Source organism: Telmatherina bonti, assembly GCF_933228915.1.
Source record: "Telmatherina bonti genome assembly, chromosome: 3".
Lineage (NCBI taxonomy): Eukaryota > Metazoa > Chordata > Actinopteri > Atheriniformes > Telmatherinidae > Telmatherina > Telmatherina bonti.
In genome coordinates, this window is record NC_136621.1 from 25,070,087 (window position 1) to 25,140,494 (window position 70,408).

The 70,408-nt window shown below is 39.2% G+C and overlaps 7 protein-coding genes across 7 annotated transcripts in view; 5 read left to right on the forward strand and 2 right to left on the reverse strand.

The window, feature by feature from the left end:
• Positions 1–2,420: 2,420 nt before the first annotated feature.
• On the reverse strand, positions 2,421–7,415 carry hapstr1b (HUWE1 associated protein modifying stress responses b). Its single transcript, XM_079265181.1, has 4 exons — positions 7,031–7,415; positions 5,593–5,673; positions 5,154–5,429; positions 2,421–5,041 (listed from the first exon to the last, which is right to left on the reverse strand). Exons 1-4 carry the CDS (start codon positions 7,224–7,226, stop codon positions 4,803–4,805), a joined length of 792 nt encoding a protein of 263 aa, XP_079121307.1. The 5' UTR covers positions 7,227–7,415; the 3' UTR covers positions 2,421–4,802.
• Positions 7,416–8,949: 1,534 nt separating this feature from the next.
• Positions 8,950–14,604, forward strand: abcg2b (ATP-binding cassette, sub-family G (WHITE), member 2b; the record flags this gene model as incomplete). Its single annotated transcript, XM_079263416.1, has 15 exons — positions 8,950–9,101; positions 9,285–9,344; positions 9,438–9,555; positions 9,643–9,798; positions 9,999–10,156; positions 10,372–10,523; positions 11,045–11,137; positions 11,913–12,064; positions 12,308–12,459; positions 12,823–12,912; positions 13,332–13,456; positions 13,762–13,916; positions 14,135–14,224; positions 14,331–14,383; positions 14,457–14,604. 15 exons carry the CDS (start codon positions 8,950–8,952, stop codon positions 14,602–14,604), a joined length of 1,854 nt encoding a protein of 617 aa, XP_079119542.1.
• A 1,047-nt stretch (positions 14,605–15,651) lies between these two features.
• Positions 15,652–16,611, reverse strand: LOC306774827 (uncharacterized protein; the record flags this gene model as incomplete). The annotated part of the gene is made up of 1 exon (XM_079265003.1): positions 15,652–16,611. The coding sequence occupies exon 1, from the start codon at positions 16,606–16,608 to the stop codon at positions 15,652–15,654; it is 957 nt and encodes a 318-aa protein (XP_079121129.1). The 5' UTR covers positions 16,609–16,611.
• A 2,672-nt stretch (positions 16,612–19,283) lies between these two features.
• LOC306774613 (actin-related protein 2/3 complex subunit 1A) lies at positions 19,284–28,218 on the forward strand. Its single transcript, XM_079264734.1, has 11 exons — positions 19,284–19,534; positions 20,212–20,305; positions 20,631–20,735; positions 20,943–21,165; positions 21,990–22,097; positions 22,225–22,328; positions 22,445–22,553; positions 23,568–23,643; positions 23,744–23,937; positions 27,170–27,260; positions 27,373–28,218. The coding sequence occupies exons 2-11, from the start codon at positions 20,242–20,244 to the stop codon at positions 27,409–27,411; spliced, it is 1,113 nt and encodes a 370-aa protein (XP_079120860.1). The 5' UTR covers positions 19,284–19,534; positions 20,212–20,241; the 3' UTR covers positions 27,412–28,218.
• Positions 28,219–30,768: 2,550 nt separating this feature from the next.
• Positions 30,769–35,889, forward strand: LOC306774612 (actin-related protein 2/3 complex subunit 1B-B-like). Its single transcript, XM_079264733.1, has 10 exons — positions 30,769–31,062; positions 31,553–31,698; positions 32,433–32,537; positions 33,756–33,978; positions 34,133–34,240; positions 34,411–34,647; positions 34,732–34,807; positions 34,943–35,142; positions 35,276–35,366; positions 35,453–35,889. Exons 2-10 carry the CDS (start codon positions 31,635–31,637, stop codon positions 35,489–35,491), a joined length of 1,143 nt encoding a protein of 380 aa, XP_079120859.1. The 5' UTR covers positions 30,769–31,062; positions 31,553–31,634; the 3' UTR covers positions 35,492–35,889.
• Positions 35,890–42,971: 7,082 nt separating this feature from the next.
• LOC306774382 (monocyte to macrophage differentiation factor 2-like) lies at positions 42,972–44,385 on the forward strand (the record flags this gene model as incomplete). Its single annotated transcript, XM_079264406.1, has 6 exons — positions 42,972–43,049; positions 43,279–43,439; positions 43,569–43,643; positions 43,736–43,837; positions 44,036–44,105; positions 44,182–44,385. 6 exons carry the CDS (start codon positions 42,972–42,974, stop codon positions 44,383–44,385), a joined length of 690 nt encoding a protein of 229 aa, XP_079120532.1.
• A 7,007-nt stretch (positions 44,386–51,392) lies between these two features.
• Positions 51,393–70,408, forward strand: part of radil (Ras association and DIL domains) — a gene marked incomplete at both ends in the record, with an annotated part of 21,576 nt that continues 2,560 nt past the window's right edge. The window contains 15 exons of the mRNA XM_079264806.1: positions 51,393–51,476; positions 52,385–52,889; positions 58,057–58,164; positions 58,708–58,823; positions 58,948–59,124; positions 59,210–59,891; positions 60,942–61,072; positions 64,261–64,298; positions 64,445–64,596; positions 64,826–64,938; positions 65,262–65,375; positions 65,745–65,868; positions 68,920–69,092; positions 69,410–69,560; positions 70,017–70,243. Coding sequence (XP_079120932.1) covers positions 51,393–51,476; positions 52,385–52,889; positions 58,057–58,164; positions 58,708–58,823; positions 58,948–59,124; positions 59,210–59,891; positions 60,942–61,072; positions 64,261–64,298; positions 64,445–64,596; positions 64,826–64,938; positions 65,262–65,375; positions 65,745–65,868; positions 68,920–69,092; positions 69,410–69,560; positions 70,017–70,243 — 2,895 coding nt within the window. The remainder of the gene's footprint in view (positions 51,477–52,384; positions 52,890–58,056; positions 58,165–58,707; positions 58,824–58,947; positions 59,125–59,209; positions 59,892–60,941; positions 61,073–64,260; positions 64,299–64,444; positions 64,597–64,825; positions 64,939–65,261; positions 65,376–65,744; positions 65,869–68,919; positions 69,093–69,409; positions 69,561–70,016; positions 70,244–70,408) is intronic.

Here is a 70,408-nt window from a genome sequence, read left to right on the forward strand (position 1 = left end):
AGCCCTCAATGTCCGGACCAAAATGTTGCACATCCTTTATAAATCTAGTGCAATCTGCTTTGCAGTTATCTGATGAACCAGGAGCACAAGCTGCTGAACACGTTGGGCAATTTTTCATGACCTCTACACATTGTAGTGAAAGAAAACAGTGGAGTGTGTTCAGTTGGAGGCTTCTTCAAGTAGGCTGCAAAACAGAAAGGTAAAGGAGGTCATATCAGCCGTCCCCCTCCAGAACACTAATGGCCAAATAATTATGGGGTTATGATAATGTTGTAGTAGTTTTATTTGTGAATCAGAACATGTTCATTTGTAAAACAAAAAAGTGTGCATTTGTGAGTATTGAGGCTGATCTGGCTTCATAATCATGCATTGCTCCACTGGGCAGAGGTTTAAAAGTAAAGTAGACGTAGAAAGTAGAAGTCCTGTCCGGCAGTTTCCAACCAGCCACTAAACGAGCTGGATTTAATTAGCTCAGCTCCACTATAAGGTAGATGAGCTTGTTAGTGAAAACACCTGTTCTAAAAGCATCGGTAGATCCAAAAACATGGCTGGACTTCTACTTTATTTTTACTTCTACTTTATACACCTCTGTTACTGGGTACAAAGGCTTCCTCCCACCATCCAGAGACATGTTATGTTAATGGGTTGCAATTTTCCCTAGAACTTAATGTGAGCTTTAGTGATTGTCACTCTGTGCTGGCCGTGCGATGGACTGGTGACCTGTCCAGGGTGTACCCCTCCTTTTATCTGCTGAAATAGGCTCCAGCTCCACACAATCCTTAATTAGTCTAAGCCATATAGAAAACGGATGAATTATAAATGTCAATGATTAAACAAACACAGATTTATATGGTGGCCCAAAAGTGCAAAGAAAAGACAGTTTCGCCAAAATCAAGAACAGAAAACAGTTTTATACTTGTGTTTGGTCAGAAACCAAGGCTCCTGCAGCTGGTAAGTATAATTTCCTTTCTGGTGTGCACCTCTCTTATCACTCCTCTTAGACTAACAAGACAAGCAGCTCTTTTTAAGTTGCTGAAAAACACATACCATTATAAAACACAGTAGCAGAAGATTAACAGCTTTCCATTTGGCAGTTAAGAAAAAAGCAGAAAAGGGTTAATCTGAATGGGATCTAGACCGCTTTCGACTGCATTATATCTAGTACACATTTTCCCACAGACAACACAAATTCTATTCAGATTGTTTTGGTTTATACTGCATATAACTTTGCAAAGTGTACTTTGAAACACCAGTGTTTTAGATACATATTTAGACTCTTTAAATCACAAACTTTGTTGTAAATAATCTATACGACCTGTGGGATCGTCCAGCCCAGATTTGACTTGTCATCTTACTGGTATATTTTCATCTTGACCTGATCAGGTTGGTCTCAACACAAAACAGGCAGTGAAATAGCTGTGTATATTGTCAGGTTTAATGTTTAGGGTTTACAGATAACTTTTTGGTAATTAATTTTCCTTTGTGTGAGGTTTATGTACTCCAGTGGTTGATAAATATTTTGTAACTTTCCCAGAAACATTGATTTAATTTTTAAAAAGTAAATTCATTTTTGTGCAGGCTGATATAACTGTGGTCTTTTTGGATAGTTTTGGTGTTATTGTTTATTCTCTGTTTATTTGACATGACAAGACTGGAAAAACAATCTTCCAAGCAAAGATTGCATATTTATGTCACTTGAGGTTTGCAGATCATTCTTCTTTGTGTACACCAATGCCACTGTCTAGGTGAAATAAGAACATAACTACCTCAAATTACTCATCAGCTGTGTGCATCTATTTGTCAACTGCTTGCTTACTAATGCACTGACTCACAGCAAATGACATCTGAAATGCTAAATTAGAATAATTTTGTCATGATAGTTAAGGATCATTTTGCAGTTTCAGTAGTTATTTAACATATCAAATATGTTTGTAAGTACTCCAGGGAAATGACTTTCTCAAACAAGAGTAACTAAATTCCAACTTTACAACTTGACAATGGAAATGAGGGAAATAAAAGTACTGTAATGAAACAAAAATACTTGAGTCCTTTAATTGTAAGTACATGTTGTTTTAATAATTTAAAAAAAATAAATCTGAATTTCATAGTTAAACATGCCATTTCTGAAAAAAAAATATTTGGGCTGCCAATTTTATTATGTAGACAACTGATCACGTGTTTGTAGCAGCTACTTTTTTTTGTTGAGGAGCAGAATGCAGAACAAAGTATTTGTCGCCCCCAAGTGTTGATAAGCGTGAACTGCAACACAGTCTCAATGTTTTTAGTTTGTTGGAAACTAATTTAACCAAGTAATAAATCAAACAGCTGAGGAAGAGTCTACACCTCCATTCTATCCTACAAAAAGGCAATGCAAACTTCACAGAAAAGCAAACAAAAATTGTTAGGAGACTCAGGCAACTTAAATGTTATTTTAATTTCAGAATCATTATTGTACAAGAACATCCCAATGGATTAGCACTTCTTTTTACAATATGTACCACATAACAGCACCTACATTATTTACACACATTACACAAGATTGTATCACAAAGCTGTGTGTGAAATTAGCAAAAACAAGTGTTTTGCTGAACTAACACACCCAATAATCCATGAACTGGCTAAACAAAATATAATCTCACAGCCACCGGCCCTACTAACTCACAGGCTATTAATTGGTGCCTGTAATTTTCTAGATTTAAAGGTGAAATCACAAGTGTTAAGTGTGTTAAACATTAGGAAAATCAAAAGACATAAAATAATGGATATAGTCTATCTTCCTTTTATGTGCCAAATGTAAACATTAAGCAGGTCAGATAATGCAAGCTTTGAAACACTTTTGTTGTATTGCCAAAAGGAAATAACCAGAGTAAAGTTAAGCATATTTGGATGCTGATATGAAAACTATGTGCATTGGTGTTTTGTAAAGTTCCCTAGAGATACAAGTGTGGTCATAAACTTACTATTATGAATGCAGGACAAGGGTACTTTCTCAGAGAAAAAATCACATCTATCCTATTGCCCCACTTTTGTTTATGAATTGGACTGAGGTGCTTTGTGATAAAACCCTGGATTAAACTGCAATGGAAAAAAGGGAAAAACCAAGAAGATAAATTTAAGTAAAATATAAAACAAATGGATGAAACGTACATAGTCACACACACTCAATCTGCAATACAACCGGATATACTGTAGCAGCTTTCTGAAAAGGCAGACATGTACAACACAGTCAGTGGCAGTTCTGCTGTCAGATACACAAACAAACAGAGCTCCAGCAGAATGACATACACGCCAACAAGCGTAGTTCAGTCAAGCCAAACAAAGTCAGTTAAGCCTCCTGAGGAGCCCACATTTCAGTCCAGCCTGATTTGGCCTACACTCCAAAAGAGGAAGTGCGCCTTACTATTAAAAAAAAATAAAAAATAAAAAAAGCACAAATAAGCAATACCCAAATTTTAAACATTCTGCAGTTTGAAAGATTTTAAGTGTCGGATGTGCTTCTCTGCTGGATGTATTGAGGAGAATCAAACAAGGAAGACACACTTCAGGAAAAACGGGAATTTACGATGGGGGAAGGATAAGTGAGAAGTTTCCTGTTGAGATGAGAAGTGCAAAGTGGAAAATAATAAACGGGCTAAATATCAAGGCTGATAATCAAGTTTTTCTTTATTGTAACATTGCAACTAAAGCCCCTTTCAGACATGGCACAGTTTTCCATTAATGTGGTAGTCACTTACCCTGACAGTGGTACGCCGATCACACCACCGGTCCTTTTTCGTAACAGTTTTGAAAATCCAACCAGGTCAAAGTGAACAACACACACATATACATACATACACACACATATATATATATATATATATATATATATATATATATATATATATATATGTTTAATTTATAAGGTACAAATTTTAAGTGCTGCAGTCATGTTAAAGAGCTGACAGCACAGCAGCGGTGGGTTCATTTGAAATTTAACCAGCAGTTCACAGGAATCTATCGGATTCTAATAATGAATTAAGAAATAAAAAACAGCACTGTTGAAACTTTCCTCCTCAGTGTTTCATCTACAATAAATCAGTCTTTGTCTTTTTTCCCCCAGTCAATAAGCCAAACTCTACTGTTTAGTGTTTATGTTGCTGCTACAGCTCCTACTTGACCATATATTTATATTTCAACACCCATTTAAACAACCCTGCTGCTTGTTTCTTAGCTTCATACTAATTATGATTGCAAAACAGCATGTTATGCAAACCAGCTCTTAAAGGACTTCATTTTTGTTCGTGGCACAGCTCCTCATCTGACACAAAGCGCCAGAGGTGACGATGTCTTCCGGTGAAGGCCAGGAACAACTTTACTTTACGTCAACTATGCTATTACTGTAATGCAATAAAACCCTCATGACCATAACGGTGATGTTTAATGTGCCTAAATATGTAAAAAAAAAAAAAAAAAAAAAAAAAAAAAAGATTATTTTAGTGGATTCCAACCACCGCTGCTATGATTATGCAGTTACTGTACATTTGGCATGCTAATTTGAATTGTTATGACACTGTGACTATCAGCCACTTTCACAGCCATATATGTCCTACTGATGAGCTTAGAAAAAATAACAGAGTTACCAATGTCTGAAAAACTGATATCGCTTTGACAGACTGAAAAAAACAACAATGCTACACATATCATGTCTGAAAAGAGCTTGTGGAGGAAGATTTTAATAGTTGGCCCAGGCATCAATAACCCATCACCTGTCCAATTGGCCAACAAGTAGAGGACAGCAAAGGGATTACTGGTGAAACAAGAGTTCAGAGCATCCTGTTCCGTTTATGAGTGGGTGAGTCTGTGATGACATCACTACAGGGTGCCGAGCCTCGTTTACGACTGGCAGCAGAATCTAAATGAAGTGCCATTTCCTCAGCTATGAAGGTGTTAAGGTCCATGTCATGAAGACCATTCCTACGACGACTGAGGGACTGGGCAGGGTGAGTTGGGGAACCAGGAGGACCAGAGCGTACAGAAATGCTGGCCATGGCACCACTAAGGCCTATGGTGGAAAAAGAGGAAAGATAAAAAGAAAATATGAAGTCACAACAAAATTGCATCACTATTAAAATTTCACAACATAGCTTCCTGCCACATGTGGCACTTTGGCTTACCATGGAGGGCTATGGCCTCTCTGAAGGGCTGCAGGTCAGTCTCAACAGAGTTGTCCGTCTCCGGGGGTGATGACCGACTAGCAGAGACCATGGCAACTTTGGGTGGGGTACGAGCTGTCCTTGGAGGGGGAACTTTTCCACACAAGAAGCTAATTAGGTCTTCTCGTCTGATAGTTCTTCTGCGCTTCTTCACCCATGCAATCACCTCCTTATTTCTGCGCTGGTAACCTAAATGGATGCCGAGGTCATAGCTCCGCTGGTGGGCTTCCACGCTCTCTGATAACACATAGGAAAAGATCATTCAGTTAAAATAGTTACCACCATTAAAACCCATCTAAACTAGTCTCATTTGCACACAGTACTTCTAATAGACCACACTGAATTCTATAAAAGGACTTAAACACAAGACTGGGACTGGCTTAAATAGCATATTACTTGCCTTTGTAAAGGTTGGTGACAGCTGTGGCAGCATTCTGGAAGGGCACCCAGAGGGAGAGGCCTTGTTGTTGACATACCCTATCTATGAATAACATAAAAATACAGTCAGGCTGGGATAATGCCATTAAATAAAGTGCTGAAAATGTATCTTTTCAATTGTTGATTCTATTTTCTCTGTCAGGAAACAATGTTTAAAATAAATAGTATGCCATGAAAATATCCACAAGTATGTGGGATTGGACCCCCTTCAGTCCATTAGTTTATACTGCTCTTTCAAAAGGTTGGCTTTTCCCAACTGAGCTCACGAGACCCATTCTGTTAAGGCTATCCAGAAAGTTTCCTCTGGGTATTACATTCATATGTACAAAGTTGTTCACTGCAAATACAAAATGGGCGGAGCCTGTGAGCAAAAGTAACTGGACATGCAGGATTTCAAAACACAGTGATGGCCAATGACAGCCCATGACAAGGGATATCTAATGAAATGGCACATAAAGGCATAAGAAGGTTATATGGCGAACTAAAGTCTGTTTTCAAATACGTGAGCCAGCTAAAAACATTATAGTCACATTGTATGACGTTTCAGTCAAATAAACAATCATTTTGAAAATATCCTGTTAGTTTAAATAAAGTTAGCAAATGACTGGTGCCTCAGATTATTTTAGTTTAATAGGCAACATTTTACCGAATCAAACTACATTTAACCACGAAAACACTTTAATCCTTGCGCCATTTTGTTCTGATTATGAACAACAATGCAATCATCAGCAATAATCTACGGAACGATGCCCTTGTAAGAAAAAAATGTCTGTGTTCCCATCTTTAACAACTCGAAACACAAATGCAACACTCACTGCAGCCTTTGACAGTCAAAACAGCTGTTATTTTCAGTCTGCAATCTCCTCCCTTAGTATCGCCATTTTGGCAAGCTAGACAACTGACAAAACATTTATAATGTCGTGTTACGTCCGACACAGAAGATTAAATGTACTGACAAATGCAGCAGAGCATACATGGTTAAACAGTATTCAGGATATGACTCGGACTGACATGAATATGTTTAGCCCTGGGATAGTTCTGACAGCTTAAGCTTTTGAGAGCCACATTTCAGCCTTGTCTGACACTGACACGGTGACCGGCTGTTAGCATCTGCTAGCGTTAGCACTTAGCTTCCTAGCAGCGAAACAGGGTCACGATGTCGACCACAGAACGAAGGAATATCAGGCATAGTCAGTTGAAAAAAATACAAAAATATTATTACTTAAACCGACTTCGGAACATCAAACAATGTTATGAAGGAAAAACGCCAATTTGAACTTTTTTTTGTCTTTACTGTGCCCTTTGTGTCCATCCGCCAATTGACAACCAAAGGATGGGTTTTTATTAGCATTAGCTCAGGCAGTTAGCTTCACTTGAACTTCGGTATGTTGAGAGCATACCTTTGTAGAGCTGTGCCACAGCAGTAGCAGAGTTCTGAAAAAGGTGCCACAGCTTTTGTTGACTTTGTTCCGTCTCTTCTTCGTTAGAATTACCCTGTTCTGCCTCTGCCAAGCACTGCCGTTCCCACTTTGAAAACCAGTGCTCGGGGCCGTGCTCTTGGATCTCGGCTTCTCCCTCCTCCTTCCTGTCCTCCATAGCTAACGTTAGGCGTTAGCTAATAGCTAGCCTTCGAGTTAAATATACGACTCTTGTCTTTTGCACTACAGTTATGTCCCTTTTCGATTGTAGTAGGGAAATACGTTGTAAATCCCTAACAAAAGTAGGAAAAACACAAGAGCTGTTAGAGTCGCATTGTCAATGTTTGTCTGTACCGCTAGCACGCCTAGTGTTAACACACTAAATTAAAGAATGCGGATGACAACACCTAAGAGTTTCTGGAATTCTGCCCCTCCCATTTTCCAACTGGAATGAAAGGCAATTGGTTGTCCTCATTCTTCTAGGCGGGGCTTACAGGCAAATACGAAGCCTGATTGGACGATGTTAAAAAAAGAGAAAAGGTCAGAGAAAAACAAAGTTGATCTGACACGAGTCGTTCTAGCCTGCTGTACAGCATTCTGTTCAGCAGAGGGCACCCAATCAACGAAAAGCCATTCCCAAAATGGTCAAAAGTTAAAGGCCTATATTTCAGCACACGATAGTGTACTTTTACAGAGGATGGCTGTTTCGAAATCTGGTCGTGTCTTACAATATAACATGGGAGGATTAGAAACTGCCTAAATATTTAGGCTTTTTCCATCTTAAATATTTTTTGTTGTTCGATTTAGATAAATCTTTGCAAGATAAATAACCACTGAGACGAAGAACCATTACAATGAACCATTACAAGAACCATTAAAACCTGCTTTGAGAGGAATGCTCCATGTATCTGAATGTGTTTGGTCTGTTGGGGAATAATCATAATGCCAACAGGATCAATGTATTTTGAATGCCAGAACCATAGCTGGATCAGAACCAAGAAGCTTTTGAGTCCATGGGAAACCAATGGTTAATTTAAACCGTCATCCTCATAAAAACTCTATGCTATCCTTTATTTGACACTCCAAAGACTGCAGAGCTCCACCTTCATCAGACTATTGAGCTCTGGTTTTGTAAAGAATGCTTTAGGCAATCCTCCTACCTTCCAGGATTTCAGTCTACTACAGCCAATCTCTGCATTACAGAGGAGCACAGCCTTCATCCCACATCTCATATTATCTTTAACAAACGGGTATCTTATTCCTATTATTAAGTACATTCTGGGAAGAATAAAGTATTTTTTTATTTAATTTACTTCTAAATATACTTTTAATTCCTCTGCAAAATACTGAAAATGCTGCTCGTTTTGCATTACCATGTATATATTCAGTTGTCTTTTTTGCCTTTGTATCTCTTTTGGTCTTTGTTGCTACTATGTTTATTTTGCCTATGTAATGCATTTTATTCCAATTTTTTAATTGTTGATAGCTTTTCTACTGTAATCATGCTGCTACTGCGTCAATGTAATTTCCACGATATTATTATTAAAGGATTTACCTGTCTATAAAGCACATACAGGTAAGCAGCAGAAAAGTACACAATTTTAGTTGTTATCATAAACAATTTAGTTAAACATTTCCCGTTAACTCTTGGTTATAACTACTTTTACAGTAGAGAATGTAAGGGGGAAAGGTTAGTGTATATGTTGAGGTATCAAGTCTATAAACTAAAGAGACAGAGGGAGTCCAAAGGTCAGATTTGTTATAACATTACATTCTTTCAGCTCTCTCTCAGTCAGCAATCACAGGTCTCCATGTCAGGCTGAACCTGTGACTCTCTTTGAACTCCAGCAAACATCTATTTTTTTCCTCCATAATTGCTCGTAACTTTGCAGTGTTTGAAGATGGCCAAGAAGGAGAAGAGCTTTACCAATGTTGAGGAGTATTTCCAGGAACGAGGACCTACTGTTACATTTAGCAGCTTGCATTATTGTGTTCAAGAGACAAAGTTATGCCGCAAGACAGGCGCTGAGAAACACATCCTCAAAAATGTCAGGTAGGATATGATACCCACCTGTGGTATGTGGTGATTAAATGAAATGTAGAAAATAGCCCTTTTATTATATTATATTATATTATATTATATTATATTATATTATATTGTATTGTATTGTATTGTATTGTATTGTATTGTATTGTATTGTATTGTATTGTATTATGTTGTTTATGGTTGTTTTAGTGGCATAATGAAACCAGGGATGAATGCAATCATGGGAGCCACAGGAAGCGGTAAAACATCGTAAGAAACATGATCATTTACATACAAATATAAAGACTTACATGTGCATCAGCTGTACAGACAATAAAAATGAGTTTTTCACTCTCTTCACAGACTGTTGGATGTAATCGCCGGCAGAAAAAACCCTGCTGGGTTGCGCCAAGGACAGGTCTTAGTCAATGGCAAATGTGTCACATCAGAGCTCAGGCTGAGCTCTGCTTACGTGGTTCAGGTAAACAAACACATTTTCATATTCTATAATGTGTTTTCCCTTTAAATAGTTTGTAAAACATTAAACTTTCTTTTTCCCATTTTTTAGGATGATATCCTAATGGGTACTTTAACAGTGAAAGAGAATCTTCTATTTAGTGCCAACCTGCGTCTCAACCCAAAGTATCACTCCTCCACTGATAAAAAGGACAAAGTAAATGCCATCATCCAGGACTTGGGCCTGACTGATTGTGGTGACACTAATGTAAGGATCCTTATGCACCATATTGCAACATACAATCTCACTCACACAGCACTACTGGACACAACATCATTGTGTCTTAAATACATTATGTGCTGCCGTTGTCATGAAATATTTAGCTAGAGGAGTTTGTTCTACTGTTTTTGTAGAAGTATGTTGTTACATATGATAAATGGTAAATTGACTTGTATGTGTGTGTTCAGATTGGTACTGAGTTTCTGCGGGGCGTATCGGGAGGGGAGAGGAAGAGGTGCAGCATTGGGATGGAGCTCATCACTTCCCCCTCACTGCTGTTTCTGGATGAGCCAACCACTGGACTGGACTCTAACACAGCAAACTGCATCATTGGTCTTCTGCACAAGTATAGCTAACCTAATTACAATAACATTTACTCACACATACGATACAAACAGAACTCTCAAGTACATTGCATAATGCTAAAATTAGCTGGTAAACTGCAAGCGGCATGCTGTGCTGTAAAATCTAAGGGATATATAAGTGCTGCCAAGCAAACCACCTTCTTTCCATCTCCTATTGTCTTTGCTAGTATGTAAAAATCTCCAAACATGTGTCCAGGCTGTCCAGAAGAGGTAAGACTGTGATCTTCTCCATCCACCAACCACGCTACTCCATCTTCAAACTGTTTGACCACCTGACCCTGATACACAAAGGCGAGATAGTGTTCGCAGGAGCAGCTGGCTCTGCGCTGGAGTACTTCACAGGCCTCGGTATTTATGGTTTTTCTGGTTGTTATGAAAAGTCCTTGAGTGGACCTTGACTGAGAATTAAATGCTGAAGACTTAGATACCTAATAAAAATTTGGTATTGAATGACCACATTAGAGCTTGTTGTAGACCAGTGATGTCCTTAGTTAATTTTGAGGGGCTCTATCCTGCAGATTTGAGATTTTTCCTACTGCAGGACACCTAAATCAAAATAATGTCTCAACATGTTTGAGCAGCACTTGATAGCATGCTCTTGAAGAGAGCCATTAAATTTTAATCATGTGTGTGGGGCGATATCTAAATCCTGCAGGACTGTGGCCCTCAAGGACCTGAGCTGGACGCCCCTCAAATCAGACATCATATGGGCCAGTGTTGAGCTACTGCTTGTTGTTCCTATTTCTAATATAACAAATAAACTTGATGGGTAATTACTTTTTCACACATATGGAATATTATGTTCAGGAGGAAACTTTTTAAGAAAGTCTTGTAGAAATGTGTGTATATGTTTATGTGAATTTGGACAGGATTCCAAATTGAGGCTTTCAACAATCCTGCTGACTTCTTCATGGACATCACAAATGGAGAAGCAGTATCAACAACAGAATCATGGGCTGAAGGTAGGCCTAATTCAGTTTAAAGGGTTTTCATGATATCAGAGTTTCACTGTACATTTATCAAGGCTAAAAGCATTTCCAATCCCAATATTATTGCAATAACTACAGAAATCTGAAAAAATGTTGCTATAAGGAACTCTTTTCTTTACATTTCTTTGTGCAAAATTATGATAAAGATCAGATCCAAATATTTTCATATGTGTTTTATTAATACATTTTCTTTTTCATTCTTTTAATGTTACAATACCACAAACACAGATATACATACACTACCAGTCAAAAGTTTGAACACACTTCCCCATTAGATTTATTGGGAAAGTGTGTCCAGACTCTTGACTGGTAGTCTACCCTGAAGCTGAAAGTATTTTTGATTGTAGTTTGTGAAAAAGAGAAAATTCTGCAAAGTATCTGCTTTATGTTGAAAATATACACTATAAATATATATGTATATATAATTATACCGTCCAATCACTTTGGACCAACAGTAAATTAGCTTAAAACAAAGTTCATATTGTCTGAAATGTAGATGTATTTGTATAAAAGACTAGTTTGCCACAGTATGAATTCCAAAATAATTCCAGTCGTATAAATAATGTTTGAACATAATTAACATTGACTGTGTCTTTCATACATTTATCTTAGCTGATGTCCATGTAATGTTTTTTTATTTGCAAATTACCAGCCCTCCTTACTGACGGCTGTTTAAAAACGAAACATTAATTTTATCGGCTGTCCTTATCTCTTTCTAACATGGTTTTGTTGTGTGATTGCTCCAAAGTGGATAGTGAAAACTTCTTGGCAGTGAAGTATCGCCAGTCCCGTCTGTACCAGAAGGTGAGAGAGGAGCTAGACCATATCAACCAGAGTATTACTGAAGTGGCCAAAGCTGAAGAAGAACCAGTGGACTATGCCACCTCTTTTCTCTATCAAGTGAGCAAACCTGGGTTTTTTCTTTCTTTCTTTCTTTTAAAAGTGATTTGTCAGCTGAGGGAATCAAAATTGGAGTTGTCCGAAGTTAATGATTAACAGAAACAGATGATTTTATGATGTTATGTCACAGAATTGAATAACTGCATCGGCCATCTGTTATGTCAGTATGCTCGACTGCCTGCTAATTGAACCAAGTCATCATGGCCATAAAAAATATCAATAATTTTCTCTTGTGTGAGACAGATGCGCGTGGTGTGTGGCAGGACAGTGCTGAACATTCTGAGGAATCCACAGACCTCTTATGCCCAGCTGGCCCTCAATATCTTCTTTGCAATTCTTGTGGGACTCATTTACTACCAGATGCCCTTGAAGTTGCCTGAAGCTTTGCAGAATAGGTATGCATAACTTGAAGCATAATAGCCATCTCAATATTCAGTTTTTTTTGTAATGCAATGAGATATAAAATGACATGGAAACTGTTTCAGTTTGTTTTATGTAGTATATAACAAAAACATTACTACCTCGCTGTTTCTTGGCCCTCATTGTGATGCTGTTGCACATTGGACATGAAGGCAAATGCACTTGTTACATGATTTCATGTCAGACTTTTTACTAATTCAGTGGATTCAATTTCAATTCAAGATACCAAATGGACAAATAAAAACTGCTTGATCAGGATGAGAGAATAACTTGTCCCATCCACAGGTCACACTGACAATTAGTGATCCCTCCATGATCTCTTTCTATCATCATGACAGGAGTGGAGCCTTTTTCTTCCTTATCATCAACATGGTGTTTGGGAATCTCTCTGCTGTTGAACTCTTTATAAATGAAAGGGCTATCTTCATGTGAGTGAAACTTTAAGTTTATGCATGCACTCTTGAGAAAGATTAGACATATCCTCTTTTTACCCATGTTTCTCAATTTTATAAGTTCGAAACTAGCAATATTTTCATCTGTTTTAAAAATACTTTCAGTCTTCTCTAGGATCCCATTTTAGGTTGACCACTTATTCCCAACCCCATTTGGATTTGTTTGTATGTAAGGATTTGTTGTTAATTGCAAATTAAATTTTTACTCTATATTCCAAACAACTATCCCTCTTCATCTTAAAGTAAAAACATAATGCCCAGTGCAAGATTCAAACTAAAATGTACAGCACCAAGGAAAAAAAAAAAATTTTTTTCATATCATTGGGGAATTCTGTATTTTGAATTCATTACAAATTGTGTATTTATGTGAGACTACTTGCTCATGTTTGTTGCAGCCACGAGAACTCCAGTGGCTACTACCGCACCTCTGTCTACTTCCTGTCTAAGATATTTGCTGATCTCATTCCCAACCGCATCATCCCTATCGTGGTGTTTTCAGCCATCGCCTACTACATGATGGGTAACATGTTTGCAAACAAACATACACAAAAAATAAGAAGCACGTTGTATGAAAAATGTACCAAAAGCAGGTGTTTGTCTATTGATTATTGTTTTTAACTGATGTAGAGATTTCAGAATCAAGAAAGTGCTTATGCAAGTTTTTCCTGTGATCTGGGACTAGAAAGGAACAAGTGATGTTGTAAATGATAAAACTTTACAAGCTTCACTTTGTATCAGGGAGTTCTTATTCCGATTGTATGTATGCACTACTGCTGGGTTATGTTAACATGTTTTCCCTTTTCAATCTGCTTTCCGTTACTTCAGGGTTGAAGCCTGCCTTTGACGCCTTCGTGTGCTTTGCTCTGACCATGTCCTTGGTCAGCCTGGCAGGAGTTGGTCTTGCTTTTCTAGTTTCAGCAAGTGTATCTACATTTGCAATGGCTAACATCCTCATTGCTCTTCCCTTTGTGTTCATGATGGTGAGATACCAAGACAGACACACACACAAATTTTCAGCATATTCCTGGCTCATCAGCAACTTGGACAATTATTCAGGACCACCTCATGTCAGTTTTCATTGGGCACATTGGTTAGGGCAAACCATTAAAAAAAAAACATGAGCAAGTTGCTTTAAGAAGTGTAGCAGAATTTCTCACAAGCATATTATCTACCTTGCCTTTTCTCTCTCCTGGTGTAGGTCTTTGGTGGATACCTTGTCAATCTAAATGCAATGTTGAACTGGCTCTCTTGGCTGAAATGGATCAGTATCTTCAGATATGGGCTTAATGTGAGATACAGAAACACACAGGATGCAAAACAGAGAGTGCTTCTGAGCATGAATTTAACCTGCCTTGACAATGTTGTCCAACAACACGTCTATTTGTCTCTTCTAGGCTGTCTACATCAATGAGATGAAGGGACAGTTGTTCTTAAGCAACACGACAATGTGAGTGTAAATTAATAGATTAAAAACACAGCAACACTCTCTCAATATTAATTGCCCCCTCTCTGTACTGCAGTATCCCAGGAGAGATGTTTCTGAAAAGCATGGACATCGACTACTCTGTGTGGGGCTTCTGGCAGAACCAAGTGGCTCTACTGGGAATCATTGTTGTCTGCATGACCCTGGCCTATGTGCAGCTGAGACGAATCAACCGTTGGAAATGATGCCTGCCTGTTTGTTTGTGTATTTGTCATCTTTTATGATCTAAGTCTTTATTCTATTTATTTAACATAGAAATATGATTAAGAGCTGATGTTTTATATGTTTACACAGGATAAAGTTGCGCTATGTTGTCATTTAATTTGTTATGCAAATCCAGATATCTGCCGTACACGTGAAATCTGTGACTCACTAAAGTGCTGACTCTAAACACACGTGTTGTAACGTTTGACTCCAAGGTTGATAAGCTGCTTCTTTGTGTGCTCGGTCTGAGCACGAGGGAGTGTCTGACAAGATAAAAGCCAGCATATAAGAGCTTATAAAGACCTTAGCGAGTGAAGTAAAATTAGCTGCTTTGAACAAAGTACGTACATAATCTAAATTATACAGAGAATCTTATTACGACAAAAAAAAATTTAATTGACTATGAAAAGTTTATGCATAAATTTTTCCCTCTTTTTACCTTACAGAAACAGCAACTGTATTCAGAATTTAGATGATTTTCTCTAATTTAACTAGATTAAAAAAATGCTCTAAAATTACAAACTTCTACAAGAGAGACCTAGCCAAGAACCCAGCGCAACCAATATTGGTTACTATGTGAACATAAAATACAGATTTAACCATTATATCAAATTTGAGCTCAAAGCAAATTTTCTGTAAAATTTTACACAAGTAGTTTTGATTCTTAAACAGCTAATCATCTTATTCTCTGGACATTATAGCAAAGAGTACAATGATCTTTTTGTAGCAGCTCTTTAACAGAATGTGGGTGTAAAACACAAAACTTGTCATTGATCTGTCAAGAATTTTATAATTTTGTAAAATGCTCATTTCTGTAAGAGGTCTAATTTTTCACAAATTTCCCATAAAGGATGCTGCTCTCTGAGGTTTGTTCTAATATCTGCTTGCCTTGTTGTAAGCAATGCCAATAGCAGAGTTTTGAGCTACAAATGTAAATGGCTTCTTTTAAAAGCTTATTTTTAAGTAAATAGAACTGCATACATTTACTCCAAAACAAGAAGTCAATTCTGCAGTTCATATTTTCACCTTTAGAAACTTTTCACAGTGCTTGCACTTCTGTTCAAGCTGTTCCCAACTGTGACTGGTGTGTTCTCCAGTCCACGGAGCCACTCAGTGCATTTCAGCACCACACGCTCATCCACACCATAGTCCTCTTCCTCGTACTCCACATCATCATACTTATGTTTGTCATTCAGAAGTGAGATTTTCACGATGGAACTTAGGTCTCCAGGGTCAGCGTCAGTGTTGATTTTAGTAACGACTCGGCTGTTCAGCGTGCTGTTCCTTTGAGTCGCTGGCTGGTGCCTTTTAGAGACATTTTCCCGCCTGCGTCTAGAATCTGTGGAACTTCCACCAGCTCCACTTCCAGCATGTCTGGCAGCAGAGCGTTGATTTCTCTCATTGTTCCTCCGCTGCAACAACAGAACAGCCTCAGGTGTGAGTGTCAGCGTGAAACGAGCCTCCTCTTGATCCCTGCTCTTTGTCTTCACTGGTTGATTCTTTCCAGAAGTGTGGCTGGCATGTTTGTGTTGCTGTGTCTTTGACAGAAACTCTCCTGAGCTGGAGGTGGGAGAGCTGTTTGTTTGTGAGGAAGGCAACAAGCGGTCCCTTCGCTTTGCGTGCAGTTCCACTGCAGACACTCCTTTGGCAGTTGGTAGATGACTCTTGGATTGAGTCTTTTTCCCCAGTTGCTTTAGGTTTAACGTCAGTCGCTCTTTGACTGAGCTGCCTTTGTCTTCTCTTGGAACTTTAGTTTTGGCCATAATGTTTGGAGATGAATTGTTGATCGCTCTCTCCTTCCCAGTCAGTCCAGACACAGAGCGTGTAATTGATACTGGTGGTATGAATGGCATTTTGGAAACACAAAGGAACAAATAGGAGAGGAGTTCAGTTTTGCAGCCGAAGTGCTGGAAGAAAGAAGAGGGCCCCAAGGAGGAAACCAGTTTACCGAGGCAAGCAGGATCCTCCGATGCATCCTCAGCCATGCAAGGGTCAGAAGGCAGTTAGTGCATTGCTGCTTGGATCAGCCAGGGCTCTCTTATACCAGACAGCAGACATCCTGAGGTCTTATACCTGAGAAGCATGGAGGGGCGTGGTATGGGATACTTCAAAAAAGGCGTGTATGGCCTTAGAGAAGGTGTGCAGTATACAGCTTGTTGCACCATGTCAAATGCTCATTACTCCGTGGCTCAAAGATCTAAAATAAACCTACACTTGTAATCCTCCAGTCTGATCAGCAAGGGCACGTTTACTACACACAGTACAAGAGCACATGCAGGCTTTAATCCAGGGTGTTTGTTTACTCAAGAGTGGTAGTGTCAATATCTGTTGAAAACAAGGGCATTTCAAGCAAGGATATATTTGTGATCCCCCCCCCAATTACTATGTTTATTCCCTCCCATATTCATTTACTTTTTATCTTCATCAGGAGGAAAAAAGACTTTAGCAAATTTTTATTCATTTAATGTCACAGTACTTTTCCATTATATTTCCTTTAATATTGAAAAGGTAGGCCCTGAAAACATTTAATACTTTGCTTCTAAACATGATTAAAAATTGGTTAAATGTTCAAAAAATTTGAAAGACACAGATATATCCACTGAAATATATGTCTTAATGACAGGTGTGTCTTTAGCTAATGTAGTGTATTCCTTTTACAGCATGCCTTCTTATGTACATGAAGAACCCGTTGACAAAGAGGACATGTGTGGTAGGCATCCTTAAACTGGTTTACAAAAAGTGGAATCAGGCAGCAGCCAATAATCAACCTGCAAGGCATAATTTGCATGATTATAGTCTTCATATTCAACCTGTGTGAGTTTGAGATTACCAAATTTACATATGTAAACATCTTTCTTACCCACACAATACAAATACAAGACACATTAGCCAAGCATAAGTTCCCACTTGAAAGGTGACTTGGGTGGTGACCTGAGTTTGACAGGTGGTGCATGTTGTTAATGCTGGAGAGCGCAGCAGTTCAGTTTCATAGTTCACAAACTTTGCCCTGGGAGTACATGAAGGGGTAGCAGCCGCTGCAGGGATGGCAGAAGGAAAAAGAAATGAATAATAATTAATAATCTGTCACTTGACACACCTGGCAGCAGCCATTTAGTTACCCAGAAATCTCTTTCTTCATTAAACTATTAGTAAATAAAGTCAGATCTTTCGAACGTAGAGCTAAAAAACATCTAGAATTAAAACCCAACGTGTAGGCCAGATGATACAAGTTCATATTTAGAGTCGACAAAGAGCTCTGCAACTAACAACTGTGAACGAAAAATTGTGACATTCAGGCCTAATTCTACATCCTCGTCATGGAGGTAAATGTTAACACGTACCAGGTAGAGGAGAGGAGAAGGAAGGTGGTGGTGGAGGGCTGAAAAGTGAGTGAATTTGGTTGATTCTCACATCTTGCCATGTCCTGCTATTTCCATCTGAAGGAAAATTTATACAGTGAAATGGTTCCAGCAAGGACATTTGGACAACTTAAGTCTAGAGAACCAAACACAATTTGTTTGACAAAACAGGACATTTTTACCTGATAATAAAAATGATGGAGGTGTAGGAAATGACTCATCCACTTTTGATGACTCCATTTAACAAACTTGGTGAGCTACCACAGGAAAAGGAAAAAGTCCAAATGTATTTTGATGCTTGCACACAGCAGTAGTAAGCGGTGCATGTGAAATCTTACCAGGTGGAATTAATTGAAACCTCCTGATTGGCAAAAAAGTGTATTACCCATGATTCAATGGTACCATAGCTTTACAAAGTTGTTGTTTTTTTTTAAAAAAAAGGACATTAAAATAAGTATATGTTGACAACAACCAGTTGTTTACGTGCCTTTTAGCCTTTCATAAATTTTCTCAACTATGGAATTGAATAGCCGAGTTGAAATTTTTTAAATGGTTCTTCCTCATAAATATATAAGTGAATGAATCTATGTTCTTTAAAGTGTTATTTTTAAGGTAACCATACAATCTCCAGACATGAAAGTAGTTAAAGAAAAATAGTGTTTTGTGATACTGCGAATTTTCTAAAACCGTCTACTTGTTTATTTGTTTATTTGAGTTTGCACTTTAAAATCAACAGTAGAACATTTATAGAGAAAAAAAGTAAGAGGAAAGGTTCAAATGATACACAATATGCGTAAAAATAATAATATAAATTACAGTAGGGGGGGTTGGAAACCTAAGGGCTTATTGAGAACCTCACCATAATCTAAATACAAGAATAAATTAAGTAATTAATTAAACCAGATAAAGGAAATACATAAAACAAAACATTTAAAAAACAAACAAAAAAAACAACAATAAAGAAATATATATCCCCTTATGCTACTAGAGCACTGAATATATTTTTGTTGGAAACTGAACACAATTCACCCTCTTTTGTGGAAGTGTCTGTTAATTCTGAAATACCTCATTGTTGGTTGAAATATTTGAGATATTTCCATTTTAAACAACTGTTGTTTTTTTGTTTTTGTTTTTTTTTACTTGGAAGAAAATATTACAACAATGTAAGAAAACTGGGGTGTTGTATGACCTGTAAAAACCACTTTTGGCGTTTCTATTTCTACTTTAGCCGCTAGAGGAGCTCTTTCATACTGGTGGTGTTAAAGACATCGACGTGAATGGAATTATTCTGTTGAATGTAATAGCCAGCGGGATGATGCTAAGCTAGCTGTCAGCCAGGTATCCACGGGTTTTGCTGCTGAGTTAGCTACCGGATGCTTCCGGTCGTGTCCTGCTGGTCGTCTTGACATTCCCTCATCATTCCTGGACGAATTCGTGTCGACTGACCAGAGTCCGCGAATTCAGGTCCATTCCTGATCTAACCTTTTCCCTGTTAGCGTGACCTAGCGCGCCGGCTAACGAGAGTACATACTCGGAGAACCGGACTGACGAGGTGAGTTAGCATGCAGGCTAGTGGAATGTAATGATGTAGAAAAGCATTTCTTCCAAGGAAACACCGGGGTCTGACAGAGAGAGCGTAGGCCTACTGGTAAACGTGTACATAGCAGCAGATCAATATATTCTTAATAAGTCGACTAGCTGTCAGGCCATCTGGACACCATATAATTCTAACATAATAATTTGACTAAGGGGTAAGTAACGCTGATAATGTTTAGCTAGTGTTAACGATTCGCCGAGCCAAGCTCCTAACCCAGTTGGAGTAATGTTAGATTGTTAACTTAATCTAATGTGGCTAGCATCTGCTTTTAAATGTGTTTTTGTTATTTCATCATTTAAAAACTGCATATACTTTAGTAAAAGTTGGCTAATGTTAATTTGACTGCATTTTGTTAATTAATACAGAGGCCAGTAAAGGCAGTCGCTCGATGGTTTGACTGATTTGGGTTTGTTTGGTTGATGAATCCGAGCTAAAATGCTATCAAGTAAAATCCTAATAACTTGGCTTTATAGTTGTCAGTGAACACTCTGTCCCACTGGAGAAATCCTCACACATTTAATGTTTTCAGCCTGAAATGTGTGGTGTTTGAGTGGTGCCTGAAGCAAAGTCCAGCACAGCTCTTCGCTTGGGATTTGTTGTCGCTCACTAAGTTTCACTGTGTGGCTTTGCAGAGTTGCACTTCAGGACCACACCCAGACGAGATGTCCCTTCATCAGTTTCTGTTGGAACCTATCACCTGCCACGCATGGAACCGCGACAGGACACGTGAGGCTCAAATTACTTCATGTGTTGCCTAAAAATGGCATCTAAAACACTACACCTGAGTTAAATTAAACAATTGTTAGAGCTTCTTTCAGATTACAATGAAAAATTACAAAAAAAATTACAATACACAAAATCAAACGCAAACAAGTCTTTATAGCTAAACATTGCATTAAATGAAATGGTGTCTGTAAGATAAGTTTGTTTGTTTTTTTTTTTTAAAAGTCACTTAGTCATCATTCTGGAGTTTTGGCACAGAAAACTGATCTCAGTGGTCTGTTGTCTGCATGCTCAACATGTTACGCTACTGGTTTCCTTTTGCCTTTAGAAATTGCCATCAGTCCAAATAACCACGAAGTTCATATCTACAAGAAGAATGGCAGCCAGTGGGTGAAGACTCATGAACTGAAGGAGCACAATGGACATATAACAGGTATACAGGATTTTTATGTGTGTATATGTACGCATTTTTGTTTTTGTGCAAAAAAAGGCATTCCCAAAGTCAAAATTGCATAGGAAGAGATTAATTGTCAAAAAAGGAAAAAAAAGATTTTTACAGTATATAAATGAATATTACAGTTAAATGTTTTTTTTTTAATAATAAACTTTCAGTTAAATGGTCTGTTCATTTGTGTTGCAGGTATTGACTGGGCTCCCAAAAGTGACCGTATAGTGACATGTGGGGCGGATCGTAATGCTTATGTGTGGTCCCAGAAGGAGGGGGTATGGAAACCCACACTTGTCATTCTCAGGATCAACCGAGCCGCCACCTTCGTCAAGTGGTCTCCACTGGAGAACAAGTTTGCAGTTGGCAGTGGTGCCCGACTCATTTCTGTCTGCTATTTTGAGTCTGAGAACGACTGGTGAGACCGCTATGACGGAACATTTATCCAACATAAATGAATTTGATCAGTGTAATTCTTTCTATTTACGTTATTGTGATTAATCAGGCTGCTAATGCTTTGTTTGTGGGCTAAAATATGTATTGCTGTGTTGTTAAGTTCTACTTATTATTTATTCTTTAATTGTTTTTTTTTTTTTTTTTTTTTTTTTTTTTTTTTTTTTTTTTTATACAAAGATCTGTTTACATTGTTTAATGTTTAAAAATACTTTGGTTGAGTTGTGGAAGGAAAAGGTAGAAATCAGTTCTTCAACCAATACCCAGACATAAAAAATGGATGTGCACATCAGTCCACTTATAAATTTATTAGAAAATTTTCCAAATGCCCCACATGTAGGTTCTTCAAAAATAATGAGTTACATCAATAGGACCACCCCTTCAAAGCATTTTGACACTCACCGTTCTGGTTTAAATACCAGATGGGAAAACTGTTAGAAAAATGAAGACATGAATAGACTTGTGTTAATTCCAGTCTCAATAAATACATCAAACTGCGTCATTGTAACTGCCTGTGTTACTGAATATTGTCACTTGGGGTACACACCACATGAAAAGATTTTGGTTTCATTTGTAAACACCACACTGATGCTATAAGTAGCAAATGAAGTGGTCCACAGTCTTTGAAACACAACACAATCAACACAATACAAGTTTCTATAAGTCAACATGAAGGAAAAATAAAAGAAATGTTTATTCTTTAGCTGTGCATGTAAAATGCGTGTAACCTACTTATTAGAAGGCATGGGCTTCACCACAACATTACTCCATGTTATCTATGTATTTCAGGTGGGTAAGCAAGCACATCAAGAAACCGATCCGCTCCACCATCCTTAGCCTGGACTGGCATCCCAACAACATCCTACTGGCTGCTGGCTCGTGTGACTTCAAATGCAGGTAATATTTGTGCACAATACAATGTCATCAAAACATTCCTGATACTTTAATGACTTCAAAGTAGCAAATTGTAGATTTAGTGACTTTAATTTGTTTTTAACTCTTTGCTTTTCTTTTGGGCCTCCAGAGTGTTCTCAGCCTACATAAAGGAGGTGGAAGAGAAACCAGGCCCCACACCTTGGGGCAGCAAGATGCCATTTGGGGTTGTGCTAGCAGAATTTGGAGGAGCAGGTCTGTATTGATGTCAGAATATCTTTTTTAATATGACTTGCAGTCATTTCTGACTTAACTGACATGATTTTGTTTGTTTGTTTGTTTTTCCCCCCTTCGTGCATTATATATTTTAGGTGGAGGGGGTTGGGTCCACTCAGTCTCTTTCTCAGCCTCTGGTAACCGTCTGGCTTGGGTCAGCCATGACAGCACTGTTACTGTGGTAGACAGCTCTAAGACTGCCAGGTATGGTTATTTCTTCACCTTTTAAAATTTTCAGGGACTAAATAATTGGTTTAAGGATACACTACAGAGCTTCTGCCATTTTCCCAGTGTCGCACCCCCTATCACTAGCGAATTTGGCATCCATCTTGCATCCTACATGACCTGTTAGCGCTTTCCAGCCATCAAATAACAATCTTACGATGACTCAAATTGTGTCCCTTTATCTCTCCCTGTATTTCTTTGCTGAATCAGCGATGGCGTGCGTTCGAAACAGCCAGTGTGTTTATATCCATTTTCTAGCATGTGAAGCAAAACTCTGCTGCAGCATCATGCTGCGTCACGGAAGAAAAAAATTGTATAGTCCGGTTTCTCAGCCTCAGAACGCTACTGGGTAGCAGTGGCTCCAGAAATGCACATTATTGATTTCACTGTCATCAAACAAGCCGGGAACACAGAGTTTTAAGGTTTAAACGTTTTAGTAACACATCTTTAATTTGTGTTTAGCAGTATGAAGATTTGATTAAAAACTGATAAAATATGGCCTCTTTAACTCAAACTAGTCAGTGAGAAAAAGGGATTATTTGTGTTGATCAACAGATCAGATAAGTTATCTGATCTTGAAAAAACAAAGCCACTTTCATGAAATTAAAATGACCTCGAATGGATTAAATCCATTATTTAAAAGTAATAGTCAGATAAACAACACAGCAATGTGCATAATATAAGTGAGAATATTGTTTGTAGTGTTGGCTACTCCACAAACCACATTTCATGAATTTTGAACAGGTTATCGGCTGAACCTGTAAGGTTTCATGGACAAACCCCAAACCAACTGGATCAATGGCGAGACTAACAACAAGGCACTTATTAAAGTTTCTTTTAAAAATGCAATGTTCTGATCACACATCCTTTTGTTTTCGCTTTCTTTCAAAATCTCGATTTCTCTTCAGTATGTGTGCAGATTTACATCACGTTACTTTGAGTGTAACTAAAATTGGATAATTCTCATGTCTGTTGTTCATTTTTGTTGTTTAGTCCTTCACAGCTGAAGACGGAGTTTCTTCCTCTCCTCAGTGTCATTTTTGTTTCAGAGAACAGCCTAGTAGCTGCGGTAAGAATAAAATGTGTTGTCAATTTTTTTTTCTTTTTTTGGTCAGCATTTAAAATGTAAGCAATGAAGTAAAATTTCTGTCTGTTTTCTGCATTATCAGGGCCACGACTGTTGCCCAATGCTATTCCGTTGCGACGATGGTGGAACGCTGACGTTTTTGTCAAAGCTGGACCTCCCCAAGCAGAGCATCCAGAGGAACATCTCTGCCATGGAGCGCTTCAGGAACATGGACAAGAGAGCCACCACTGAAGACCGCAACACAGCTCTGGACACACTGCACCAGAACAGCATCACGTAGGTCACATGCATAGATCAGAGACAGACACAATAAGTATTTAGATTGAAGTCAAATGCTATCATCTCATTTAGTAACTTGTTTAGTTAATGTAGTTTACTGTGCTGCCTTATACAGACTTGCATCATAGACTGTAACTGGTAAACACATTAAACAAAGTAATTTGTCTCAGTTCAAAGCAAAACGTTTTCTTTTAAATTCTTTTTTTTTTTTTTTTTTTTTTTTTAAACTGAGACTTGATTTGCTAAATTTGAAAGGAAACAAGGGAAGCATATAAACCAAGGCTCTAAGTTCTTCTTTTTAAGTTCTAAGTTTATTGTTTTAATCTATAATAATTGTATAGTTTAAAGTGGAACTATTATGTGCATTTCAGGCTAATTTATTTTTATTTCTGAGACCAGAAGGGCTGGGATTGATCGAGTTATTGTCACAAATCGCTTTATTTACTTCAGACCGACCCTCTCCGTAGGCTGTCAGATCAGCCTGTGGGCAAAACAAGTGGATTGAGACTCTTCCGCATTAAGCCCCGCCCCCCGCCACTGCGCTACATCGGGAGCACGCACTGCAACTGCTTTCGCCGTCATTGTAACATCTCATAAACAGAAGGATTAGGCTAATATGAACTCAATAAAAAAACAAAATACAATGTCAACACATAGCATACAGCCCTACATGTTGGAACCTGAATCAGACCCTGAAAACGAAGTGGAAAACAGCAACCCACAGCAACGAATGCAGCAGGATGTCTCTTTGGTAAACTCACCAGCTATCGTTGGAAATAACTTTATCCGACGTTTTCCACCCGCCTGATGTATTTGCACATGCCCTTGTTAACCAGTAGAAGGTAACCAATCACCGAACCTTATCCCCCGGGACGTCGCAAGGATTTCGAAGTACATGGAAACCGAACGGAAAACTCAAACTCAAACTCAAACTCAAACATGCGTTTAGGTGATAAAAAAACGGTGCCGTTCACATGTCTGATGAGGATTCAACACTGTAGAAAGCTCAGAAAACTCCAAATACCATTTAACGGAAACTCTGATTTATATGTGGTAAATGGTAAATGGACTTGTACTTCTATAGCGCTTTTCTAGTCATACAGACCACTCAAAGCGCTTTACACTACTTGTCACATTCACCCATTCACACACACTCACTCAACACACTCATACCCCGATAGGCACATCGGGGGGCAGTTTGGGGTTCAGTGTCTTGCCCTAGGACACTTCGGCATTTCAGGGGAAGCCTGGAATCGATCCCTCAACTTACCAGTTGAAGGACAACTGCTCTTCCTCCTGAGCTACAGCCGCCCAGCATTTATGTCTGAAAGGAGCAGGATAGTAAATTTTTTTCACTACAGGAAGAGCTTGGTACTCTGAGGTGTGAAATGGATAAAACAGGTTGAAACTTATTTGTGGTTTGAAGGGTGAGAGAGACCTGGCACACAACCTTCACATGCACTGCAGCATTAAGTCTGCAAAGCCCTGCAAGTACGAGAGTGGGCTGTGTGCGCTGTGTTAGAGATGATGTGAGGATCTGGGAATTGAAGGTATTGATCTTTGTTTTCAGAGGAATAGTTGCTTTTTAATGCAGTATTTATTTAGATTCTTCAGATTCCTTCAGATGCAGCAGCCTGTTTCTCTTCTCTAAAAAAGGCTTAACTCAAACAGTTCCAGAGAATAAATAGAGTGCCTGCCATTTCCTACACATCACTGAGCTGAACATTGCTTTAAAATACTTTCTAATACTGTGCTTTGCGCACAGACATGGAGACTTTGTGTTTGTGAACTATATAATCATTATAGAGGACAAGGGCAGCTAATTTAACCAAATAACTGGCAACCAACTTTTCAACTGGAGTCTATTTAGGTAATTAACAAGCAGTGACATGACAGCTGACAAGATCATTGTTGGTTAGAGACAGGAAAAAAAAAGGTTTTCTGACACATCTGGTTTAAGAACAACAGAAATAGATGAGTGCAGGCAAAAAGTGCATGGCAAAGTAGCAACAACACCCATAATCCCAATTAGCCGCAGAGTGTAAATTAAACAGACTTGGGATATTGTCATTTGCCACAAAGTAGCCTGCTAACCTGTTTTTTTTTTGTTTTTTGTTTTTTTTACATTTAACTAACACTCAAGCTTTCGCATGTAATTTGACACACATTTTACAAATATTAGGGCTGTAACGGTACATATCCATAAGGATTTTCTGCTACAGAACGGATGTGTATCGAGTTCCCACACAGAAGTGTGACTGCGTTGCACATTATTCCTCTGTAAACAACAACACTTGAGTGCAGCGCAACCTCTGGTTAGTGGATGACATGACTAGCGACAGTCTCAAGGAGAAACCAAGGCTTGAAGACTCTCCTCTGTTGTTAAAATCTCCTTTGGGAGCACTTTAGCTTCCCTGTGAAGTATGTATATGGATAAAGAGACGTAGATAAGACTCCAGCAGTCTGTCCGTGTTGTTCTGAGCTGTATTGAAGATCTATTCCTTCTATAGTCCCAACTTTGTTCAAGTCTAGTCAGAAAGGCAGTGAATGTGAAGAAGTATCCCATTATAGAAAACTTGTCAAATAGTAACTAAACCATCAACCTGCAAAATAATTGTCATTTAAATAGTTTTTTTTTGTTGTTTTTAGAAGGGTTGTTATTGGGGGTTTTTTTTCTTTTGTTTTTTTTCTTTTTTTTAATCGTATATGAGGATGTAGTGTTTTTCAGTGTATGTGTGTTTTCTGCTGGGGTAATGGTACTGCTCTTGTAACTAGGGATGCACTGATATCAGTATCGGCGATAGTGGTATTTAGGTAAAATATGCCAAATCAAAATAAAACTTGTTGAAATTGTAAGATCTGTCATGTTATTATATTTGTATTGTTAAGGTAACTTCAGAAAGGATGGGTAATTTATTACAACCTAATGAAATCCTACACAGTTATAACAGTAATAATAACCATAGTCACAATAATGTTCACATAAAAAGATTTCGTATCGGCAAATATCTGTGTCTGCAGATATTCAAATTTCAGATGTCGGTATCTGATCGGAACGCCCAAAAAGTGGATTGGTACATCCCTACTTGTAACCACTACCATCTAATGTATAAGAAATCTTCATAATTCTTCAGTATTGATGGAGCAAAACTTTGCATCACTGTTTTTGATTTATAACCTTCAAGCTCTGTATAGACCTTTTATAGTTGGCTGTCTGTCTGTTCTCCAGCCAAGTGTCTATCTATGAAGGGGACAAAAGGGATTGTCGCAAGTTCTGCACTACAGGCATTGATGGAGCAATGACCATTTGGGACTTCAAGGTAAATATTTTTACATGATCATCTTTCTTTTTTTTTTTTTTTTTTTTTTTTTTTTTAAACTTTTTTGTCTCCTTTCTCAACATCAACCCCCTCCTTTGTTTTCCGTCCTCAGAGTCTAGAGGCTTCTATCCAGGGCCTCCGCATCATGTGAAGAAATCTTATGAATGAAAGAAAAGACGCTGCAGCCTCACTTCTCCCTCTTGTCTCCCCCCCTTCCTCATCCTTCCTCCCGATTTCTATCTCACCCCCTCCCTCCTATCCTGCGACGCAGCCAGTAACATACACGACTGACCACCTTATCGAGTGTCTGCTGAAGCACTGATCAGACCATTACACATTCTGTTGGATGTGTACTTACATGCTCACACTAAAACACAAGCACACACTATACACACTGAGCTGACGTGTGACATCACTGTTGATTTTTTTTTTTCTCTCTTTTTTTGTTTGTTTGTTTTTAAATGAAGGTTAACCGGGTGTCAAAGTGGAAAGGTCATCTGACACGTATTAAACTTGATGTGAAATGTGTGTTTTTATGTTCTCTAACCTCCTGTACCAAAAGTTGAACACTAAAAGTGTGTTTTATCCAAAAATATCAGACTGTATTTCACCTCAGATCAGCCTTAGCATGATCTCTGAATATTGGTGTTAAGTAGGTGAAAAGATGTGATATTTGTCCTCACTGGAGGACAGTAAATGTTCTACAACCGGTGAAGTTGTTTGTTTCGATAAAGACAAAGCGTTGTTGATATTCTGAGTACATGTTGCTGGTTGTCTGTTAAAACCTTTACAGGATCTGATGGTGGAGAGAGAACGCAGCTGTCTAAAGTCTGCACAGAGTCTTGGCTGGCTAGCGCTGGGCTCTGTTGCTACTACATTAAAACCATGCAAGATGGAGGATTTCTATGTAACTGATCATGAGGTAGAAATGAAATAAAGATGAGAAACATTTACACCACATATCCTACTTCTCTGTTTGTGTTCTCTGCCAGTGTGGTTGCATAGTTAAAGCTTGTTTTCTGAAATGTAAACGGTTATTTCTGCTAGATTTGGTCTCAAGACAATTGGGATACTCATCAGATTTCCATTATTGTGACAAAAAGCATCCACAATACTGATGACATAGCAATACAAACTTATGACATAATCAATGAATTTGCTACTGTTTTCTGATTCCCCACCTTTCAAATCAAATCAAACTTGATTTCTATAGCAGTTTTTGTGCTTAAAAAAAAACAGTGCAAAGTGCTTCACATAATAAAACAATTTACATCAAACAGATAAAACACGCACATCCACAGTCCCCTTACACCCCCCACAACCACCTTCTCCTGTGCCCTGTTAGCCCCTATAACAGTTTAAAGAAGAAGTTCCTTTTGGTAGTTGAATGGCTCAAAATATGAAGGTTTTATTTTATTTAAAATTTACCCCATATAGAAATTCAGACAATTTAGTTGGTAGAAAACAAAAGCCAGTTCGAAACAAAGCCATTTTGTGTCAGTAGTGTCCCATGTGATCGATGCCTGGCATATTTCATGTTGGGATGACTAGGGCAGCTGTTCTTATGTCAGTAGGCATAATCATAACACAATAATTAGGTTAAAACATCTTTTAATGGTTAAATGACTGAAATTAATGGAACACTAATTTTTGACAGTGTTGGTTTGTCTCAGTAACACAACCCAAAAAGTATTGATAGACTTCAACAGAATTTTCAGGAACTCTCCAAAATGGTACAAGGGGTCATCAAACTCACCATCTGGACCCAGGATATATATATATATGTATTTTTTAAAAGATTCTTTATTACGGTTAGATGCAGATAATTTTGCCATTAGAGCTTCTAACTGAAAAATGATGCCCACAATTATAGGCAAGGAAAGGATACAATGGCTTGTTCTGCGCTCTCCAAATGCTCCCAGTCCAACTTTTAAAATCTCCCCCATTTCTCTTCTCTTTCCATAGTTGAAGAGTAACTATGATCCCTACAGTGATCTTCAATCTTCAAATCCACAGCTCATAGACTCCAAGAAGCACGACTCATGACTTGAGCCCTGCCCAAAAGAAATGAGAAAAAATGTATTTTTGCATAATGTAAAAAAAGTTATAATATTGCACCTGTTGATTTAGATGTTCTTATTTAGTGCAACTTTAAAGGCACTGTTAAAAAGTAAAATTGTGTGTCTGTCTGGAGGAGTGTGCCACAAAGCACTGGAAGTAAGGCCCCATTTACACAATGGCTGTGAAAGACAAAGGTTTTGACCTCTCCTTTAGATGGTAAGAGTTTTGGGCGGACAAAACCAAGATCCAAAGCTCCAGCGTTAAAAGTTTGTAACACACAAGGCAAACTGGTCCTTATAAAAACACTGTTGGTGTTGATGATATCTGGCACACAGGCCCAGATTACTCCTGCTCACAGCACTACAACGCAGCAGTGGTGGATCTCCACATTCTCTTTCTGCTTCTAATATTAGCTGTTGGTAAGTTTATTCATTGTGTTTATCTCCAGTTTCAATCAAATAATGACACATTTAATACATTATTCAGTGCTGTACTTCTATATTTCATTGTGGCACTTTTCTCCCTCCCCAGTAGTTTTCATTCTGTTGTATAAATGGAAATTTATTTAGATATGCAATTAGGGTTTTGCATGGAAATGTGTTAAAGCCTAAATAAAACCCATGTTTCTGCATCTGGTGTCAGTATGGGGCCTTTTAAACTCACTTTAGTCATTCATGCCCCCCTCCTACCAACCCCATGATGGAGGGGTGTGTGGTAGTGTGTGCTGGGTAGGAAGTTCCTGACCTGTGGAGTTTTGTTGATCATCCCTTACGATTGTGTGGAGTGGCCAGGCAGTTGACCAGGCTTAAGTCAGTGTTTGGCTTTGCCGCTTTTAAAAGCTCCACCTACCCCCCCACCCCCACCCCTTTGTATATAAATGGCAATTAGCACGGTGGATTTAGGTTTTTAGACTAGATTTTGTCTGAAATTAAATTCAGGATGTCTTGCTAAAATCAAGTAAGCAACAGTTTTACAGCCCTCCTCATAACCTGAAGTAGAAAAAAAAGAGTTACTGAAACCTCTCACCTCCACAGAAAGGTCTGAAACAACATGAGTTATTCATTGCTTCAAAATAAAAAATTTGGAAAGAAAAAAAAGAGATCTCTGTTTCTATCTATTTCAAAATAGAACAAAAGTAGGAGCAAATGTTGTGAATAATCAGCCTTTTTGTTGTTCAGATAACCCCACCATTTATTTCCCCTCTATATTTTAATTTTCCAACCTCTTTAATTTGATCCTCTCAGATGTAGCCTTATGTTCCCTCCCCTTTCTTTAAGTGTCTTTCATGCTTTTTTCCTGCTTCCCCTTTCAGTCCCGACCTCTTCCTTTCAGCATAACACCGTATTGTGCTTATGCTCCTCCCTCTCTTCCTTCTTGAGCAGCTTTCTTTCTCTTTCCCCTATGTTCCCATAAAAAAAACAATTGTAAAATTCAGTCAGTACTCATCCTTTATTTGATCATATCACACTCTTAGTTTTTTCTCAACTTGAAGCCCAAAACTGTGCAAACTTCCTGAGTTTAACTGTGCCCTCCTCCACTTCCCCCTCAAACTTTTCCTCCCTCTCTTCAGCTCAGTTCTTCTCTTCCTGAGCTCACTCTTGTAGTTGGCGTTCGCGTTGACTGGCCAGAGTCCGCGAGCTGAAAACTCCTTTGATCCACCACCTTCCTCTGCCTTTTTTTTTCTTTTTCCCTCTCCCATCTCTGCAGCTATTCATCCATTCATCTCTATCCTGCCCTCTGGGTAAGTAGCCTAGAAAATTTTTCCCAGTTGACTGAGTATGTTTAGGCATATAATATCTACACGCCCACATGCACACTTAGTAAGGATAGTGCAGGAAAAGTAACAACACAAGGGTCTTCTGCTCATTGCAAAGTAATGCATATGTTATGTAATACTTGTTTCAGAATTCTTGCTTGATTGTGTTAAAGATATTTCCTGCTTGTGCCCTCCAGCTATTGAGTGTAGTTTGTGTCAGGATGTGTTACCCATGACCTGCATAGTTCTTGACATGCCTGTGAAAGTCTGGATTTTATTAACACAACATGAGCAAGATTAGTTCAGTGTTTCTCCCGGCACAGAATTCAGATCAGCTGATAGTGTGTTTTACTTCTCACACGGTTCAGCTCATCTAATGCTGTTGAGCTGTAAATATGTCTGTCAATTATTAACTTCATCTTTTTCCTGTTACTTCCTCTTTTAAACAAGCATATTTTAACTTCCGTTTTTGTAGACTTGACTGTTAATCTCCCAGCCCATCAGCCCCTTGGTTTCTTCACCCCATTTCCTGATCAGAAACTGACATCTGATTGGCCATGGCATACCATAGCTTCCTGCTGGAACCAATTAGCTGCCATGCCTGGAACAAAGATTGGTCCCGTAAGTCTATCCTCCCCCTCTGATTGGGCACTTATTGATAAGGTGTCCTAACTTATACATGATGCTTGTTTAGATGCTTAAACTAGGGTCACTGCTTACAGATCAAACTGTGTTATAATGCAGAGGTTTGTTCCCAGGTGGGGGAAAGGTATTTCCTGTTTCCTGACAACAGTATCTACGGGTCTTTCTGGGCGCCTCATGTGCATCGTTAGCTAGAGGAAACCAATGCCTTATTTGGCTGTTTCTGATCAGCGCTTCGCTTTGTGGGTAAAGCGGATGTAACAGACATCTCTGATTGACTCATAGCTGTTTTAGTTTTAGTCACTTTGCAAGGTCTTAACATTTGTGTTGATTCACTTCAAAGCAAAACTACAGTACCCACATTGCTGTTCTTAAAGCAAACACTTCTTCTGACTCGGCTGCGGACATAAAATGAGGGGGGGTTTGCGGAACATCATGGAAACCAAGGTTCCTGTATTTGCACAATGTCTATTTAAAGATACCATGTGTCTGTGTGCTGCCCGCAGGCAGATACATGCTGAGTTTCTCTGGCATTAGCACGCACACAGTCAGCTGTTTTATGTTCTAGTCCACTGATCACAAACTTCTCCTGTCACTCATGTTGTACTTTGTCCTCTCACTGATGAATTTCTCATTTATGCAGGATGTTTTGCCATTTGCAGCAGTTTCTGTGTTGTTGTAGCAGGGTTTTTAAACATGTGTTTGTGCACCAGAGATCGCCCTGTGCCCCAACAACCATGAGGTCCACATCTACAAGAAAGACGGGACCAAGTGGACCAAAATCCATGAGCTGAAAGAGCACAATGGACAGGTGACAGGTGGGACACGCTTGAGTTGGCATAAATTTCCTTTTGGCAAAGTTCAAATGAAAATTCAAGATCTCATCAAATTCTTCAGGTTTCTCCTTCATGTTATATAAAATATAATCAAGTCAAGCTGAATCCAGTTCAAGTACATAGAAATACTTTTCCTGGCATTTTGTGCTTACAGCTTAGCAACTTTCATTTACAAGACAATTCAATGTGCTTTTCAGAAACATTTAAAGCATTCCAGATAGCAAAAATCATAATTTTAGGTTTCTGCTTGAAAAATTTCATACCAATAATGACATTAGTATCTGTGCTACCAGCAGGTTTACTCAAATACTTATTGAGTTACAGTAGATAGAACACTTGTGAGATTTATCAAGGCATGTGGATTTCATATATGTGGTGGCACTAGTGACGAATATATTAACATGGCACATAGCACAAATGGGAAAAAATATTCAGGCTCCCCTAATAAAAACAAACACTTTGAAGACAATATGAACGATGGAGAGCTGTACCTTTAAATCTCTATCAAACCATTGTACAGCATGTGAACATTATCTCTGCAAAAGTTGGCTCTGATAAAGTTAAGTCAAAACAACTGAGGTGTTTTTAATACCAACAATTTAGTCAAGGCCTTAGAAATGGTGATTTTGGCACACTTTGGCAGGATATGTTCTCAAAGTCCCTCAATTGGGACCTTTGTTTTGTTTTTTTCAAGGTTGATCATTTTATGTCCAGACTTATTGTGTTCATTCATAACTGAAAAAACAAGTTATTTTAAGGAAAGCAACTGTATTTTGGGTCAATAACTTTCTTGAAAGAATCACATTTGAGGATTCATCCCACTGTATATGTTGAACCTGGAGCTACTATTAGCTACCTGTTAGCTCAGCATCAACACATTGTACGCTGCCTTGATACAGAAAGATGATCACTGTTAGCCCAGTTTTATTCTGATTTATCCATTATATGGAGACTTGTAATAGCTCTTACTTTTTCCTTTAGATCCCTTCAGTTATTCTATTAAGATACAAAAAAGTATTATTTTAATTACTTATTGAGAATCTTTTCTGGATTAAAAAAAAAAGGTTTCTGCAAAATGATTGTAGTTACAGAACATGGTGCAGAAATAGAAGAAATATATCACTGTTATCTTACAGACCTAAATGTTACACTTCTCTGGAAAATCAGTGTAGACTGTTCAAGCGTTTCTTTTCCCTGCAGGTATTGACTGGGCTCCCGACAGTAACCGCATAGTCACCTGTGGAGCTGACCGTAATGCCTATGTGTGGACCCTGAAAGAGGGAGCATGGAAGCCCACCCTGGTCATCCTTAGGATTAACCGTGCTGCTCGCTGTGTGAAGTGGTCACCAAAAGAGAACAAATTTGCTGTGGGAAGCGGCTCGAGGCTCATCTCCATCTGCTACTTTGAACAAGAAAACGACTGGTGAGGCTGCAGGGAATTCTGATCAACATGAAAGAAAGTGTTTGATTATTAGGATCCATTGTTTTGTGTGTGTTTGTGTGTGTGTGTGAGAGAGTGTTTACTTTAAGGGAACCAGTATTTAAGGGATTATAGCGTGAAATATTGTTATGTGCAGGTGGGTGTGTAAGCACATCAAGAAACCGATCCGCTCTACCATCTTGAGCTTGGACTGGCATCCTAATAACGTCTTGCTGGCTGCTGGATCCTGTGACTTTAAATGCAGGTATATCCTTTTGGAAGTGATGCTTATGACTCCCTTAGCCAAGGTCATAAACAAAATCATCTATATCTAGAATTTATAATAAGGCTAACTATAACACACAGCTGAACCCATTTAAATACGATCACCTCAGAAAAGTTTTAATAACAGAAATGCAACTCTTTACTGCACAGAGTGTTCTCGGCTTACATAAAAGAAGTGGAGGAAAAGCCTGGCCCCACTCCTTGGGGCAGCAAGATGCCGTTTGGTGAGGTGCTGTTTGAGTCTGGAGGGTCTGCAACTCAGACTTCAGTTGGAGGAGGAGGTGGTGGTTGGGTGCACAGTGTGTGTTTTTCCCACTCTGGCAACCGCCTGGCCTGGACTTCCCATGACTCTACAGTTTCTGTTGCAGAAGGAGGCAAGACGGGCACGTAAGAGAAGACAGGGTAGCATACCTGGTTGTGTTAGTTCGTACTTTAGTATCAATCTTTGACCCTTTTTCCTGATTTTCACAGGGTGAGCAGTCTGAGTTCAGAGACCCTTCCTCTACTGTGTGTAACCTTCATTACTGAGAACAGCATTGTAGCTGCTGTGAGTATTCAACACATTTATTCTGAGCACATACATAACTAATAACTCCTGAAACGTTATAAAACCTACTGGTCATCCCAGACCAGCTGAAAAAAGGTGTCTAAGCTCTAACAACTTGTACTTTTGTTTCTTCAGGGCCATGACTGTTACCCAATGCTGTTTGTATATGATGGTGCTAAAGGCACTTTGACATTTGGGGGTAAGCTGGATGTTCCCAAGCAGGCAGCTCAGAAGGGCATCAGTGCCAGGGAACGTTTCCAGAACCTGGACCGTCGAGCCTCAGAGACCCAGAGCACAGACAAGGACCTGAACACGCTCCACAAGAACAGCATCAGGTCAGGAGGACACAATTTGTTGGAGTATGAGTTGATAAAAACACAAATGATTCAACAAAGGAATTAGTAAACCTGGAAATGTGTCATATTATTACAATGCACAAAGTTTGACATGTCTAAAACAATATTTCAGCCAAATCTCCGTGCTGGAAGGAGGAAGAAACCAGTGTAGGAAATTCTGCACCACTGGCATGGATGGAGGAATGGGCATCTGGGATGTCAAGGTAACAAACACACACAAACCTATACAGTTAGATTATCATAATTGGTCTCAGTTAGGTGATTCACATGTTTACTTATATCATTTCAGACTTTGGAGTCTGCTATGAAGGACTTGAAGATCGTGTGAGCTGAAGTTTACATTTCCACCACCAAAGTCTGACTGCTTCTGGAGATGCGAAGAAAATTGCTGCCTTATTACACAAAGCTTCTTAGCTATAGTCTATCTTTTTTTAAATTTTTTTAAAATTATTTTTACATATATATAAGTTCAACTATCAGACTTTGGGTCAAACAGTGTCTGAAATCCATCTGAAGCTCTTTGCTGGGTCTGTTCATTTCTAAAAGACGGGCTGACCTCAGGTCTGCAAATGGTACTTAAAGAGGTAAATTTGTACAGTCACAAAGAGCTAAGTCCGAGTCAAATTGCTTAAAGCAGCTTTTTTATATTAGTCGCAGTAACAGACTGCAATACTTATTAAAAGCTTATGCTGGTCATAATGTGCATTTAATAAATGATTACTGTTACAGAGCTCAACAGTGTGGTTTCTTATAGAGGGTTGTGTGTGTGTGTGTGTGTGTGTGTGTGTGTGTGTGTGTGTGTGTGTGTGTGTGTGTGTGTGTGTGTGTGTGTGTGTGTGTGTGTGTGTATGGAGGTACATTGGTGTAACACATATTTACATTTCATAAGTGTACAAGTTATTAAGTATCATTTTCCATCTTCCATTTTGTCTTTGTGTTTTTGGCTGCTTTTAGTCCTGAATTAATAATATCAAACATAGGCCTTGAAATACCACAGAAGGCTACTTTTAGCCTTTTTAAACTGTAAGATGCAGGAAAGTCATAACCATGATCAGGATGAATTAGATGGACAAAAATAAACATCCTTACCTATAATTGCAAGCATATAATTCACTGTGCTGATGTCTTCTGGCCTTGTGCTGGAAGTCCCTGTTACATAAAACTTTATGTTAAATAAAAACATCCACTACTTCAGCATTATAGGAATTGTTATCAGTAAATGTGTTTAGCTATCCTGAGACCATGGTCCTCAGCCGGAATAGGGTGGATTGCCCTCTCCGGGTCGGGAGTGAGGTCCTGCCTCAAGTGGAGGAGTTTAAATATCTCGGGGTCTTGTTCACAAGTGAGGGAAGGATGGAGCGCGAGATCGACAGACGGATCGGTGCGGCGTCTGCAGTAATGCGGGCTCTGCACCGGTCTGTCGTGGTGAAGAAGGAGCTGAGCCAGAAGGCGAAGCTCTTGATGTACCAGTCGATCTACGTTCCTACCCTCATCTATGGTCATGAGCTGTGGGTCGTGACCGAAAGAACGAGATCTCGTATACAGGCGGCTGAAATGGGTTTCCTCCGCAGGGTGGCCGGGCTCTCCCTTAGAGATAGGGTGAGGAGCTCGGTCATCCGGGAGGGGCTCAGAGTAGAGCCGCTGCTCCTCCGCATCGAGAGGAACCAGTTGAGGTGGCTCGGGCATCTGGTCAGGATGCTTCCTGGACGCCTCCCTGGTGAGGTGTTCCAGGCACGTCCCTCTGGGAGGAGACCCCGGGGAAGACCCAGGACACGCTGGAGGGATTATATCTCTCGGCTGGCCTGGGAACGCCTCGGGATCCCCCCCGCAGAGTTGGCAAATGTGGCTGGGGAGAGGAAAGTCTGGGCTTCCCTGCTTAGGCTGCTGCCCCCGCCCCCGCGACCACTGAACACTGAAAACAAATACTTAAATAACTCGGGTTAAATGAATAATTTATAGTAATGTATTTTAAAACAAAATTTTTCTTCCAAACATTCAGAATCAGGTCTCTCTAAGATCCCAGTGACTCAGTGGCACATAGACATATAGACAAAAGGGACAAAAGACTGAACTTTTGGTATTTACAAAGGAGAGTCTTCCTATTCCTCTGTTTTGTATCACCTGACCTCCTCTTTCATCCATCTTCCTGACTAAAAGTTCCAGCAAAAACATCTTGGAACAACTTTAGACTCTTTAAATGTTCCTTGGAGTGAAAAGGTGTGCTGTTGTGTGGATGCAGATGCAACCTTTAAACTCTTTAGTTTAAAACATCAGTGAGGAGTGACATATTTTCAAATGTAAAATGTATCAAAATAAAATACATAAATTTTCATCAACATTACTAATGTTCTTCTGACAGAGGTAATGAAGTAATTTAGTAGGCTGGGATAAAACAATTAATAAATGACGCTGATGTACCATACATCATATCTAATCAACTGATGACCCTACAGTAAGCATCTCTTTTTTTTGTTTTAATATGTGGTACCTCAACAATTGAAAATTTACAAACTGAGAAAGGATAAACATGCTGTGACAAGCTAAAATTTTGTGCCACCCTTATATCAAGAAGCATAATTGTTTTGTAATCCTTTAGTGTGGTTTTGGACAATAGTTCTCCAAAGTTTTTTTTTTTTTCATGAACAATGGCTTCTTTTTGAGACATTTTAGGCCTTGTACTCGAGCATTTTCAGAGAAATGTCATTTCTCCTGTTTGTTAAGCCACTTCACACTTTCCTTTTAGTCATGCGAGCATAAAAAGACCACTAACTTGAAGAATAACCCACTGTCTTAACTACACTTACTTAACATATTAGTAAAGAACCAACTTTGATATTATCTCCAAGCACATCATTAACAGTCACCTATTGTAAAGACAAATCATTCGTTATTAGCTCTTTAGTTGCATCTACGAAAAATTCCAAAGATAAAATACAGTTTGATAGACATGAATACAATAATTGCTTCAAGGTGATTCCCAAGGTGCTGTCAGCTGTAAAGTATGCAGTGTGTCCTTAAAAAAAAGGAATAGAGCAAGGGCACTGTTAATTTACAGTGGATGAACAGTATCCGAAACTGAGGTACTAAATAAAAATAAAAAAGACCAGAGAAAGGATCTGAGAGATTCATCTGATATTTTAAAAACTGAATGATCAGTAGACTTTAAAATGTATATGTCAGTTCAGTTCTCTGCCTACAGCTTGTCAGGAAGCCAACACCAAAAGAACTAATTCTGAAAACTAGGCTTCTTAAGTAAATAGCATGAGAGCTTGCCTTAGACAGTGCATTCCAAAAAAAAGACAAATACTGACTAAAGATGGTTAAAATTTTACTAACAGCTTTTGTCTTATAACCTATCTGTGCATGTTCAGCTAAATGCAGTTTTCTTTGGAATATACAATGAAATGACGAATGTTTCAGGACATTTGCATGCTGTTTTATTGATGGCCCCCTGAAGCCCTAATGGAAGAGCCATTTATCTGTCTCAGCCATGTTAAAACTGTCACAGTGAAAAGCTAATGGTGCAACCTAGTTTCTAGCAAAGAAGGGCGTAATTCAGTCATTTATGAACCATCTAAACCACAATGTAATGTTTAGGGGTTAATAAATAAAATATATTTTTAGTGTTTTTAATTTGGGCCCGTAAAGATGTGGAAGAAAAACGTGCAAACTGCGCGTCTGCAGCACCATCTAGAGGTCGCGTGAAGAAATGCCGCCACAAGCAGCACGAATTCCCTCTATGAATCAGTCCCTCAGAAAAATGATGTGGCAGCCCTCAGTGATGAAAAACAGCCTCCCTCTTCGAGTCGTGATGAGGAGCTGAACCGGCGTTTGTGAAGAGACGGAGACCCGCGCGCGCACATCAGTTGCACAGACCGTGCAGCCGTTCCCTGATACGACTCCTCCACGACGCCCACACTTTCGGACCGAATCCACCGAGAGACAGCTGTGGGTCGAGATGCGTCCGTCTCCCGGCTGCTGCTTGAAATGAGGATGAGACGACGACAGTGAGTCGCGGATGCTGGTTGCGTTGCGTTGCATCTCGTGCTTGCAGTTTCAGCTGAAGTGATCACATCGAAGCGTTTTCTTCGTCCAACACTCAAGAGGGGATTCAGGCTTTGAGCCCAACTGTCTGTCCACCGTCAACTGTTGCTGATTTCCACTAAATGCATCTTGTAAGGTAGGTGCAATCACTGCGTGTCATTTCACCCCATTCATGTCATAACTTGATATCAGTGGGTTAAAATAGAAGCAGCCTATGTGTCATTGTTGCCTGGTTGTGAAGGAGGAGGATGCTGAGGATGGGAGGTATTAGTGAAACGCTACAACTCAACCTTAATATCTCATAGGTTTTCTAATGATGGAGCTTATCTCCTCTAGCTCGGGATGCATTTTCCTGACAGGCATTTTAAGTCTATCCATCTGGTACTTCTCCCTTGCTCCTCTTCATCTTGGTTTATCTGTATGGTCTTGAGAAGAGAATATTGTCACAGTTATCTTCAGTCTCAGATAAACTGATGAAGATTTTCAAGTTAAAATGTCAACTAGCAGTTTGGCATCTTTAAATGTCTTGTTTTTGTCATAAACCCACATTTAGTGACATGTCTGTGAGCTGAGATAAAAATACATATATTCTAATGAGCAGAACCTCTTCAGCCCGATGCAGCTTGATACAAAAGAATAAGTGGAAGTTTCAGGTTTGACCATTTTTTTTTTTTATTTCTGTCCAGTTTTTTTTTAGAGGAAAATCTTCAGGTTATTCTTCAGGCAATCCTTCAGGCTTGTTAAATAAAAAGAAAGAATGAATAATCAAATTTTAAAATTAATATGCAAAATAATGAGCATATAATTAATTTGATCTAAGCCTGTAGTCCAAAATTAAAAAGTTTGTGTGTGTTTACCAAATAACCAAATAAGCTTTTTTTATTTATTTATTTTTTTTTTTTTTTACTTTTTGTTTTCCCATTATTTGCCTCTGTAAATTTTAAAATAATTGGGTGCGAACTCATTTCAGATAAAATTGAGTACTTGTAATGCTCTCCAGCCTACAGTCCAAATCTAAAATATATATATTAAGTTTGGAGAAATATGTGATTAAAAAAAACTCTTAATTTATCTTCATGAACTTTATATTCTGCAAGTCAGCTATCCAGTTATTGGACCAATTATTTAAACGCAGCTTGAATGTTTAGATATATTTACATTGTTTATGCCTTTGTGACTATATGTACCTGATTACTCATAGAGCACAAGATAATTGCCATAAAAAAAACCCAGTAGTATTGATTGTATGTGCTTGTTGAATGAACTGACATTTCCTGGTTCAGAGATTATTACTTCTGTCCATCCTTCTGTTGAGTGAAAGCATTACAATGTGCCCACAGCTTTGCTCCTCTCGGTCCAGTGTCTCTGGCCTGAGGCCTGCTCATTATCAGCCAGCTTCATAAAGTCATTAAAGACCCAGCCAGGCCTGCTGGGCCAGGCCCTGACACACACGCATATACAAACTCACACCAACGAGTCTCTCAGACATTGTAAGGCCACTCTTGGATATAGGAAGACTTTTATTTGGGACAGGGTGGTGAGTTTCTGGGTTGGGTCAGTAAGTATTAATAGCTCTAAATGAGTGTCACCCTAAAAACAGCAGCTCAATATAAGGGAACATATTAGAGGAGAGAGCAAAAAATCAAGGTAAAATGTCTCTTTTGTATGACTGTCATATGTGAAGTGGATGCCTGTTCAGTCTGATCAAAAGATCACTGTATCACAATTACATTTAGATTCTGCTGTTTTTTTCATGTGTGGTAAACTGTGTATACACTCACTTGTGATTCTTACAGTCTTCGGAAGTTTATAATATATATACATATATATATATATATATATATATATATATATATATATATATATATATATATATATATATATATATAATATAGCAGTCTTACCAATCTTTGTGTATGTGAATGCGTGTTTGTGTTGTGTATTTAAAGAGCAGACAGACAGTGCTAAATCTAGGTCTCTTATGAAATCTAGCTCTGCAAGATGCAGCATATAAGTAGGGAGGGCTTGTTGTGTGTGTGCTTGCATGCATGCATGGATCTGGTTGTCCATTAGGTTTTACGCATGTTAATTTAATCATGGACAAAACAGGGAGGAGATCCGGAGAAAGGAACAAGAGAGAGTTAAAAGAACCAGCGAGTTTTCTGTTGTAAAAAAAAAAAAAAAAAAAAAAAAAAGAGACAATCCCTGCTCCCTGGTTTCCATGACAACAGTGACATCACTGAAGAAGGGTTACCTCATGAGCTGTTCTGTGTTTGTTTGAGGTTTTGTGCAGTGCTCATGTTCAGAGGATGAGATCTAAGTGAATGTGTGTGTGTGCGTGCGTGCGTGCGTGCATGTGTGTAAATGTTAACTATTTATCAAAGAAGTCATTAGGCTAAACCCTTGGTTCAATCAGTCCGTGGTCACCTGTGGTTGCCAGGCAACAGCAGCCATGGCAACAAGTTGAAGCATGATCTAGCGTTGCCAAGCAAAAGGAGAGGGTGGAGGTGAAATTTTATTAGCAGCTCTGAGATACAAGAGGATATAAAAATACATGCAAAACAACTTTGTTTCTAGCATATCCACTTTCCGCAGCCTGATTGTACAAACCGTAGGAATGCTTAATAAACTCCCATGTAAACATTACAAAACGCAACTAATGGGTTGACTGGCATGACTTCAGTGTGAAATACTTATTTTTTTATTAGAATGGTAAAATATTTTAATATTGGTCACATGTTTGTACAGATAGAAAGAGAGGTGTCTAGTTCCAATTCTGTTATATTTTTACTTGTTTAAATTAGCAGAAAATAGGGATTGAGTTAATGTTTGTGCTGGTTAGGACTGGAGGTCAGGGATACATTTGCGTCAACTTGTGTGTGTGTGTGTGTGTGAGAGAGAGAGATTTTGTTCCTGTTAATATGTTTAAAATAGTTTTTTCTAGCTTTTTTTTTTTTTTCATGAAATGTGTTTTTTTTTTATTTAATTTGATTTGATAGGAAGAACAGGTATGTTGTAGTTGGTGAATAGTCTTGTTTTGACCATAAGATAGGAGGGAAGCAAAGAAACTTAGATGAAATCTAATTGAAAATTACACTTGAGAGTCACTTATGCATTTATGTAGGTATTTTTTGTTTTTTTTTAAAATAAACACATTAATAGTTAATTAGAAAATTCAGCACGTTTTGTTGTCCCTTAAAAAAACCATGTGTTTTCTGCGTGAACGGTCCCAGCGGCTCCATTGTACGTACATATATTCTATTCTATTCTATTCTATTCCGTTCTATTCTATTCTATTCATTTAGCAGATGCTTTTCTCTAAAGCGACTTACATACCACGATAGGCACATTGGGGAGCAACTTGGGGATCAGTGTCTTTCCCAAGAACACTTTGGCACATAGTCGGGGGACGCATGAAATCAGTCTCCCAACTTTCCAGGTGAAAGATGACTGCTCTTTTTCAGGAGCTATGGCCACCCATTGTGCTCCATATACATAGTGTTAAAAGTAATTTTCAGCTCATTTCGAAGAGAAATTGTTATTTTTTTCTCTGTACAGTGTTCCACAATAAGCTGGTCCTGATTAAATTGTGATATGAAATGAATAAAATAGCAGTATCATGTTGATGATCCAGGCATAATATTGTGTTTTATCATTGATTGCAAATGAGGGTCTACTTTCTGTACTTCTGAAATGTTCGATTTTCTAATTATAAATATTTAAACAAAGCTACTATCTGCTAATATGTGATCATTTTCAGGTTTATGAACAACCGTGCTCCTTCTAACAAGCGCTACCAGCCCACAGAGTATGAGCATGCTGCCAACTGTGCTACGCATGCGGTGAGCAGAAAAGCACTTACATGCACTCACACACACACCACAGACAGTTGTTAGTAACCTCATACAGAGGAGGTGGTGCATTTATGAAAACATGGCAGATGAACGACACAGTTGGACGACTTAAAAAAAAAACTGCAGCAGTATCATTCGCATGATTACGGCCTATTCTGCAGGTTTGTGTGTTTACTGCTCTCATCTCATGTTTCATTTATGTTTTGACTTCATTTAGTTGTGGATAATCCCCAGCCTGCTGGGCAGCTCAGTGTTACACTTTGAGTCAGAGGGCCAATGGGAGCGCCTGTCAGCCTGGGTGTATGGGGCAGGGCTCAGCTCACTCTTCATCATCTCCACTCTTTTCCACACTGTAGCCTGGAAGAAGAGTCACCTACGGTACACACACCCCCACACGCACGCACGCACACACACACACACACACACACACACAAACAAACACACTTGAGTATGCATTTTAATGCAATTCTTGTCTTGCATATAATATAAAGCAACTGCTTTCCTCAGGTCTGTGGAGCACTGCTTCCACATGTGTGACAGGATGGTAATCTACTTCTTCATTGCTGCCTCCTACGCGCCTTGGTAAGAATCAGCCTTGAAAAGCATGTGTAGGTGTGGGTAAAGGTATATGTCAACCTGCCTGCAGATGTGCCCTCATGTTAATTCTTCTGTAGGCTGAACCTGCGGGAGCTGGGTCCCTGGGCCAGTCACATGCGCTGGTTAGTGTGGGTCATGGCATCTTTTGGAACCACATATGTCTTCTTCTTCCATGAGAGGTCTGTTGTCACACTGACATCTTCACTTCAGCCAGGGTCACACAGCCTCTGTCCACACACCTAATCAATATTCCACCTGTGTGACGAAACCACCCTGAACCACCAAACCTCTAAAATGACGCTGCATCACAACTTGCATCACAACTTTACACCATAAGCAAACAAACACATGCACTCAGAAAGTCTTCTCTTGCTCAGGTATAAGCTCATCGAGTTGCTCTGCTACACAGTGATGGGAGTTTTTCCCGCCGTGGTCATCTTCTCAATGGTGAGGTACTTATTAATTGTACTGTCTTATGCTGTATTGAAAGTTTCACTATACTAAAACCATTGCCTATTTCCAGCCAGAGCAGTCGGGGTTGTATGAGCTGCTGGTCGGCGGAGCCTGCTACTGTCTCGGGATAGTTTTCTTCAAAAGTGACGGCATTGTTCCATTCGCTCATGCTATTTGGCATCTGTTTGTAGCTATGGGAGCAGCCATACACTACTACGCCATCTGGAAATACCTCTATGCCGAGGCACCCAATCAGGTGCAGACCTCCAGATGACATCAGCAATGACCTCACAGGAAGTAATGCCTGTGTTTGAGCAACTTTAGGGAGATGCAAAGCTGTGTCCAAATTCAGGAGCTGCCTCTAATAGAAGGTTGTGGGTTGAACCTGCTGCACAACATGTCTGGCCCCCAATGAGACAAAAACTGTAGATGCACTCAGGTGATCCTGATCAACTCACAAAGTCGAATATTTTCATGTTCAACAGCAAGAAGTTACCTTCAGATGGCAGGCAAATGTGTGAAAGCTACCGATAAGACGCAAGCAGTTTGACAGGTTTTTACCACTTTAATTTGACATTTCCTCCAACAGTGAAAGGGAAGTTAAATAACAGGCCTACACTTTTTTCACAAGCATATGTTACGCTTCAAAGTTTTATTAGAGCTAGCATTTTAACAGTAACACAAGTAAGCGGTCATGTTTAGGCTAGCAGGATGCCCTACCTCCATCTAGCCGGAAGTCGGTTTAAGATGAAACCTCTGCTCTGGTACTCCATCACCCACTTCAGTTTCACTTTATCTCAGGTTCAGATCATTTTAATGTATTCAGACAGCATGGACATAAAAGAATAAAGAAAAAACAAAAAACACATGTCTGAAAAGGAATAGACAGAAAGATGTTTTGCCCATCCCAGTGCATTATTCATTTAACAGGAGTAGCATAGTTGTCAGTGCTGTTAATCACAACTCTTGTAATACTAGCACTTGTGCAGTATTTATCACAGTATTTACCTGCATGGTTTAATAGTCTGAGAGACGAAGCCCAGGGAAAAAAAAAAACCACCCATTGCTCTCCCTGCAGGTCAAAGGCTGGGAAAGTGATCCAGATGAGTATTTCAACAATTTATTGATACAGAACTTATTTTGTCTTGGTTTGTCCTGTTGTAGTATAACTGGACACTGCTTAGAAGACACCGCAGATTTGCACCATTTGTAGTAGAACATGTGCAACATGGGGCTGAAAAATCCATGATCCTCTGAGGCCAAATTGGTTAAAGTAGACCCTTGAATGCATCATTTGACAGTTTACTGACAAGCACGTACAATATATTAATAGATGCAAGAGCATTTTATTAAAGCAGCTGAGGCATTTAACTGCGATGAACCCAAATGTTGAGGGAGGCAGTTCATGAAGTCGGACACAGCTCTTACCTCCACCTCAGTTCATCTTGATGTAATCTCACATTATTTTGCAGGACTTTGGTTTCATCCCAACAATCAGGAGTCAATTACTTATCTTTGAGATTTTTCTCTTCGTGGTGCATGTCCAGATTCAGTATTCAGAAGCTGAATTGAGGGCATTGTCTTAATGTCAAGAGGAAGACAATGTTTACAATTTACTGCTTTGGCTATCATCCTTAGTTTTAATAAGTATTATCAAGATCAGTCTTGTCAAAAAAGGTGTTTGAGTTTGAATTTATCTAGGAGGCTGCAACATCAGTTGATTACTGTTTCAGTTCAGAGCTCTAGATAGTGGTAATATAGTTACTGTTGCTAGTTGTGCTATCTAGACTGTAGTACACTGTACTGCTTTGACAAAGGTTGCTTCAGTCAACATCTTACTGTAATTTACAAATCGAGCATGACTAGACTGCTGTTTTTATGTTGAACATACAAATATTCATGGTTTTAGTGTTGGAGACTTACATGTGCAAGTCTACATTTACTAGGCTCTGCACACTAGATTATCAGACATATTTACTGAGCTCTAATGGTTTACATTGCTCGTTAGGTTTAGTGGGTGAGGATGCCATCTGCATACTTTGCACAGAATTTATCAGACACAGAAAATGTTGATTCACATACTTTCAATTAAAGGTCTTCAATAGATAGAAACTAATGGATAGTTTTCTGAGCTTCGTGGTTGATCCTCGGAGGGGAAAACACACAATCTGACTCAGCACTGCCAGAAGACTGACTTACTGCCGTAACCAACAGCACATCACTACCATAATACAGTACGTCTCTCACTTGAAAGGAAACTGAAGCTATAGTATTGTTGAACAATCTGGCCCAATATAAAAGGCTTCTCAGGAGTGTGTGTGTTATGTGTTTTGAGTGTGCTTGTGTGTGCGCATGTCCGTTTATATCCTTTCCTATCTTACTCCCATGAATTCAAAGCCTCTGATTGGCTTAGTCAATGTTTACATATGTATCTTGAACATATAAAAACTATATATTTGTTATCAGTGTTTAACTTTGTGTGGTTGGACTGTGTATACTGGACAAGCTTGTACAGTATGCTGAATGTGACTAGAGGACCTAAAGGTCAAAACATCGGTCATTCAAAGGTGTAAAAAAAACTTTTAAAAGTAAATTCATAGTGTTTTCAATGCCGTGTTTCTCTCAGGATATGGATTATTTTTGCATAAAAAGTACATGAAGTAACTTTCAAAGACCACAGGAGCTGCTGCGGTTGTTCATGAGGTATCTTCATATGGCTTTATTTTCTCATCTCATTCTTACATAAAGAAGCAGTCCCTATACAAGTCTTACACGTAGGTAGTATTTATAAAACAATCAAATGGAGGTTCCAGAGGAGGATGGAAAACTGATAGAAAGTTAATATATTCTAAAAATTAATAAAAGAAAAATAAAAATAAAACAAAAACATAAACTAGAGTGCTGCACAACTCCTCTCATCTACAGCAAAACCCACAAAATTTGCATTTGGATTTGCATAAAATCACTGTGATTAATATTCATATATTTTATTCAATTTCTAAGGTGTTTTTTTTTTTTAAAAATTATTAATTGACGTGTAGCAGCTCATTGGAAAGTATGGAAGAGGAAGACGATTATAAAATCATTATTTTTTATGTTTCTTTAATCTGGTAAATTGTATCCCAACAAAATTAGGAAGGAACAAAAGAACTGAAATGAAAGCAGAATGTCCTGCACAGATAAATCTATTATATATTGAAAAAAAAAAAAAAAAAAATCCTAACATAAAATCTGCACATATGAGCCCTTTGTGCAGAAACTGTACCCACTGTTGCCTTGATCATGATCCTGTGGTTAAGAGGTTCGTTTACAACCACCAAAATCAGAATCTGTACAATATTCCAACTGAATAATTATAATCCAAAATAATCTATGAACAATTTCTAAAAAAACACATTGAAGCTCAAATGTGTCTGGAAATAACAAGCAAGTGTTTACAGTTGATGTTGCATCATAACCAGTATTTACATCAGAACTACAAGGACATCTTAGGATGAAGTTTAGGGTTTCACATCATTCTGTCTTTGTCTTGGTCTCAGTTTTCTCATTCTGGGACACGGTGCCCACCTGACTTTGTATAAATCTATATGGTTTCTAAACTTAAACATTATTTATAGATGCTCTGTGATTGTGGAGCTTGACTGTTTTTTAGTCCTGCTCGTGCTTTCTTTCTGTGCAAACAAGTCTTCTTCTATTTACCCACATCCACAGTCTCTATAGTTTTCAATATTGATTATTGTGTCTGTGGTGCTCTTTGTGCTGTGATAAGCCAATATGATGCCAACAATGCTTTTATCTTTTCTATATCTATTGTAATAAAATTCCTTTTCTTCCAGTATGTTCTTGCAGTCATTATTTTCTAAAGTTTATAGCTATTTTAGCTACTACATGCAATTCATTACACATTATACATTACAAGTGCTTCAGTCAATTTTTGTCAATGACCTCTCTGTATTTGAAATGTTAGTGGTACTGTATTTATATAACTGAGGAAAAAACATAATACAACTACTTTTTCATCTGATCGCTGTTTCAAATTTACTATTTAAATCTCCATTCATGAAAATGCTAAAAAAAAATAAAATAAAATAAAATAAAACAATCTGTTAGTGTTTATTTTGGCACTTGAGACTGCAGGGGAATGTAGTACAATTCTTCATGTTTTTATTATGATAGAAATGGATTAATTGCACTACCAATAATTTTGTATACTGAGAACAAATGTACAAATTAATCAGATTGCAAAAGTGTCCAAAGCAGAGCTGCAGGTATATAAATCAGTATGTCATTAGAATACTGTATTTTCTCTGGTATGAATTAGAGATGAGCAAATAGTTTTGCCTGCCTCGTTTTCTAAAGTTCAAAGCAGGGGTCACCTGCTATCCTGCAGGGTTTAGTGTTTCCCTGCTACAACAGCACTGACTCAATCTTGTTAACAGGCAGCTGCAGAAGCTACAGAAGAACCAAGTCGTTGGAGAACCTTTTCAAAATAATCAGGTGTGTTGCAGGCAACCTGCAGGATCTTAGCTAGTCTAGAGGACCAGAGTTGGTGATCGCTGGTGGAAAGAATATCTATTGTCTTTATAGCTGCACAACGAATCAAGTAGGGGTTGTGAATCTTTTTTTTGGCTTTCTGTAAGCCTACACATGAAACTATTCCTACAGAACATTCATGCATTTTATGCAAGTCTGTAGATATTCCTTTTGAAAATTTATCAGAGGCACCAAATGACCCCTAAATCTTTTAAACAATGACAAAACCAGCCCAAATAAATAGACAAACGCTACTTCCCCCCCCCCCCCCCCCTCCCCCGTTTAGCTTGCCATTTTGGGGATTCGGTTATATAAAGACGTCAAAAATTGCATTATAAATCTATATAAATGCATTCAGCTCTGCTTTGTGCAAAGAATAATGCTAGACTGGCACTGGAGAAGGACATGCAATTAACATCTTTGAAAATATGCAGAGTAGCATTTTTCTAATTTCTTAAACATTTAAGGCCGCCTCGCCTTCGTGTTGTGCTCATACCGCCGATGTTCGCTAGAGGGCGTAGTCTCCGCACACTTGCCAGAGCAGGTGTATCTGACGGGAAGAAGCGTTCGGCAGTTTCCGTCGCGGCTCGTCTGTGAGCCGTTGTGGATGTGGGAATGCGGTTGCCAGAGGCTGAGGGCATTGCTGGACACTCGGCGGAGATGTACACACGGGAACGTGGGCCCACAGTGGCTGGCTGTTGTCCAAGTTAGGGGGCTGCCTTGGAGATGTGGGTGGGAGCCCCGGACTGCAAAGTGTCGTTAGGAACAGAGCAGCACGGTGATTATTCCCCTATTCTGCTGGGGATTTTCTACCTTTGTACGGGTAAAGGAATGAAAGAGAAGCCAAGGATTCCCCAACTGCACCATGGAGCCACGCATTGCAGACAGCGTGAGTACAAACGCAACAGACACCAGCAGAACCCCCATTTCTGCTGAAATCACTCAACTTTTATACTACCTATTTTATTAATCGAAAGTCGCCCCACAGCTAACAACCAATACTAACAGAACCCCATTTTTCTTTCTCTTTTGATGGGGGAGTCGTTAAGCTTCACTCAGGTGTTTGAACAATATTGATAGTAACTGATAATTGATTGTGTGTAATGAGCTAGAGTACAATGATTAAACACACCTGCTGACCGTCAGAGGCCGCGCCGTGAGCTTCTAGTGCCGCGCCTGACGACTGATCAGCGGATCAATTTCTCAGGATTTTCTCTGCCTTTTGTTGCTACGGCGGTTGCTACTGACGACCAGTGGGTCCGAAGTCGTAAACAGACAGACCGACTGACTGAATAACGGGCAGATTCACAACAGTCACAAGTTTTGTCCAATAGTTTCAGATCGCTATCGATGGGTGTCTGCTTTTTTCTGCACGCAGTGTTAAAATTGTGACCTTCTCATATTGAGCACAAGGACAGACGGTAATTCAGAAGTGTGTGACATGGTTACCAAGTGTAACTTGACCTCCCGGATCACAAAACACAACCTATTAAGGCAAATGTAGGCCTCTTTCTGTGGTTTTTCCATGTGCATGTGCGGGAGGGTTTTCCTAGGATTGAGTTAACTGCGGCCAAGTAGCCAGATTACTGTGGATTAGCCGGCATTTAAAATAGTCACGTTATCCCCCACAACCCTGCGTTGCAGAGTCGGCCACACAACTTTTTAGGCTAACTACTGTTGGGAAAAATATTTACGATGTAAACTCACAAAGAAGAAGATTTGCGTCTATGGCTGCTGTGAAATTCGGCTGAACTTGATGCAAATGTCGCGCATCATGAAGGGGGTGACACTGCTGACTGAAGTCAGAAATGCACCGTTATTCAGCCCCTGAAAAGACGACTGGAAACGGACTTTACTGCGAAGGTAAAAGGCTTGTTGTGGAAGCGCCCAGAAAATGCATGTTGACAACAACATAAACTAAAGCCGAACAAAACGGGGCATGTGAAGAAGCTACTGAAAATGAGTATGAAAGGAAAATGTGTCGGTCAGCCATAATATGATAGGAAAACCTAGTTAATTGGGCCTGCTGTAAGAATGCTATTTCTTTTACTATGTCCTGGAAGGACAGAAAAGCAATTAAATATAAAAATAAAAAAATAATGTGATCTGGTGGCACTGTCACACATCACAGAATTAAGTTTGTTTAATTTAACTAGTATTTTTTAAGAGATTCAAAGAACCCAGAAGTTGTATAAGATGCAACATGGAGAGAGCCACTGTGAATTGTAATTAGCAGTACAGGTAGCTTTAAAAATTAAAATAATTTCTAAACTCCTTTTTTTTTTCAGTGTGATTTATTAAATTTTTTTTATTTCCCCATGTGAAAGGTGACAGTGACATGAAATGCAAAGCATCTGACCTTCCACTTTTCCTGGTGCAGCTACACATAGAAGTGATAATACATCCCAGCATCAAGGTAAAGAACTCACCACACAGTTTTGTTGTTTTATTAGAATCAATACAAGTTGTTAAATAATCCTGGAACGTTTTAATTAATCCAGGTTGGTATCCAAGAAGAGTCAAGTCAACTGGACAGGATCAACTCAACCCAGCCCAGTTGACTCAACTTATGTTAGATTTTATTGAATAGATTCTTTGTAGATTGCTTTAATTTCACTGTATGATGAAGCCTTGCAACAATTGTCTCTCTTCACATTATTCTTTTGTGTCTATGTGGATTAGGACAAAGCATTTAAACTAATGTGCTTTCTTACCAGTTGTGGGGTCTGTGAAGACAACAATAGCATCATGTTCTACGGTTCTTCCTCTGGGGCCAGTATGTCCCTTCCATCTAAGAACCGCCTGAAGCGCCAGAGCAGGACCTTTACGCAGGTACATACACGGTAACACTTTGTGATTTTGGTTGGAAAATATGTTTAAGATTAGATAAGTCAATCAAATGAAACCTCTGCCAAGGCTAATGCAGCTTTTCAAGAATCTAGAAAAAAACTATCCTGATCTGCACCTAAATGTAACAGTTTCTTCCTTTTCCCATCTCCACTTCTCCAAGTTTCATGGCACTGATTTGTAATATTGGCATAATCCAGCTTCCAGACAGATGAACCGTATCCATTGCTGCCATTCTTCCACATTGACTTTTGCTTCATAGAGGAACAATATGATATTAGTACTTATTTGTTTGAAATACACAAAGGCTCAGTTTACATGAATCACTGACAGTTTCTGAATCTTGTGTTGGTTGGTTTTATTTCTTCTATCCAGAGTGGACTATCCAACATTTTGGCTTGATTGTGGAGTTTAGTCCAGACTAACTTACATAAAAATCAGACCGGAGGAATTGCCATTCTGTCTTAACTTTCTTGATGGCCTGAAGAAAAATCCTAATGGTTTTTGAAATCCCATAACTTGTCCTTAGTCACAGTGAGCTTGATCCTTGACTAAAGATTCCCACCTGCCTTCATTGTGCACTTTATCCCAACATGCTATAATAAAATGGAAAGTTCATACAGTTGTTTTTTGTTGCATGCTGGCTCATGGCTGCCTGTGTGTTTTCTGACCTGCAGTTCAAGAATAATGGCGATTGCTTCCATTATTCATCACAGCAATGGAAATCTCCAAATTGTAACTAATAATGTACCTGTGCAAAGTTAACCATCTCTTTAGACAAAAATGCTGTTTCACTTAAGGTGCACCAATGTGAGTGAAAAGTGTATAAACTGTACATAGGCTCTGTAATAAAGTGGTCCTGCATTGCATTCATAATTTCTCATTTCCTCCAGGTTTTGTACCGTACTTTAAGCTACAGAGACCGTGTCCCTGCAGAAACTGGCACAAACACCCACGGAGGCCGGCGTTCCACGACTGAACCCCCAGAGCGACCGGCAGATGACCCAGCTGAACTCTCCACGCAGAGCTCAGCCCCTGGAGTACTGAAGATTTTTGGAGATGAAATCTGTGCTGGTGCCAACTACAAGAGTGTCCTGGCCACACCACGCTCCAGTGCTCAGGAACTTGTGAAAGAGGCACTCGAGCGTTACTCACTGAACAAGGATGCGGCCCGCTCTTACGTCCTGTGTGATGTGATTGGACGTTTGGAAGGGGGAGGGGGGATCGGAGGAGGAGGGTGGCGGACTGAGTGTTTGCGAGCCTTGGGGGACAATGAGAAACCGCTGCTGCTTCAAGAGCTGTGGAAACCCCGAGAAGGACACGCTCGCAGGTTTGAGCTACGCAGGAGAGCAGAGGTTGAAGAGCTCAATGCCAAGGAGAAGGATACCATCACTGCTGGTGAGGAAACACACACTGCCTGAACACTCACACAGACAAGCCGCTGGTTCCATTCGCTTTCTTTCTTTACTTGTCAAACTCAGCAAAAAAGCACAGCTCGTTAGCTCCTCTGCAGTGTGTGTGTGTGTGTGTGTGTGTGTGTGTGTGTGTGTGTGTGTGTGTGTGTGTGTGTGTGTGTGTGTGTGTGTGTGTTGTGTTAATGTGTGGAGGTGCCGAAAAGGAGCTTTTGTCACAGTTATTATCCTGTGGAGAGGATATTGTTCATGCATACAGTTTTCTTTTGAGGTGCTATGATTCTGTATTTCATCTAGATTTTTCCTAGACACACCACACAATTACATGTTTAGATACATGGATGTAAAATCCCTCTAAATCCAATGGTGTGTGTCCAAACATTTGACAGGTATTGTGTGTGTGTGTATATATATATATATATATATATATATATATATATATATATATATATAATACACACATATATATATATATATATATATATATATATATATATATATATATATATATATATACACACACACAAGCAAATTCACCCACCTCAACTGTACCATGGAAATACATGGACAGCTGGTTGATTGAGTGAAAATGAACCCTTTGAAACTCTAGTGTTTGGTGGTGTGTGTCCTTGGGTGCTTTTATGAATGACACGTTTCCACTACAGTAACATAATCCTATTTCCTACACAGAGCCACAATGACCTCAGAAAAATTCACTCACTTTCTTATTTAGTAAACTCAAGAAAACAATGTTGTTACATTGGATCTGCAAAGCAGCATTGTCTTTTCTGGAGCCATAATGTGACCTTTTATGTGTAATTGCTGCTTAATAGAAAGCTTGCTGTTTACACATGCAGTCAAACTCACCTGTGTGAAATGTCCCAAAGGAATTTAAGAATGGCTCAGCTATAGTTGTTTTCAGAGAGGTAAATAGTAATCATAGTAAATATGATCATCATCAAAGTTATATTGTACCAGCTACATCAGCATTTGTTGTGTCATGATGCTTTGGTTGCTATGTCCACTTATTTGCCAGTCAGAGAATCAGTCATTGCACATTTGTGTTGCTTTTTGTTATTTGCTGTTGCATAATAATGCTAGTATTAGCCCATAAAAATCTCCAATTCTTCTAAAAGTAATGTGGTGCAACAAATTTAGTCAGGTAAAGTTTCTGTACTCTGTCATTTAATTGTTTGTTTGTTTTTTTTTGTTTGATTGTTTTTTATTTTCCACTGAAAACTGAAGCAGACCTCTAGAAAACATACGTAAATGCTTGGTTGATCAGGAATATTTAGGAGTTAGATGTAAATAAATTGTGAAGTGTTAGAAAAACAATTTTTTTGTTCTCCAGATGAAGCTGGTAAATTAAAAATCATCTTAGCTTTAATGGAATTAAAGTGACGAAATCTCCTGTTGGAGGAAAACAGCAGATTTGTTTTGACTGGTGAGGTGGTGAGTTTATATGATGCATTTATAGCTAATAGAAACTATTTGAAGAAAATAAATCATTGTATTGGTAAATTTATTCATACACATGAAAAATACCTTGAATACAGTTTTTAAATGTTTCACTAACATCAATTCAATTCTATCCAGCTTTATTTATACAGCGCCACTTCACAACAATGTTGTCACAGGGCACTTTACATACACAAATCAACATACACATAATTTCAAGCCAATTCATACATAGCTTATAATAGAAACCAACTGATTGCATCGGATCATGACTTTGATCCAATCCCCCATCCTGAGCATGCACGAGGTAGCAGTGGGAAGGAAAAAACTCCCTTTTAACAGGAAGAAAACCTCTGGCAGAACCCGGCTCAGGGAGGGCAGCCATCTGCCTCGACTGGTTGGGCTGGAGAGGACAAATGATCATCCTCACAGTTATATTGTACCAGCTACATCAGCTACATATTTATAAGAATCAAAATGAGATCAAATTAAACACAACGATATAGCAAGGTTCAATTAAACCAAGTTATGATGCAACAGCTATGCAGATTGTTGATGTCACAGACTCTGTCTATGTCTCTGTGACTAGTATTTCCGCTTCTTGAAGGAAGAAGCTGTTCTGCAGTGTTTTTGTACACTTTGGGAGTTGTGAGTGTGCCTGAGGGACGTGTGGTAAAAAGGGATGTATTTGCAACAAGGCAGCTTAAGATCAACTGAAAATGAACCACAGAGTGAATGAGGACACCCAGAGCAACACATTGGTGCATTTTATTACCTTCACCAAAGTGGAGGTCATGTATCCAGCTGAGTTGTTCTGTCTGTCTTTCTGTTTGGTAGCAGAACTCAAAAAGTTATGGAAGATTTTGATTAAATTTTCAGGAAAGCTCAGAAATGGAATAAGGAGCACGTGGTCAGGTTTAGGGTGTGATCTGGATCACCAGCTGGATCCAATAATGTTTTTAAAGGATTTGTTACTGTGATAAATGGTGATAAAATGTCCCATTGAAGCTCCTAACTGAAAATAATGCCAATAACAATTGGCACAAAAAACAACTACAAAGACTTGCTGGGTGTCTGCGTTTTCTGAGTGCTTCTAGTTACTTTTGTGGACATTCATGAAACTATGTTGTATGAACTATTTTACTTTTACAGAATCAATTCAGGATTGGCTTTGGGATTTTCATGTATTTGCTGAATGAAAAATATGCTATGACAATCTTTATCATATAGAAGAATAATTTTTTAAGACATTTTGTTTAGTTAATCAAATTAACATGTAATGTTAATAAGGTACAAATTTAATTGTCACAGGAAAAGTACTTAATTTGATTAAAAACAGCTTATCAGCTTCTACATATTAAACCTGTTTTTATTTTCACACTAACCTTTTTTTCTTCTTTTATAGTATTTACAAATCTTGCACATCCTGGAGTCTTTTTCTTCAATTTCTTTTGTTTATTCTTTTTTTTTTTTTTTACTCCACGTATATGTATATGTGTGAACGTGCATGCTCATGTGTGAACTGTATATATTTTCACATAAACTTTTACAAAATGAGATCACACTTTAAAGGTATTGTAGGATTTTCATTGCTAAAATCAACACATCACAGCCAATTGAATTGTATTTATCCTTTAGTAACATTGCCGTAAGGCAGGAATCTCCCATTCTGGCCCTAATGAGCTGCTGTCCTGAAGGTTTTAGATCTATCTCTGCTGCAGCATGCCCGACTGAAGTTAATGGGTCATTAACAGTGATATGAGGTTTTTCTTCTTTCCTGTTTTCAGACAAGGCACCGTAATTGGATGATTTAACATACCTTTATATGTTTCTGCTGTTGCCCGCAGCCTTCCTCAGATTGTCTGCTGACTTGTTGTTGAAGTGTTGTTGAGGGGTTGTTGACATGTTTTTGACGCGTTATCAGCTGTTTTTTGGTTTTTGCTGACTGTCTCAGCAAATCTGTCAGATCTTGTGGGATGGACACGCCCCTGCTATATGGTGTTCTCTAGAGTAGGGAATCCCAGGTGTGTGAGTGTGTAGGACCCTTTGGTCTCGTTTATGGTGTTACTGGCCTGCTTCCTAATTTCGATGGTCTCCTTTAATCTGATTGAAATTGTTTCCCTCTGATCCACCAATCCTTGCACTGTCCCAGTTCATGATGTTGTTACTCCTGCAGTGATCAGATATGGCTGATTTTAAATTTTCCTGTTCTGTCTTTTTTTGTGTTCTAGGAAATTGTCTGGCTGGTTTCTTCTTACGTTCTTTCTGATGTTCCCTTTTATTTTGAAGTCCTCCTTGTCTCTCCTTATGTAGCTTTGTTACAAGATCTGCACAATATTTCATTACGTTGCATTTCTTTCCCTCTGCTATGTAGTCTTTGGGATGAACAAGAAGCTGCTGTAGTTTTGTGTGTGGGGTTTTGCTCCTTTGTTGAATTTATGTTTTGTTTTGTTTTTTGTTTTTTTTATGATCCCTTTTTATTGGCTCTGTTATTCTCCAGATTTGAAAAAAGCCAATAAAAGATTCATTAAGTCGTCAATAATGGACATTCCATTGGATGTTTCTGAGGAAGGTATGTTGCATCATCCCACTTCTTTGAAATAAAATAAGAAAAAAAAAACTCATCATAAAGACTGAATTAAATTCTTTCAGCTATTCCGTGGGTCATTGACATACTTGTGCAGAACTTGTGAATATGACTGATGAGTGATTTTGTAGGAAAATATCTGAAACCTACAGGACAGTAGCCTATGAGGACCAGAGTTGAAGATCCCTGCTCTAAAGGAGTTTTATTTGTGCTAAAATTATGTTCATATGCATGCTGTCTGCGTCCACTGATTATGATAAAACGTTTCCCTGTCAAACCAGTTTTTGTGGTCTCATGCTCTCTGTCATTTGATTGTATCAGTATCCAAGTTGTCAGTGTGTCATGTTTTCTCCACACTGCATCAATGTAACAAATCACCAGATATAGAAGGTGATGTATCTCATGGTAATACATCTAATTGCAAATGAACCACTAAAGTTGTTATTTTCATGAACTCATTAATTAATTAACTTATTTTCACTCGGCCTGTTTCATTCCATGGTGGAAAATTTTAAAGTCTCTTGCATGTTGCAATGTTTTCTTCTGAATAACATTTTGAATTGTTAGATAGTTGTTTCATAGTAATGAGAAAAAAAAAAAACTCAATTATTCAATGAAATTATATATTACTGTAGGATTTCAAATATCGGCACCAATGGTAGACATGGTTCAAACAAATGTCAGAGTGTAACAGGACAATAAAGAGACTAAAGTTTGTCTCATGCTCAGTGGATTTAGTGTCTGCACGCAGCCATAATGTTGGCACAAATGGAAACTCAAAATATTTTGCAAACCCATTTTTGTAGTATTTCCTTCCGTCCAGCAGATTGGATGACATTCACTGATCCAGATTTGAAGAAAAGACATTTTGCTGCAATTACATGATAGTTTGGCATGTGGCAGTGATATGTTAGAGGGGAAAATCCTGAGCCTCTCACCTTTAATAGTTCATCTCTCACTACTAACTGCTGTGTCTCACTCCTCAGTGCATGTGTGTCTTGTGATATAATGGTTTTTGTGTTTGGGGGCAATTCTGTGCTTGGTGTTTGGGTGTGGGGTTGTTTTCTCAGCCCCCACTTCCCTCCTAACCCCTCCCACCCTGCTGTAGGGCCCAGAACCCCCCAATTCCTGGCGGCTCTAATGGGTCGGTCTGGGCTGGGCAAACACAGGAGCTCCCCCCTCCGGTCTGGTCGAGCGGTACAGTCCAGTTCTAAAGGTGGGGAATGGGCTCAGGTAGGGTGGCTGTCAGTCATTGCCATGAAGACCACCTCTACCTGCGTTGTCACCCCCATGTGCCAGTGATTTAGTGTGTGAGTAAATCTGTGTGAGCCATCGCATGGCCTCAAAAAAATCTTCCAGTTCAAGTCACAATGAGCTGCTCAGTTCACCTTTCATCTGGTTCACCGCTGTCGGCCACATGTGCTGTGCCATCCAGCATTTACATCATCTGACTGATTCACTCCAGCCTGGTTTTGTGTTGTCAGTTTCCACTCAACTCACACATGAATGTTAAAGTACTTTTGTCGCTACAGCCTCAGAAATTGCTTCAGTCAGACTTACTCAGTTCACTCATGTGTCAAACATACATGTTAACAGGCAGACCAAGTAGAAGAACTGTTACTTATATTCCATTTTCACTCTTAACCTTTTTTTCCCCTTCTGTCTCCCTCTCACTCTTTGTTATTCTCCACTTGTTCATCCTCTTGCCCTTCTCTCCTCCACCTTGTTGGTCTGCTTGCTGTACTTCTCTCCCTCATAGATATTAATGCCCAGGCTCGTAAGCTCCAGAGGAACAGGGCAAAGGGGACGTTGACCCTGCCTCGCTCCAGCAACTCATCCTTCTGTCGCAGCCTCAGCGAAACCAGCCTCAATCAGGTGGGACCTCCTGCTGACGCCCAGCTTGGATGATTGATTATTGTTATTCACTGAACTGTCTTCAAAACACCTTAAATCTTAAATACATCTGTGTTTCTATGTGTGTGTGCACGTGCATATACAGCTTGGAGTGGGAGAAGAGCCAAAGCGTTATTACTCCACCCTGCCAGGACCGTTAAGGGCCAGAGAACGCGATGAAACCTCCAGTGGTCGAAGGAAGGAGGAGGGGAATCAGGGAGGAGTGAGACACTCTTTGTACCAGTCTCCCCATCTCCTGCTGCTACAGGGGTACAATAGGCAGGTGAGGACAGAAAAGAATCATGTCTTTGTGTTTGAGGCTTCCTAGGTATCTCATTTAGTGCTAATTACGATCCCATGTGCTGCAGGACTGCCTGGTTTATTTGCTGAACAGAGAGCAACACACTGTCGGCCAGGAGACGCCATCAGCCCGTCCCAACATCTGCCTCTTTTCTCCAGACATCCTGCCCCTCCACTGTCATTTACGGCGAATCCCGACACCACGTCGCCACGCCAACAGCAGCAACAAGGGAGAAGACTCGGCGGAGAGTCAGCGATTCTGTGTTGCTGTTGATCCCGTGCTCAATGCCACTGTTCTGGTGAACTTTTCCCGCTGCGAGCGCTCCACAACGCTGCGGCACGGTGACCTTCTCTCCTTCGGAGCTCATTACATCTTTTTGTACAAGGACCCCACAGGTGCCAAGCCCCTGCCCGCTCAAACCTTGGCACGCCTTCGCTCACTGGGACAGCTTTACGATACAGGGGTGGAGGATGGGGAGGGAGGGGCTCAGACTTGTAAAATGTGCGGCTCTGTGCTGAAGGACAGAGCAGGACAGGTTTCATGTGTCCCAGCAGTTAGACGCAGCTTCAAACCTCACCTAGTGAAACCTCGAAGTGTGGGGACAACAACAGGGGGACCTCCTATCGTATCAAGTGGTGATGGAGGAGGAAGAGGAGGTGGAGGCCAGAAAAGGAGGCTGCAGCTGGAGTTTGATCAAGCTCATGAAGACCAGCTGTTGAACAGAATCGTGTCTCTCATAGAACCTGGAGGTATGTAGACTGATTTACAGAGTAAAACTGTAGATAAAGTAGGATGTCAGCTGAACTTATAAAATGCCTTTGTTGTAAACTCATTAGGCTTCATCTGCTAATGAGGGGATTTATGTGTCCATCTGTTTGATCTGATATTGTGTGTCAAGTGAAAGAAATGAAACAACCCTGTTATTATTGGTACTGCAGCAAATTAATATCTAATTCATATTCATTTTTATTAAGAGGTTTTTATTAAGAGGACAAAAGGCTCTTCATTGTCATTATCATTGTCATATCATTATCTATTAACATACGAAAAAAATCTGTTCCACTGAAAGCCAGAGGCAGCACCAACCGTAGATGCAACATTAAAAAAAGAATAAAACGCACTAAAACATTTTTTTTTTTTAAATAAAAAATTAAAAACCATAATAAATTGTCCAACAATGGTTCCACCTGCGCTTATAGGGGAACAGCAGTGTTCCTCAGCATCAGGAGCTAGGATGTTAAAAGAGAAGTTGAAGATGCCGGCTCATCGAGAGCCCAAGTAGCCACTGCACAACTGCACGCCGTCATGATATACTCCACGTAACGTAATCTGATTATTGCTACCCTGAGTATGACCCAATTCATGTCAAGATGAAGTAAAAGTAAAGTAGAAGTCCTGCCATGTTTTTGGATCTACCTGAGTTTTTGGAACGGCTCTTTTCACCAACAAGCTCATTTACCTTGCTGTGGATCTGAGCTAGTTAAATTCAGCTTGTTTAGTGACTGGTTGGAAAGAGCTGCCGGACAGGACAGGACTGGATTATACACCTCTGGAGATTACAGAAAGAACTACACGGCTGCATCTTATTCAGTCAAGTCTCAGTCTGGGTAATATTTGAAAGTAATTGTAAAAGTAACTGGTGTTGTTCTCAATACTCCGGAGATCTCACAGCCTGGAAGTAACTTTAGAAAAAGCTGTAGAATTTTATTGGTTATAAGCTGCAACTCTAGATGTGTATCAATAAGTGATGACAAAATGTATTTTCAAACCAGTATTTGAATTTCTCTCTTTTTACTCAGGAGACGACCATAAGCTGACACCAGCCTACCTGCTGTGTCTCTGCATACAACACTCTGCCTCAACATTCCCACCTGGAAGTTTTGGAAAACTGCTGCTCAAGATTGTCCGACAAATACAAACCATTGCATGGGTCAGTGTCAGCCTGTCTAACTGTCTGCATCTGTGATACATTGGTTTCCGCTTAAAATGACCTCATGTACTCAGAAACTGGTCAGCCATGTCAGGTCAGGTGAATAGTTGACGAGGGAGGCATATCGAATGTTTTGTTTCTGGACTGTCCTGCTTCTGATCCACCACCATGAAAGTGTCTTGATTGAGATGGGATATGGTTTATGATGTAGTGACGTTCAGAGTAGAAAAAGGCCATAAACAGAAAATCTTTCAATAATTTCTCTATTTTCATTGCAGCAATATTAATAAAATTACTTATGTTACATTTTTTCTGTCAGACTTTGGTTGAATTCATAGTTCTGCAGCACTGATGAGACTGAGCAGTGGCCAGTGATGTTGCATATCTGCATTATGTCATTGCAAATATTTTGCAATTGCTTATGAAGAAAAGATATTGATATATAATTAAGTTAGGATTTCTGTGTCTTGATATTTTATATTGGAAATTTTCTTTGACAACGTTTGATACAGGTAAAAAAGGTTTTTGCCATCTTCCAATAGCTGACACTTCTTGAACATTTGTGTTTTTATTGTCAGTTTTTGGACTAAATGAAGTCGTGTTGGAGCTTAGAGCAACAAAGCAACCAATAGCTTGATTTCTTAAGCTCATAATATGAGAATTTCAACAGATTTGAGAGTCTCCTTTTGCAAATGAAAATTGTTTATTAGAATTTTGATTTAGTGCCCAGATTGCAGAAAAAATAGCTGAACAAATACACAAAAATAGGTAATAAAAAAATCACTCCTGCAAACCAAAAGATCATTGTCAGCCATTTGGACAAAAAAGAAACAACCCTAACCACAGAGGTGAGGACAAAACCTGCATATACATAAGCCATATAGCAGCAGAAGAATGTGAAGAGGGAATACCCACACACATGGGCAAAAGTTGCATCCAGAAACAACTGTTTTTCATTGTTATTGTTTAATGCGCACCAACAGACGACACAACAACCTAAAAATAAAAATGAAACATCAACTAGTGTTTTGGTGGTAAAATATCAAACTCACTATTTGGATCTCGGTCCCTCCCACTGCAGATGTGAGCAGAGGCGGAGAAGAGAGGAGTCATCAGGCATTTGACTATGGAAACATCTAAATTTAAATACATATCAGCTAACAATGTGTGACACAACTGCATTATCTAACCACCATTTAATACAACTTAGCACTTCATTGCTGTATCAAATAGCACTAAATCTGTTTCTGAGCATCAGTTTTCTTTGAATAACAACTTAAAGGCAGTGTAGAAGATCCTAGAAAAATGAGCAATCTACATTTTGAAAACACACTATTCAAAAGTCCAAACCTCTTTTCTTCAGACATCGCCCTGAAGCCAAACCTGACAGAAATGTGTTGTTCCTGAGGTTTCACTCCAGTTGCTCTAATCTCTAGCTTTGTATCAAACATACTTTGACTCACTCATTTATAATCGGAGCTACACTGCTGGTTGTAGGGAAGTCTCATCTGTACAGAAGTTACTCAGAAAACAACCTTTCCCAAACTGTAGGGTCCCTATCCCCACAGTGATCCCAAAATAATGTGAGGGCACCATATTGCTGTAAAATGAATACATTTTCATTTGTAGAAAAAAAGGAATTTTTTTCATCAGGGCTGTAAAAATGAAGTTAATGGAAAAATTCATATGTGGGACTAATGTGTTACTTTAATGCATAAATAACAAAGTTATCTATTACTTACACCATATTAAGATCATAATTTGGCATAATATCTCCACAAGGGAGGCTGCTTCTTGGTGTATGGGTGCTTTGCCACAACTGTAAAAACAATCCACCAAAAATAACTTCATCCCCCTTATTTATAAAGATACGGACAAATTTGCAGTTTTACATTTAGAGGAGATGAGCTGGCCAAGCTCTGCTTCTCGCTTTGTTGCCTTTACATATGCTCCAAGCCGCTGAGAGCATGCAATTTGTCCACAAAGAGCAACACACACAGAGGGCTTAAGGGAGGAGGAACAAATGGCAATTTGGTTTGATAGACATATCATCCAGTCATTTAGAACTGGTCGGTTAAAATGATTGGATGGTGTTTTTTCAGTCCTGTCTGTTCCACAGATGTCAAAGCTTTTTTATTATTGTGTTAAGAGCATTTAATTGGCTACAATCAGGTTGTGAAGGGTATTTTATGCAATATACTGTAGTAAAACAATGCTGCAAAACCTCTCCTACCTTGCCTTTAAAATGCCCTCTCCCTGTAGATGCCAAGGATGCCCCAAAAACTTCAGCAAAGGGTACACAGGTGTGTTCTTGCTGACAGCTCTTCAACAAGCCTCCTTTCTCTTCAATTATTTCTCCTCCAGGTGCATTTTAGGGGAAAGAAATTCATTTGGCCATGAATGATATTTGGGTCACAAGCAGCAGGGTGGAGATGTATAGAGATGAGGAGCCACAAATTAGATGTGCCTGAAGACCCCTGTATGATGCTCATGCAGAAATATACAGTATTACAAGGTTTTGACATGGTAATTATTACAATTTAAATATATAGGAAAAAATTGAACAGTATCGATTGCAAATATTAGTGTAACACACAGGATGCTTATCTTCACACAAATTTTCCCTACTAACCAGCTAGCTCCTTTTTTTCAGTTTCATTTCCTTTAGCTTTTTGGTATCATACTTTGCTGCAACGCCACCCTGAACCTAACACAAGGGTAAAAACTAGTAAGAATTTAATAGGTAGAGGTCACTTTTACCTGACAAAACAAGATTCAGGCTGTTACTGCTGAGTTCAAATCGTTTTTACATCAACATTTGTATTTTTAAATAGGATTAATTTATGTAGGTCTAACATTTTTAATGCAATTAAATGTCAAATCTAGAAAGGCATCAATGGTAAGCAGCAATTTAACTAGCTGACAGTGGCAAACTGTATTTCATTTAGATATTAGTTGTAGTTGGTTTTTAGCTGCTGTTGTTTAAAATATGATTGAGTTGGGTTTTTTTTTACCTTCAGAGCCAGTGGAACACAAATGAGTTCATTTGCCTTTGTCATTGTTCTTTAAATGATAGTCTTGTTCTGTCTGCAGCTTAGCAGTGGCGTTATGAGATTTAGTTCTCCTACGCATATTCTAAAAGTTTAATGGGAACTTAATTGCTCTGTATGTGCCTGTGTGTCCTGCAGGAGAAGACAAAGGAGCTGGCTCAGAAGCAAGCTCAGCAGTGAGTATAACTTTCTTACTTGTGTTGAAATAAAAGAAAGCACACACACACTATATTTAAGCTTTATGGTGTTTTCATTGCATTAGTATATCTTCCTAATCGTTTAACCCATCACCCTGTTTGCATGTGTCTGCATGTCCACATAGTCAGGACCCAGCCTCCTTGTCTCTTCTTAGCATCTCAGACTTGATCCCAGACCTGCAGACCATCTTCTTCTGGATGTCCAACTCCATTGAGATCCTTTACTTTATTCAGCAAAGAGCACCAGCCTACACACACAGCATAGAGACACTGCAAGGTACACACACACACACACACACACACACACACACACACACACACACACACACACACACACACACACACACACACACACACAGAGTCTGAATGATGAGTGTGGAAACGGCTTGGCTGAAGAGTCATTACTCACGCTGACATACAGTAGATAATGACACAACTACAGGCCTCACTTTCCTTTTCACTGTGAACCTCTTAAGTGTGCCTGTGTCTCTGTCATCAATTTTAAGGGTCAAAAGAGTCGTTGCTATCGGCGACAATATCAGCCAATGAGGAGGCTATGACTATCTTGGAAGAAGTGATTATGTACACTTTCCAGCAATGCGTCTACTATATCACCAAGGTAATCAGTCACTGTGGCAAATGTACCATCTTCCTGATTAGCATGACAATTATCATTATGTTTTTAACAGTGAACTGGATGAATAACACGTCTTTGTTCACAGAGAGCCTGATTAAGTAATTACATACATGCACACACACAGACACATAACAATGAATGACTAAATGGAGTAAGAAGGTTAATTTATTCTGTAGTAGGAGGACCCATTATTGTTATTGTGCTGTACTTTGGTCAGCAACAGTGCTTTCCTTTTTTTTTTTTTTTAAATTAAACTGTTCTATAGTTAACTTTTATCATATATTTTTGTGCTTGTGTGTTTCCAGGCTCTTTACGTAGTGTTGCCAGGTTTGTTGGACTGTAATCCATTCCCAGTTGACAGCTCGGAGCCCTGCTGGAAAGGAGTTGGGTTTCCTGAACCTGTGCGCAGGGTTCTGCAGGTAAGCAAGTGTTTTATACTAGTACTTTATTTCTAGTACAATTACGAAAATCAAGTTATATAAAACAAGACAAAGTCACATTTAGTTTGTGCATATTTTTAGTTTTGCACACAATATGTTTTATTCTGTTGGTTTTAAATCCATATTTCCAGTGTCCCATTATACAGATCACAGCTCTGCTAGGAACAATCATGTAAATGGCTGACTGGATCAGCCAGTTATTATGTGACTGATGATTGTATATTTCAGTTAGGACAGGGAGATGGCTGGAAACACAACATTGTACTGTGAACGTTGTTTTTCTAAATACACAACACACAGAAGTGGTATGTTATGTTTTGTTTTTTTAACATTTCTTTATGTATGCAGGTGTTTCAGAGTGCACAGGAGCTTTTGCAAGGCTACCAGGTTCACCCAGAGATCCAGGCTCAGATGTTTGCTTACCTCTTCTTTTTCTCCAATGTGTCCCTGTTTAACCAGTTAATAGACAAAGGTAGGACAAAAACACACACAGCACTATTCCATTACACCTCCCTGCTGCTTTCTACAGTGTGAGAGAGATGGTGAGCGAGCATGAGTGCCCTTGTGTCCTTGTCAGCATTTTGACAGGGACTAACCCAGATTTGTCCTCAGTGCCCTTCTCTGATCTGCATTCTGTTTTCCCCCCCTCCGCCTCCTCTTCTTCCTCCTCCTTACCTTCTTTCCATCTGGCCATGAGGGTGTGAGACAAAGAGGAGCAAAAGTTGAATTGGATGGAGGTGAGGGAGAGGAGACAGAGAGGGGAGGACTGAAATATGGCAGAGAAAAAAGGGGAGCAAGAGGTGAAGGGCTGGAAGGCAGTGCAGTTGCTGTGATGACCGTGCTGATTGTGTATTACCTTGTCTAAATACAGAAAATAGTCATTTACCGCCAGCAAAATCTCCAGTCAGCCCATCTCATAAATCTTTAGCTACACACATATACACACTCACAACCATGCTATATGTCTTCATTAGATGGAGAGAGAGACAACATGTCTGGCAAAGGGAGAAGGAGAAATACCTTTGTATTCACGAAGGAGCTTCACTGTCCTCCATCTCATTTCATCCTCCTTCTCACCCTCTCCCCCACTCTTGTCTGTCTGGCTCTCTCTCTCTCTCTTTCCCTCTTTCACTCCCCTTTTCGTCGCTCATTGATATTTCTCTGCTGATGGTGTCCATGGAAACAGGGAAGTGAGTTTGTGGCAGGTATCGCTGACGTTTGCATCAGGGGCACACAAGTAGTTACTCACTCAGATTCAGCTATACCTTCAAAAACACTACACACACACACACACACACACACACACACACACACACACACACACACACACAGACAGACACAGTGTTACAATACAGCTCAGGAATGATGGAAACTAAGATTAGGAGATGTAATTTAGTACATCTTGCACATTTGGTGACATCTTGCACAGCAAAATGAGATTAAAATAGATCTGTTTTTATAGTTTTGACTATTGAATTTAGGCTTTGTGATGCCTCTTCTGTATGTAAATGTGTACATGTTTGTTTAGAAAACAGCTGCTATCAAGCATGGTCACACCTTCGCCAAGAGGTTAAGTGATGTCTCATCTGTTTGAGATGCCTCAAACATAGATTAAAAAATGCCTAGACATAAGCCTCTTACAGAGGGGAGGTTTTTCTGTGTGTACATCCAAAACATATGGCAGAATATCTGAAGGGTGTGTGCGCGCAAGCAGCAGTGTGCGCACACAAACACACACACACACACACACACACACACACACACGCAAACATTCCTGCCACTTTGTCTGCCTTAAGGCACATCAGGATGCAAGTATAAAACAATTATTAATGCATGTTTTTTTCCCCTGTGTGACTACTTAACCACAACTAGTTTCCAAGTGGAAATTATTATCATAAGATGTAATATTTGCAGTGAAAAAACAACTAAGGAGAAAATCATTGGTTGATGTTGGTTCAGCGGAGCAACTTCTGTTTCAATTACATCAGAGCTGGATCATATACTAGTAGTTTTAAGTTGATCATATTTCTATCAGACCTTTTACCACATTATTCCACATCAGACAACAAGACATTTCTTACAGAGTCAGCTATTGTCCAACATGTCTGTTTCTTTGGTTGGATTTACCTACAATGCCCTTTGTTTTAGTCATCTTTCTATATTTGATTCTGTTGAAACTAACTGAGCGCCTTGTTTGTAGGTAGCCTAGTTTGTTTTTGTATTTACACCTAATCAAATATACTGGACTTTTTTTGAGCAAATGAAGCCACCCATAAAAGCCAAAGCATTTCCAGTCGCTAGCTTTCAAAGCAAAGGATTCTGGTTGGATTTCACACTCTCACCTTGCCTGTCATGTGCACGCCATAGACGGTCCACACACTGAACTTCCACAGTTTCAAGTGCAGCCTTTGCACTACTCAATGTTTTGTTTGTAGGTGAAAATCTACATTTTTAACATCCATATATTGATTCAGAATTTTCCACATCTTCATCCTGCATCTAAAGAATAACTTTTTCCCTTACCCCCCCATCACAATATTAGATGACAACTGCGTATGTTTTACAGCACAGCATCACACACTATCAACTAGATATTAACACTTTTTGAATTTGACATAAAGGGACTAAGCAAAGCCTACGACAAGAGTCCACATTGCACTGACTTACTGGTGGGAAAGAGCTTGGAGAAGAGACAGGATGTAAGAAACCAATATGAAAGATTAATGAATAAGGAAAGCTGTTGCTGACATGTGCAGGATGTCAACACATTTGAGGTGAGAAACATCCAGGAGGGTTAGATAATGCTAACCAGTTACCAACTATGAAACATTGGGGTAAAGCAAGTTTATTTAGAAATGGCAGTTTTATTTTAAATATTGCATAGTATCTTAATTGTATTAAACAAACGGAAAGCAGTTTGTAACTTCTTTTTGTATAGTTTGTCATGAAAAGTGCCAAGAAAATGACATAAAACAGAAAAAAAGTATAAGATAAATAAGAATGTTCATGTCAAATGAGCTAAAATAATCTGAGACATGTTTTGAGAAGGGAATTCAGAAAACATCAGAAGCATTATGATTCCAGCTGGATGATGGAACAACACAGACAAACGATGGAATACAAACCTGACAAATGTTAGATTCTCCTGTTTACTCTGCTACACACTTTTTTTCAGCTTTTTGATGTGCTGAACAGAAAGAGAGGATTACTAAAAAAAACAGTGCAGGCTGTAGCTGGTCTGCTGCGCAGTAAAATAGAAACGCAGTCAGCTGAGCCCTCCTGCAGCAGTGCATTTGTATTCTGCAGACAGGTAGTGGGTGTTGCTACAGTTTCACAGACTTCAATCACAACTTGATTAAAAATTAATGTATGTATTGTCATACAGAACAAGGTAATATTCACTGAAGCACTGCTTGCATTTTACTCTTCTATTCACTCAGACATGTAGGTTCCCTTAAATAAAAACACACTGCAGTGTTTCAGATTAAAAAGCAACAACAAATGTGTATGTGTTTGTGTGTAGGTCCCTCTCGAGGTTGGTTTCAGCGTTCCAAGGCGCTGCAGATTCAGGCTTGTTTACGGATGGTCATGGAATGGGCAAGCAGGTCCAGTCTGGGACATCTGGCTGAAAAATTCTTCACCAAACTCAGCAGCACCATTTCCATAGTGGCCACACCCCCTCAACAGCTCACACAGGTGATGCGAAACAAACATCCGCAGTGCAGTCTGGTTCAGGATTAGCCCATTTTTCTTTTATTTTAATAAACAGAGAATATCATAATTATTCCTCAGTGATTAAGACCGTCAGCGCTGTCTTTCAAAGTAACTGAATGTACGAGGTTTGACCAAGTGCCATAAATGTTCTCTGTACAACATGTTAATTATATTTCATGAAGAGAACCAACTCTGATCAGCTGCTTATGAAGGATTTCCTGCATCACACTGTCAACACCAATTTGTTAAAACCTGAAATTTATCTTGCATCCTGATCAATTTCTCTTCTTTGTCTGCAGTTAAGTTGGCGAGCGTTGTCCAGTGAACATCCAAGTCTCAAACCAGTACAGCTCCACAGGATTCTCACTCAGTACCAGCTCACAGCAGAGATAGGTCCTGTCCCTAACTGGCAACCCAGCAGTGAGGACGAGGCATATATATACCGAACGGGTAAGTGTGTGAATTTTTTTTTTTGTTTACTTCGCAAAAACAGTGACAACATAAAGCCATCAAAGTCATTGTCAAACTAGAGATCATCAGTTTAATTGTCTGACTGGGAAGATTAAATAATATGAGCTTTTAGTATCTAGAGTTCCCAAACCAGTAGGTTACTCGTTGGAACAAATATTTCAGAAGCCAAACCTGGATATCAGCCCATCAATTAAAGCAAAAAAAACCACTGGTGTGATTTCTGAAATTAATTTTTCCAGACTTACTTTGATAGCGACTGAACTGTAACCAAGCTGCTGCAGCACCATTGTTTTATGTTATATTACACGTAGAGAACATTTTTTAAACTATTACAGTTTTGGATGTGAAATCTGTCAAACACAAGGGGTGGTATACTGAGGGAGGATGTGTGTGTGTGAGCAGGTGTGGGTTAACATAAGTTTGTTTATGTTTTAGTTGATCTCCTGGAGAGCTTTGAGAACCACCCTCCCATAGTTCTGCCCAGCTCTGGCTTCAGAGTGGACCTGGAAAGCGAGTGTGTGGAGGACAGCATGTATAGACAGCTTCTCTACGTTCGCCACTATCTTTGGGGGCTACGCACCAAGACACAAACTCACGGCAACACTCCCAGCGTGCACACACAGTCTAATGGCACCAACACAGCTGACTGGCCGGACCCTCAGGTCAGAAAGATTGACACAGATACACACATACGGTTAAATACACACACAACAGTAATCCAGACCATGTGCCTCAGCAGCTGTGGTTGTTGAGGAGTTCCTCATAATCCCGTAACTGAAAGACAAAAACCTCTACTCCAGCCAACCGAAGCACACACACACACACAA

Coding starts and splice junctions, on each gene's coding strand:
- hapstr1b (XM_079265181.1), bottom strand. CDS start 7,226: ATGGAGGACAGGAAGGAGGAGGGAGAAGCCGAGATCCAAGAGCACGGC. Junction 5,674..7,030: donor TGTGGCACAGCTCTACAAAG/GTATGCTCTCAA, acceptor TGTTATTCATAG/ATAGGGTATGTCAACAACAA. Junction 5,430..5,592: donor TGTCACCAACCTTTACAAAG/GCAAGTAATATG, acceptor ATGTGTTATCAG/AGAGCGTGGAAGCCCACCAG.
- LOC306774613 (XM_079264734.1), top strand. CDS start 20,242: ATGTCCCTTCATCAGTTTCTGTTGGAACCTATCACCTGCCACGCATGG. Junction 22,554..23,567: donor GACAGCTCTAAGACTGCCAG/GTATGGTTATTT, acceptor TTTGTTGTTTAG/TCCTTCACAGCTGAAGACGG. Junction 27,261..27,372: donor TGACCATTTGGGACTTCAAG/GTAAATATTTTT, acceptor TTCCGTCCTCAG/AGTCTAGAGGCTTCTATCCA.
- LOC306774612 (XM_079264733.1), top strand. CDS start 31,635: ATGGCATACCATAGCTTCCTGCTGGAACCAATTAGCTGCCATGCCTGG. Junction 34,241..34,410: donor TCCTGTGACTTTAAATGCAG/GTATATCCTTTT, acceptor TTTACTGCACAG/AGTGTTCTCGGCTTACATAA. Junction 34,808..34,942: donor AGAACAGCATTGTAGCTGCT/GTGAGTATTCAA, acceptor TTGTTTCTTCAG/GGCCATGACTGTTACCCAAT.